General features: G+C 36.5%; 2 protein-coding genes, 1 non-coding gene and 1 pseudogene across 5 annotated transcripts; all 4 read right to left on the bottom strand.

The window, feature by feature from the left end:
• Nucleotides 1–7,388: 7,388 nt before the first annotated feature.
• LOC140857039 (ethylene-responsive transcription factor 3-like) lies at nt 7,389–8,028 on the bottom strand (annotated as a pseudogene).
• A 9,305-nt stretch (nt 8,029–17,333) lies between these two features.
• LOC105043223 (uncharacterized) lies at nt 17,334–28,531 on the bottom strand. The gene is made up of 7 exons (XR_012140814.1): nt 28,198–28,531; nt 28,092–28,123; nt 23,470–23,567; nt 23,261–23,358; nt 19,777–19,854; nt 19,588–19,683; nt 17,334–18,445 (listed from the first exon to the last, which is right to left on the bottom strand). It is a non-coding gene; the product is annotated as an uncharacterized protein (transcript).
• A 2,371-nt stretch (nt 28,532–30,902) lies between these two features.
• On the bottom strand, nt 30,903–44,255 carry LOC105043224 (PGR5-like protein 1A, chloroplastic). Its single transcript, XM_010920695.3, is given in 12 exon segments — nt 30,903–31,326; nt 33,508–33,583; nt 33,718–33,728; nt 33,730–33,816; nt 33,921–34,031; nt 36,078–36,129; nt 36,765–36,841; nt 40,358–40,414; nt 42,032–42,132; nt 42,274–42,370; nt 42,506–42,624; nt 43,968–44,255. Coding segments are annotated over 11 exon segments (975 nt in total). The 5' UTR covers nt 44,161–44,255; the 3' UTR covers nt 30,903–31,326; nt 33,508–33,513.
• A 1,771-nt stretch (nt 44,256–46,026) lies between these two features.
• On the bottom strand, nt 46,027–55,126 carry LOC105043225 (polygalacturonate 4-alpha-galacturonosyltransferase). Of its 3 annotated transcripts, XM_010920696.2 has the most exons (11): nt 54,900–55,126; nt 54,630–54,815; nt 51,665–51,699; nt 51,502–51,561; nt 51,237–51,371; nt 51,038–51,149; nt 50,907–50,947; nt 50,340–50,674; nt 49,912–50,269; nt 49,166–49,753; nt 46,027–46,598 (listed from the first exon to the last, which is right to left on the bottom strand). In XM_010920696.2, exons 2-11 carry the CDS (start codon nt 54,793–54,795, stop codon nt 46,323–46,325), a joined length of 2,106 nt encoding a protein of 701 aa, XP_010918998.1. In that variant the 5' UTR covers nt 54,796–54,815; nt 54,900–55,126; the 3' UTR covers nt 46,027–46,322. The 3 variants fall into 3 exon arrangements, with proteins under 3 accessions (XP_010918998.1, XP_073112038.1, XP_073112039.1); XM_073255937.1 differs by having other exon boundaries at nt 54,630–55,126; XM_073255938.1 differs by lacking the exons at nt 54,630–54,815; nt 54,900–55,126 and adding an exon at nt 53,722–53,740.
• Nucleotides 55,127–72,089: the final 16,963 nt, after the last annotated feature.

The raw sequence follows: 72,089 nt of genomic DNA, 5'->3' as shown, positions 1-72,089 counted from the left end.
GGCATGTGGGGGAAGGAGAAGGAAGGAAAAAAAAAAAATAAAAGAATTATTTTTTTAAAGATACAAAGATGAAGAAAACATACACTAATCAGAAGATCACTACAGTATTAGAACACATTTTCATAGGTCTTTCTACAGTAGCAACAATAGTAGGCTCTTTATCTATATTTGTAAATGCATATCTAGAGCATAATGGGGGCATTTGGTGACCCAATTTGGATCACCACCATGGATCTAAGATCACTATTGATCCAAATCCTAAGGTGATCTAATCTGTAGTGATCTAAGATCACTATATTTGATTTACCATAGTGCAGTGATCTAATCTGTAGTGATCTTAGGGAAGCTGTCTCCCTTCCCTTCCTCCCTCCCAAAAAAAAAAGAGAAGAGAAATCACCGATTGAGTCGGCAATTTCTGAAATCACCTTTGTTTATCAAGATCCTGGCAATGCATATTCTAGAAAGGAAAGCAATACCCCTGGTCTTTGTTTTCCTTCCTTCGTTTCTCCCTTTCCTTCCTCCCACCCCCCCCCCGACTGACCCCCCTCTGCCCCTCGGTCCCTCGGCCCCCTATGCCCCTTGACCTCCCGGCCCCTCGCACCACTTGTGCCGGCCCCGACCGCGTACCCTACCTCTTGCAACCCCCCCTCTTCCTCACCAGCCTTCGTGCCACCCCCCACCATGGGGGGCCGGGGGGCAAAGGCATGTCAACCGAGGGTTTGGGAGGAATAGAAGGAAGAAATTAAAGGAAAAAAAATATTAATTTTAAAAATTAAAAAAATAAATTTTAAAAATAAAATTTTAAATAATAAAAAATATTAATATTTAAAAATAAGAAAATAATAAAAAATATTAATTTTTAAATAAATTTTTAAATATTAAAAAAATTTAATTTCAAAAAATAATTTGAAATCATATTGGATTGGATAATTAGTAATTAAATATTATTATTTTATTAATAAAAAAAATATTATTATATGACTAATAAAAATATTAATTTTTTTATTGATAAATATTATTATTTAATTAATAATTAATTATTATTATTTGATTAATAATTAATTAGAGGGGCGACGGTGGTGCCGCATGTGTCGGCTGCCTGTGCCAGCACCCTGCTTGTTCGTAATTTGAAAAAAATGATAAAATTTAAAATATATTTTTTAAAAATAATTTTAAAAAAATTAGTAGGTGGGCGTGGAGGAGTGGCAGCTGGGTGGCCACCTTCCCCCGTGCCCCCTCATATTTTTTAAATTATTTTTTAAAAATAATATTTTATCATTATTTTAAAATTTTAATTATTTTTATTACAAAAAATAATTATTTTTAAATATTTTATTTTAAAAACCTATGATTCGATAATAATTTGATAATATTTTATTTTTAAATATTACTTTTTCCTTTTCCTTCTTCCCAAACCCCCCAGCCGACCTCCCTTTGTCGATGGCCGACCCACGCAGCACCACCGTCGCTCTTTTAATTAATTATTAATCAAATAAAAAAATTATCACTAAATTAAATTAATATTTTTATTAATCATATAATAATATTTTTATTAATAAAATAGTAGTATTTAATTACTAATTATCCAGTCCAATGTGATTTTAAATTATTTTTTAAAATTAAAATTTTTTTAGTATTTAAAATATTATTTTAAAATTAATATTTTTTTATTTTTAAATATTAGTATTTTTTTATTATTTAAAAATTTATTTTAAAAATTAATATTATTTTATTATTATTAAAAAGATCAAAATTATTTTTTAAAATTAAAATTTTTTTATTTTTTAAAAATTTATTTTAAAATTAACATTTTTTAATTTTTAAAATTAATTTTTTTCTTCCTTCATTTCTTCCTTTCCTTCTTCCCAAACCCTCGATCGACCCGCTTTTGCCCCCTGGCCCCCGAGTGGCGGGTGGCACGGGGGTCGACGGGGAGGTGGCATGGGTGGGGAAGATGGGGGGCAATGGGGGTTGCATGGGGTGGGGGTGCGTGGTAGGAGACGGCATGGGCGGTGAGGGGGGGCCGAGGGGGGTGCGTGGCTGGGCGATGGCGAAGGGAGTTATAGGAGGTGGGGATGCGCGGCCAGGGGCAGTGCGGGTGATGCGGGGGGTTGGAGGGCCGGAGTCGTGGGGGCCCGAGGGCCTGGGGGTAGAGGCGGGCCGGTTGAGGGTTTAGGAGAAAGGGAAGGGAGAAAAGAAGGAAAAAAATAAAAAAATAAAAAATAAAAAAAATTAATTTTAAAAATTAAAAAATACTAATTTTAAAATAAATTTTTAAAATGCTAAGAAAATTTTAATTTTAAAAAATAATTTTGATCTTTTTAATAAAAATAAAATAATATTAATTTTTAAAATAAATTTTTCAATAATAAGAAAATATTAATGTTTAAAAATAGAAAAATAATAAGAAAATATTAATTTTAATATAAATTTTTAAATACTAAAAAATTTTAATTTGAAAAATAATTTGAAATCACATTGGACTGGATAATTAGTAATTAAATATTATTATTTTATTAATAAAAAATATTATTATATTATTAATAAAAATATTAATTTTATTTAGTGATAAATTTGTAGTGAGTCAACCTTTCAAAGGATGACTTTCTGAAAAAAATATTTTTTTATATTTTATTTATTTATTTATATTTTTATTAATAAATAATTTTTTTCAAAAATATTTTTAAAAAATAATTTTAAAATATATATTTTATTTATTTATTTATATTTTTTATTTTATTTTTTTTTTAATTTCTTTCTTTCCCTCTGCAGCTCCGCATCGAGCACGCACCGCCACCTCCCTTGACGTAGATCAGAAAGTTGACTCAGAACCATGGTTGCCGCTGTACCTTGACGATATCAAATTATTATTAATCAAATTATAATAACTTATTATTAATCAAATAATAATAACTTATTATTAATCAAATTGTTGGTTTGATACTGCTTTCATTTTCAAGCTCCTTCATGGCAAACTTGAGCTTAGACAGCCTTAGTGACGTCAGAATAGCAGGCCACATATAGGGTCCTTATATTCTCCACTACTATGAGATTTTAGACAGCTTTTCTTCTCTAATTTGATTTTTAGGATAGACTTGCCTTCTTAACTTGATTTAATTCTCATTAAAATTTCTTTAAATGGCGATTTCTATAACTCTGCCATGGGTTGTGGCATGCAGAGGAAGGAGAAGGAAGAGCAAAAAATAAAAAAATATTTTTTTAAAGATACAAAAATGAAGAATTATTATTAATTATTTGATTAATAATTAATTAGAGGGGCGGTGGTTGTGCCGCACAGGTCGACCACCGATAGAGGGAGGTCGGCTGGGGGGTGGGAGGAAGGGAAGGGAGAAAATAATATTTTAAAATAAAATATTATCAAATTATTATGAAATCATAAGTTTTTAAAATAAAATATTTAAAAATAAATTATTTTTTATAATAAAAATAATTAAAATTTTAAAATAATGATAAAGTATTACTTTTAAAAAATATGAGGGGGCACATAGGAGAGGTGGCCGCCCGACTGTCGCTCCTCCACACCCACCTATTAATTTTTTTCCAAATTATTTTTGAAAAATATATATTTTAAATTTTATCATTCTTTTTTCAAATTATGGATAGGCAAGGTGTACCGTACAGGGGGTAGGATACTTGGGATTAGAGATTAAATCAAGTTAAGAAAGTAAGTCTACTATTTTTTTTCTTTTCTTTTGTTTTTCTTTTTTCTCCTCATTTTCTCCCTTTCCTTCATCCCACCCCCCCGTTGACCTCTCTCTGTCGATAGTCAACCCGTGCAGCACCACCACCACCCCTCTAATTAATTATTAATCAAATAATAATAATTAATTATTAATCAAATAATAATATTTATCACTAAATAAAATTAATATTTTTATTAATCATATAATAATATTTTTATTAATAAAATAATAATATTTAATTACTAATTATCCAATCTAATGTGATTTCAAATTATTTTTTAAAATTAATTTTTTTAGTATTTAAAAATTTATTTTAAAATTAATATTTTATTATTATTTTTTTATTTTCAAATTATTTTTTTAAAATAATATTTTAAATTATTTTTTGGTGATTCAATTTGGATCACCGTCGTGATCTAAGATCACTGGTGATCCAAATCCCGAGGTGATCTAATCTGTAATGATCTAAGATCACTATATTTGGTTTGCCATAGTGCATTGATCTAAATAATAATAACTTACACATCTTGACTTCCGCATCGAGCACGCACCATCACCCCCTTTGGTGCATATCAGAAAGTTGACTCAGAATAATTATTGCCACTATACCTTGACGATATTAAATTTTTATTAATCAAATAATAATAACTTATTATTAATCAAATTGCTAGTTTGATACTGCTTTCATTTTCAAGCTCCTTCATAGCAATCTTGAGCTTTTTTCATCCTCATCCTCATTAAGCATCACTCAGCCTGTTACACCTTGGTGACGTCAGAATGATAGGCCACACATAGAGTGCTCATATTCTCCATACATAGGCCACACAAGGGTTCTTAGATAGTCTTTTTTCCCTGATGGAGCTACACTGGAGCGGCACTTTTAATAAGGATTAAATCAAATTAAAAAAGTAGGTCTAGCCTACAAATCAAATTAAAGAAGAAAGACTGTTTAATATTTTAAAAATATTTTAAAAATTACCATCAAGATTCAATACTAACATTACCGGGGTTGTGATTTTATGTACTAGCACCAGTGCCCCTCTTTGTTGCAGCCAAAGCAGGCATTCTTCAGATAAGAGGCAAGGCAATTGGATTAAATTGTAATTTTCTTCTATTGGCAGAGCCGTCGGGGTGTCTCTGACTTTTTCCTAGAGTGTTTGAACCAATGGCAACCATTTTTTCTGTTAATAGCTTGAGAAAGAAGAAAAGTGTAAGACTTGAAAACCTAATACTTTGAATGAAAATATTGTATTCATATCATGTCTATTCTGAAAATATTGTATTCACAATAAGTATTTTATATTTTTATTTTTTTTATATTTTAAAGATACGACATAGCTCTTGTAATCAAGTCACTGTCGTATTTTTTTTCCTGCATCAAAACCTGTAAACAGATACTCTGCGTAGTCCTTAGAAAAATTATGATTCTTATTTTTAAAAACTTCAAAAAATTCTCAAAGTTTTTGTATAGGTTTTTGATTTAACTAGTAAGTAAAATTTTAAATTTTATCAGAATCTGAAATCATTTGACTCTCGAATATCCATCTGGAAGAATCTTACATGTCCTGACTTTCTGTATCAAAACTTGCAAATAGGTACCCTGCACAGTCCTCAAAGAAACTACGATTCTTATTTTCAGAGATTTTAAAAAATTTTTAAATTTTTTGTATAGATTCTGACTTGACTCGTAAGTCGGGTTTTAAATTTCATTGGAATTTGAAACTATTTGACTCTCGAACACCTGAAAAAATCTTACACGTCCGAACTTTTGTATCTGAAAATAGAGTAGTATCAAATCAGCAATTTGATTAATAATAAATTATTATTATTTGATTAATAATAAGTTATTATAATTTGATTAATAATAATTTGACGTCATTGAGGTACAGCGACATTCATAATTTCGAATCAACTTTCTGATATGTGCTAAGAGAGGTGACAGTGCGTGCTCAGCACGGAGCCATTGGGAGAGAAGAAAGAAATCAAAAAAATAAAATAAATAAATATAAATAAATAAATATTATTTTTTAAAAATATTTTTTAAATATTATTTTTTTAAAAAAATTATTTATTAATAAAAAATATAAATAAATAAATAAAATTTAAAAAATATTTTTTCTAGAAAGTTGCCCTTTGAATGGCCGACTCACTATAGATATTTTTAAAATATAAATGAATAAGTAAATAAATAAATATTTATTATTTTTATTTAAATTTATTATTATTTAAATATTTCATTATAAAAGATTATTTAAATTTATTCTTTTCTTTTTTTCTTTTTCTTTTTCTCCTTTTCTTTTTCTTCTTTTTTCTTTTCTTTTTTTTTCTTTTTTCCCCTTGTTTTCTCCCTTCCCTTCCTCCCACACCCCCCCGGCCAACCCACCTCTCCCCCCTGACCCTTGGCCCCCCATGTCCCCCGACCCTCCGTGCCGCCCCCAGCCGCGACCCCCACCCCCCACAACCCCCTCCGCCCTCCCTCAACCACGCACCCCCACCCCCACAAACCCCTCCGCCCTCCCCCGACCATGCTCCACCCCCCAGCCCCTCGCGCCGCCCATGCCATCCCCGACCACGCAACCCCACCCCTCACAACCCTCGCCGGCCCCATCTCCCCTGCCCTGCCACCCCCCCACCGGCCCCCAAACCCCACCCCCTCCCCCTCCGCCCTTCATCTGCCCTCCATACAAAAAAAAGAGAAATCACTGGTTGAGATGGTAATTTTTGAAATCGCTGATGCAGCCGGTGATTTCCTCTCCCCCCGCCACCTCATCACCAAGGTGGCCGTGAAATTGTCGGTTGAACCGATAATTTTGAGATGGACGGTAGTTTTGAAAATAAGTTGGGAGAGGGGATAGTTTTGAAAATAAGAAATAAAAATATTAAAAAAATCTCATCTGATATGAATTATATCCAATAAAATTATAAAATAAAATATCATGAAGAACAATTAAAACACAACTGATAAATCGGCATACCATATTCCTTCAAAATGATTCATCGTGTCCCCACTCTCTTTTCCCTTCCTTTTCGAACCCTTCTCCCTTGTCGAGCTCTTCACCTACCATCTCCAAGCATTGCTTTTTGCTTTATAGCAATGTAGTTACCAAACATACTTTTTACTTTTTTATTTTTACTTAATAAAAAAATCAAAAAAATAAAAAATATTTTTTAAAAATCAAAAATCAAAAAGTGTAATCAAACGCACCCTAAGTCAGCGAGAGACCACCAATATATCGAAACTAATATAAAAAAAAAATTCTCTTCTATCTCTCCCTCCTCTCTTCTTCTCTTTTTTTTTCCTCCCTCCTTTCTCTCATCCACTCAAGAGCATTGTCCAACCTCATTTGACATCCTTTCGACACCAAGCCCCATATTTTTTTTGAGATAAATTATGTTCCTAATCCCTGAACTAAATCAGATTTTCTTAAATGATCTCTAAACCATAAAAAGCTAAAGTTTAATCCCAAAACTATCTGAATCGATTTAATGCTATCTTCAAATGCGATTTCGGTGGCTTTCTCTCACCTAAAGTTCGATATGGCAACAACTGGTGCTTATGTAGTGCTTATGTGGCATTAAAATTTAAAAAAAATCATTGATGTGACAAGATGAAGAAGAAAAGAAAGCATGCTCTATTTTTTCCTTCTCTTTCTTTTTCTGTCTTCTTGGCCATGGGATCGAGCATCAGAGACAGAGAGTCATGGTGTGGAAGTCTTCATCGATGGGAGAGAGGAAGTTTAGATTGAATGGTAGCGGCTGCCAGTAAGTGGAGGATTGTCAATGTCTGAGGAGGAAGAGCTGCAGTCATTGTGGCAATCCTAGTCGCTGAAGAGGATGCATGGGGGCGGTAGCGGCTTAGCCGGCCATCGGAGGTGGGAGTTGGACTGGAGCAGGAGCGGTGACACTAAAATCTGAGGCCCACTGAAGGACTCCACGGTGTTGCTCAGGCTGTTGGACGTCGGTCGATGCAGCGACAAAAGATTTGGAGGGGAGTTTGGATTATGGTGGTGGTGGAAGGGAAATCTGGTTGTGGAGGAGGGGAAAGGAAAGCCAGGGAGGGGAGCTAGGGCCGAGAGGGAAGTTGGTCTTGACCTTGGGGCCGTAGAGGATGTGGGCAATGTTATCTTAGGTGCGGGTGGCATCCTCGATGGAGTCAAAGGTACCGAGCCAGATGCGAGCTTCTTCCAGGGGTCTGAAATCTCTGCCGCGAACTGCCCTCATGGTCGCTTTCTCACACTTGGAATTGCACCTTTTTTATCGATCCAACTCCGCCTGCAGCCACCACCGCCATCACCATCATTGCTGCTGCCCGCCCCTTTCTCATTGCCGACACAAATGAAAGCTGTTATATAGATGAGGGAAGGGAGAGCAATGGATGGGAGAGAGAGAGCATAGAGATTTAGGCAATAGAAATATTGTCCACTTCCTAGCCTCTCTTTCTGAGAATGGGGCCATGGGAGGAAGGGGCCATGGGGGGATATGGCGGTGGGGAAAAGGAAGGGCCATAGAGGGAAGAGGGCTTTCCCCTTTTTTTTTCTATTAAGATTTTGGGGATGAAAAGAAGATAAATAAGGAAGAAGACGAAATTAGAGAATTTAGCTATATCATTAGTATTTTTCAAAATATTTTAAGCTATGTCAGCTTCAGTTTGAACCATGCAAGCAAAATTTATTAATTCCACATAAGTATCATATAATTCAGATAGTTCGGAGTCTAAACTTTAGTTTTTTTTTGTAGTGTATGGACTTTTTAAGAAAATCCAGCTTAGATCAAAGACCAAGAACATAATTTATTCTTTTAACGCCTCATAATTTATCTTTTTTTTTTTTTAACAATTAATAAAGAGGCAACGCCTCTCTTATATTAATGTGTGGACTCAGATACCAAGTTGCTAGCCGGATTTGGCCTCTTGCTATCGTAGTGGCAACAGGCCGAAGCAACTTTCCTAACATGAAGAACCGAGCATCAATTTATTTCCTATCCCGATGTGATGCCTTTTGAATGGCCTAGCCATCACATGGCACTCAGTTTCATCTTTACCATGATATTTGTATTTTTATGGTCTTAATTTTAGATATAAAAAAATATATAACCAAATGATTTCGGGCATTGCTATAAGCACGATAACTTTTGTGGATATATGGTTTTTGATAAATTGACATGGCAGTTTGTGATCAGCAGCGGTTCTTAGCATTGAAGGGTTTTCAATCATAGATTTCGACATCAACTTGTGATAGGAGACGAGTTAGGCCCGCTTCCTTGAAGAAGCATTAGTTCATTGTCATCATACTCATACACATATATGGTACTCGAGATTCTTGGTTTTTGATGTGTAATATTATTGAAATTATAGGATGATGTTTAGAGGACTGACTAGCCAAATACAAATCTCCAAGTTTCCAATAATGGAAGTAGAGTTACTATTACTGGATAGATGTAAATTGTATACAACAAGCAAAAGTGTGGACTATTTTCTACCTTTCCTAAATATTGTTTTTTGGCTGGAATGAGAGCATATAGTAGATTACATCTATCCAACCGCTCAAATTATCAAAGTGTCATTGTTATCATCCAATATAGATATGGTCAGATCTGAATTGAAATTCACTCGAGTACAGCCAAGTCTAGTACTCTCTCTCTCTCTCTCTACATATATATATATATATACACATAAGTAAGTATGTGTGTGTATGTATATATATATATATATATATATATATATATATATATATATATATATATATATATATATATAATATATATATATATATATATGTTGAGATCACGCGTACCGGATAGGATCGATCTAAGCTTTTGATCTAATGTCTAATCTCTTTGAGACAATTCGCCAAACATATTGCAGGCATAAATAAATAAAGACAAAGAAAACCAAGATTTACGTAGTTCGGCACAAGGAGCCTATATTCACGGGGAGGAGGAGCAATCCACTATAAATCTATCCCGAAAAAATAAGTACAATATGAGGTATAAAATATCCAAAATCGAAATCAATAAGAAGGCAACAGAGTATCGAATAGAAGGCAACAAAGATCCAATCAGATCTACCAATCTCAGCCTCGGCAATAGATCAAAGGTAAGAGAATACCTGAGGCGAAGATACCTTTCTCAATCCTCGACAAAAAAATCAAGATGAATACCTCCTTACCAACCGAAGAAGCGTTCGGTCATCAGCACAGGGCATCCGTGAAATCGAGAAGGAAGAAGAAAGGTAGAACATCAACCAAAAGTCTTCATCCACTAGGAACTCAAGAAGAAAGAGAGACGACACACTAGGGAGAACACCAACAGAACACCAGCGGAAGAACGTCAGGAAGAACACCAGTGGGAGAAAGCCAAGAACCAAGCCCGCGCAAGAACACCAGGAACCACCGCGCACCCTTTAAATAGAGGTTCACCCGAAGAGGAATTCTAAGCTGTCACGGGAGATAAACAAGGAAAGAATATATATATATATATAACTATTTTGCAGAAAATTTCTTGATCTCTCTATAATTTTGGAGCAATATATAACAATCCTCCTCCTTGCAACAAATATTGTACCTTTTATATCAGATGTGGAAAAAAAACTTTTATAACCTCCTCCTCACCACAAGCCCCGCAGGGCATTACCAAATGCTTATACCAATCAAGTTCAGGAAATTCCTGAACTTAATTGCAGGGATTGGTTTAGTGAACATGTCAGCCGGATTATGGGCAGTGTAAATTTTCTGAAGCCTGACATCACCTTTCTCTACCAGATCTCTGATGAAGTGATACTTGACATCTACATGCTTATTCGTTCGTGATACATCTGGTCTCTGGCAAGGTGCAAATCACTCTGACTGTCATAATGAATGTTCAAACAATCCTGTTCGAGACACAAATCCTGTACCAACCCTTTTAGCCAAATAGCTTCCTTTGCTACCTCTGTCAATGCCATATATTCTGCTTCAGTGGTAGATAAAGCAACTGTAGACTGCAAAGTAGCCTTCCAACTGACTGCACATTCAGAAAGAGTAAACACATATCCGGTCAAAGATCTTCTCCTGTCCAAGTCACAAGCATAATCTGAATCACAAAATTCTGTAACTATGCAATTACTCTGTGCAGTAAATATCAATTTCAATTTAGAAGTACTTTTTAGATATCAAAGTATCCATTTCACAGCTGACCAGTGAGCCTTTCCAGGCTTATCCATGTATCTGCTTACAACACTTACTGCCTGTGAAATATCAGGTCGAGTGCAGACCATCGCATACATGATGCTGCCAACTGCGCTCGCATATGGCACTCTAGACATATATCTCTCCTCATCCTCAGTCTGAGGAGAGTCTCTGGTAGAAAGTCTAAAATGACTGGCAAAGAAGGTAGTGACAGGCTTAACTGTAGACATACCAAATCTGTCCAAGACTTTTTCAATATAACTATGCTGAGTAAGAAAAAATCTACCTGACTGCCTGTCACGAATAATCTCCATCCCAAGTACCTTCTTTGCCGGTCCAAGGTCCTTCATATCAAATGCAGTACTGAGCTCGGCTTTCAGTTTCTAGATGATTGACATGTCCTTGGCTGCAATTAACATATCATCCACATATAATAACAAATAACAAAAGGACCCATCTAAAAGCTACTGGTGATACACACAACTGTCATATGGAGATCTACTGTATCCATGGTCGATCATAAATCTGTCAAATTTGCGGTACCACTGTCTTGGAGACTGCTTGAGACCATATAATGATCTCTTGAGTAAGCATACATGATCTTCTTTATTTGAAACCTCAAAACCAGGTGGTTGTTGCATATAGATCTGTTCCTCTAAATCACCGTGAAGAAAAGCTATCTTAACATCTAGTTGTTCCAGCTCCAAATTTTGAGAAACAACAAAAGCAAGTAACACACAGATAGAAGAGTGTTTGACTACAGGAGAAAATACCTCCTTGTAATCAATACCTTCCCGTTGACTATATCCCTTTGCTACTAACCTGGCCTTATATCTAAAATCTTGAGGAGTGGCTCCTTCTTTCCTTTTGAAGATCCATTTGCAGCCAATTGCCTTCTCACCTTTTGGTAATTTGACTAACTCCCAAGTCTGATTCTTTTCTAGAGACTGAAGTTCTTCAACCATAGCCATGGTCCATTTATCAGCCTGTGAACTACTAATAGCCTCCTGATATGTGATCGGCTCATCACCAATGGTGTCTGCAACACTCAGAGCATAATAGACTAACTCAGTACAAGCAGAATCCTCAAAGCCATACCTTTGAGGTGCTCTGATCTGATGCCTGGATCTTCGAGTGGCAATACTATCAATCTGATCCTGATCTTGTAATGTCACCTCCTCCTGAGTCTGAATCTCTGCGTCTGTCTGTTGTTGTTGTTCATTATAAGTATCTTCACTTGACTGCTGTTGCTGTGATTTAACAGTCTGATCAATATCTACAATAGTCCTATCCTACTGACCCCGATTCTAATCTCTCTGAGAAGAATTATGCTGTAACTGCCTTGAAGCAGTGGCTATCTCATGAAATATCACATCCCTGCTGACTAGAAATCTTTGAGATCCAGGCTCTATACATCATAATCTATAGCCCTTTACCCCATATGCATATCCAATAAATATGCACTTTTAGCCCGGGGGTCCAACTTTCCATCTCTTACATGTGCATAAGCTAGACACCCAAAGATTCTGAGTACTGAATAGTCTGCAGGTCTTCCTGTCCACATCTCTTTCGAAGTCTTCATGCTTAATGCTGATGCTGGAGATCGATTTATAATATAGCAGGCTGTGTAAGCGACCTCTGCCCAAAAATTTCTACTTAATCCAGAACTAGATAGCATAGATCTGACTCTCTCTAATAGTGTGCGGTTCATGCGTTCTACCACACCATTCTGTTGAGGTGTACCCACTGTTGTTCTATGTCCAATAATGCCTTCTGACTTGCAAAAGTTATCAAATTCTGTAGAATAAAATTCTAAACCATTATCAGTCCGAAAAGTTTTCACCTTCCTTTCAGTTTGCCTCTCGACCATAGACTTCCACCTTTGAATGTTTCAAATACATCACTCTTATTTTTATGATGTATATCTAGACTTTTCGGGAGTAATCATCAATAAAAGTAAGTATATTATCTTGATCCACCTTGGATGTAATTGAGGCAGGTCTCCCATAGATCAGAATGAATATAGTCTAATATACCAGTTGTCCATGCACGCCTGTAGTGAAGCTGACTCTGTGTTGTTTCCAAATATGCAGTGCTCATAGAATCCAAGTGCACCAATCTTCTGACCACTCAACAGACCACGTCTGCTCAGCTCCTGTAGACCTATGTCTGAAATGTGTCCTAGTCTCTGGTGTCATAAATGTGTCAACTACTCAATAGAAGATTGTACTGCTGATGCCTGACCAACAACTGTACTGCCATCCAGGTAGTAAAGGGTGCCACTTAATTTACTTCTCAATAAAGTTAATACCCCTTTATTGATAGTTATAGATCCTCTACCCCATCTGCCCTCATATCCTGCTCTGTCAAAGCATGTATTGAAAGAAGGTTCTTTTTTAATTTAGGAACATATCTGATATCATCCAATATCACCATGGTATTTGAATTAGATTTAATTTGTATCGTTCCAATACCTTTTATATTACAGATACCATCATCTCCAAGAAAATAGTACCACCTTCACAAGATCTAAAGGAAGAGAACCATTCCTTGTGAGGTGTCATGTGGAAGGATGCTTCAGAATCCATGATCCAAGTGTCAGCATGACTAACACTGCAGGCAGCTGTAAACACGGCATCATCTGGTATACTGCTGACTTCCTGAAGAAACTGCAATTGATGCTGTATCAGAGATTGTTCCTTTATCTTTTTGTTCCTTCTCCCTTTTAGATTGTAGAAGTCTACATTCAGATTTTCAGTAGCCTGGTTTTTGCAATAGTGATAAATACATGATCTTTTGGGCGTAGACTTTGATCTATTTTTGGACTTACTTCTACTCTGTCCTCTCTTTTTCTGTTCATCTCTACCTCTAACAGTAAGACCTTGAGCTGGAGTCTGAGCCTGATGCTGAAGCTGTACTTTTAATCTAAAGTTCATCGGATAACAAGGTAGCTTCTACTTCTTCAAGACTTATTGTTTCTCTTCCATAAAGCATGGTAGTGGTAATATGCTCAAAGAACTTAGGCAAGAGTAAATTAGAATCAAAGCCTTATCTTCTTCATCTACATCGACCCAATATTTACTAGATCAAACAGGAGCTTATTATACTCATCCAAGTGATCCTTAAGTGAAGTTCCTTCTGTCATGCGAAATGTGTGTAATTTTTTCCTCAAATATAATCTATTAGTCAGGGATTTTGCCATATATAAACTGTCTAGTTTTTCTCATATACTTTTGGCTGTATCTAGTTCCTACAACATTGCGTAGGACTTTATCACTTAAACCTGAAAACAAGGTTCCTAGGGCTCTCTCGTTAATTTCTTCTTTAGCAGCCTCATTATCTCCCGGGATTGAATCCATACCCTTAAGGGCTTTTGCTACACCTTTAACCAACAAATATTTCATCCTTACCTTCCATAGTGAAAAGTCTCCCGTGCCATCAAAGACGGCCACTTCATGCCTGATGGTGGTGGAGTGAGAGGACAGACGCTGGATCATTAGCCATTGAAAAATTTTATTTTTGTCACTAGCCATCCAAGTGCTCTGATACCAATTGTTGAGATCACGCGCACCGGATAGGATCGACCTAGGCTTTTGATCTAATGTCAATCTCTTTGAGACAATTCGCCAAACACATTGCAGCATAATAACCAAAGATAAAGAAACCAAGATTTACGTGGTTCGGCACAAGGGGCCTACATCCACAGGGAGGAGGAGCAATCCACTATAAATTCGTCCCGAAAAAATAAGTACAATATGAGGTATAAAATACCCAAAACCGAAATCAACAAGAAGGCAACAGAGTATCAAATAGAAGGCAACAAAGATCCAATCGATCTACCAATCTCAGCCTCGGCAATAGATCAAAGGTAAGAGAATACCTGAGGCGAAGATATCTTTCTCAATCCTCGACAAAAAATCAAGATGAATACCTCCTTACCAACCGAATAAGCGTTCGGTTATCAGCACAGGGCATCCGTGAAACCGAGAAGGAAGAAGAAAGGTAGAACATCACCAAAAGCCTTCATCCACCAGGAACTCAAGAAGAAAGAGAGACGACACACCAGGGAGAACACCAACAGAACACCCGCGGAAGAATGCCAGGAAGAACACCAGCGGGAGAAAGCCAGAATCAAGCCCGCGCAAGAACACCAGGAACCACCGCGCACCCTTTAAATAGAGGTTCATCCGAAGAGGAATTCTAAGCTATCACGGGAGATAAACAAGGAAAAAAATATATAATATAACCGTTTTGCAGAAAACCCCTTGATCTCTCTATAATTTTGGAGCAATATATAACAATAATATATATTATAATTATATATAATATATATACAATGTGTGCATACATACATATATGTATTATTGAATGATTTTTTTTGGTTAAAATTATTGAAAGATTACTCGTATACCCATGCCCAACACTTGTGTGCATGAGCTTATGCTTACATGGTAGGATGCAACTAGCTACACGCAATATCTTCTTTTGTGTGAAACCTGAGAGGCATGACCAATCATGCAAGATCCCATCAGCGCATAAGCCCTTGCACATAAGTGGCCGCATATGGCATTGCGTTTTCCTAGTCAAAAACTCCATGAACAACGATGCAAAGGGAGCAGGAGAAAAAGAAGGTGCCTGCTAATCTGGCAATCCCTGGCCTGATATGGGGGTGATCTGGTGTTCCCTTGATAAAAAGGTGATGCTCTGCTGGAAATCACATATGACATGGATGGTGAGATTCCAAAAATCAAGGAAATATGAGATGACACGTCCAATATGGGTGAATGTTTGTTGGGAAAATTGAATTACATGCAGCTCATTCCGATGGATTTTATTTATCATACGCTCATCTCGATGCACCGCAATAGAAACAGCAGCTATGATTGGTGTGGTGCACACTTGTGTGTGACCTAGGCATCCCTTTGTGATTCGTGTATGAAATAATGCCAAACTATTTCGATTTCCAACAGCCAATTTCTATAGGGTGGATGATGATGTAATGCAGGATGTGCTCCAATGTTTATCCGAGAGAAATGCAAGATAGTGCATCAATCACTAAAGATAGGCCTCTCTCTGCATTGCTCCATATATCAGCCCCACCAGGAACAGGAGTTCCATCTTTGCTTCACGTGTACCGCATTATTTAATGGAAAAGAGGCATACCTCATGAACAGGAGTACAGGATTCCTTGACCTACATGTCACCTGAACCACACTCTCCCACTTATGGTGCGCTGTAGCTGAAAAACAAGTGGGCCATGCACGAGAGGTTGAGGTTGGTCAGATCATGTTGCATGTTGGCAAGGAAAACCCACTCAATCATGGAGACACACTACTTTTGTATTGGAAAGACAAGTAGACCAGAAAAAAAAAAAAATTAAAAAAAAAAAAAGAAAGCATAAAAGTTACATAGCTTTTGTGATTAATGCTTCTAAAGTTGTTCATTGGAGATCTGTTGTGGTTAAAATAACTACCAACTGATTCTATACACCAATTAAATTTTCTTGAACGGTCCATATCCTTCTAGCTGCGAATCATGGCGATCGCACTCGGCGAACATGAGATGCACTAAATCATTATTTAGACCAGAGGATGGCAAGAGAGCTGTACTGAGAATTTGGATCGGAAGCTATATTATGCAACTAATTACTAGTTTGATTTATTCGAATCCAATGACTTTATTCTTGATCTTGTCGACTGTAATCATTGCGGATCGATGCCCCAACCATATGCTTCAAAGATGTGTAAATATATCGCCCAGCTACATCCCCTGGAGCTGGATCCTCATTTGTCACTATGTTAATATAATCTCTCATTTCACCTTTGCGTGGCATGAAGCCAATGACAAAATTTGTCACTATCCTCAAAGGAAAAACGCAATGCTATGCGTACCCGATCGGCCCAGGGATGCCCGGTCTTTGTGTTTGCATTGCAGGAGAGATTGGGGTGGAAGGCATAGTGATGTTAAGCCTCAACCATATATTTTCCTCATCACTGTCCAATTTCCCTGTGAATTATAGTAAAGACATCAGAAGTTCAACAGGATTGAAAAGCAGATGGAGATCATCCAAATTTTCGCTCTGCCCAACGGGGAACCATGCTAGAAAATTTTAAGTTACCGAGCTAATTGTGGGGATTGTTTGGTCTCACTCCCGAGAGCACTTTTCTTGGCCTACTCCCCAGCTATGAAGATGACATATCAATCCGTCTCACCAGAAATATATTTTCTTTGACTGCATACAATCATAGGTTCCAACAAACTAATGCAGAAACTGTTGACGACTCAAGCGCATAGGCTCAAAGGAGCAAAGATTCTGAAAAATTATAGATATTTACTTTAGATAATTTTCCCCTAAAGATGTCATTTTTCAAGGCTTGAACCTGGAAAATTCTGCTGAATGTATAGACTTTAGTGGCAATCCAAAATAAGGTACATATGAGTCTTTTCACTTCCAAACAATGGAATGTCCAGCAAATTTGTTCTCTTCAAGGCATTCAAATGAAGCAACATACATCTGATCTGACATTAGTTTATTGGATGACAAATAGATTTATATGAAAATCGTCCATTCGCTACCACCACAGAAAAGAAAGAGAAGAAACAAAGTTTGTTAAGTCTCTATTACAGAACGACAAAGAGTTGACATAACTTTGGATTTGTCACCATGGATGACTTAAGGTTGTCTCATCCATCCTCCTTTTATTGCCAATCTAGACAGATATGTTGCTCTCAAGTTACAGGGAACGAATAAAGTGAAACAAATGGTGGTGGTCCTTGACAGTTGACAATCCATAAACACATCCGCTTGAAATCTTTGAGAGAGGATGAAAACTCCTTGAAATGATGGTGTGGTAAGAGCCATTAGCACATCCATGGAATCACTTAATCCCTTTCACTCCATAATCAAATTCATAAAATGCTCCATTGCCATGGGAATTACCAGCATGCAACTAGAGTCTAGGATACACCCAGACTTTCATGGGTAAACCCTTTTTTCCTTCTCTTTATACAGATTCAGTTTGGATGGAAGAGCATGCCGTTAAAGAAAGTCCACGATCTGCCAGGCATGCTGAGTAATATATTTCTAATCATCATCACTAAAAACAGCAAATGAGCTGAGAAAAGGAAAAAAATGACGTTGATAACTGAAAACAACAAGAATGAATGATGCCTCCAGAAATGCTTACGTCCAATCAAGTAGCCCCCATTAGGATGCCTCTAGAAATGTCCAAGTCCCATCCTTTATCAACCCATTTAATGCTGCCATAGGGAATCTGAAATTACCCTACGATCTTGTTACCATTACCAACATCAAATCCAGCCCCGGTCCATCCAGAGTGTGAAGGTCCTCTTCCTTGGGCAGGATCATGCTGCCCTTCCCTCTTCCCAAATTTGGGATTCTTTTCTTTTCTTTTACTTCAACAGGTTGTTGGTTTTGCCCATCTACGGCTGCCTGACCACTATTGTTTCCTCCTGTTAGTGTATTTCAGGCACGTTGCCACTTGATTCTGCTGGTTGAAGCTGGGCAGGCTGTGAAGCTGTGACATTGATATCAGTCTGTTGCACAGACTTAGCACCCTGCAATAAGCATAAATAAAACTCACTTCTAAAACTCAATACATGCATACACAAATACTTCATACTTCAATGTTCACTGTGATGTAGATTAGATACAACAACAGGCAAATTACCCATTTACTGGAAACAATTGTAAAGCTGAGATTTCATGCCACCCTATGTGCACAATGTGATTGGTCAAGTACAGCAGGACCCTTGCTATTTGTGAACTAAATAAAGTTGCAAATGGTTTTAATTAAGTCAAAAAAAAAAAAAAAAGAAAAGAAAATATAGATGCCATAAAAGAATAAACTATTCCATTCCAAGATGTTGTTACTTTTAACAAAAATATTCGGCCAGTTATAGTCACCTACTAACAAGAAAATCCAAGCAGTAAGACAGTCACTGGATCACAGAAAAATACAGATACTGACAAGGAAACACTAGAATGTGGCAAGTAGAAAGACCTGAATGTTTTTTTGTGATTTGCAAAAACAAAGTGCTTTCATAGACATTAGCAGTTCTTGACCCAAAAAGGCTACATGGAAGCTGTTTCAGCAGCTGATCGGGCTTTTGAAAATGATAACCAGAAAATCAATTTTGGAGTAGCTTTATTAACCAAAAATTATACCTATATAAGAGACTGTTACCCAGGCCCTTTGATTCATTCAAAATACTCAAACCCAACACTGAACATGGGTACAGGATGACACTACAGTTTAAGTCTGCAAAAAGAAATTCTTAGATGCTAGAACACATTTAGACACAAACAGCCACACTAAGCACTCATAAACCAGAGTACATTTAACATATTTAAGAACTGAGCTGCATGTGTCCAAGATAGTCCACAAGATCCATTCATAGATAAGTCATGATCATCCAATTGATAACCTAGTGCGTGGCAGTAGAAGTTATGTGCAACAATAATTGCAATAATTTTCTGTAATTTGTTGACACATGATCTGAGAAGAATAATCCTTTTGTTCCAAGTTCTCCACCATTCTGATGGCCAAAGAACTTCATATACAGAGTGACAAAACAAAATAAAAAAATAGAGTGAAAAAACAGAAGGAACAGAGAGGCATCAGCCAAATAAGTTAATATAATGTAATCGATGTAGGATAGAAAGTATGTTACAGTGGAAGACACTAAATATTACTTACATAAACAACAGAGGAACTCCTGCTAGGATTAAGAGCTGCAAGACGCCTTTTTAACTCCTCCAGTCTTGTAAGTTGAGTGGCCGTGCTTTCTTGGACCTATTCAATATGCAATAGGAAAAGTATTCTAAATTAGCACCATACTGGCCAAAGGAAGAAAAAAATCAAAAGAACAAAAAGAAACAAACATACCAGCTGATTTACATCATCACAGAGCTTCTTCTTTGTTTCCTCCTCATCCCTAACAGCTTGAGATGCAGCTTCCCACACCTAGAATGCCAAATCATTTTTATTCCCATGATCACCCAAACGTTGGTAATAATGAACCAAAAATGTTGAAAAGATGCAACAAACATCAACCACAGACTTCATAGACTCTCATCTTTCTAAAAGATAATTGAATTGGTCATAATTGTTGAAACGAAATGCAAAAGAAAAGGGGGTAAAAAACCTCCCTCCCAAATATCCAATTTTATGCATACAGTATCTATTGATGATTATTTCATAACTCAGAAATATGAAAATTAACAACTTCTAGCAATATGCAAAGTGTTGGGACTTGCAGAAGAAAGAAATGAAGGGTCCCCAGAAAAACAAAGTTCGCAGCATATCATACAAAAGGTAGAACTTAAGATAAAACGTAAGAGAAAAATAAACCAAAGAGATGGACAAGGCCACAAGGGTATATTGAAGAGTGTAAATTAGATCCTCTTATTTATTGAATTTCTAAAGTATCTTTCAAGTGGTATTAATATTATTCTACCAGAAAGTTTAGGGCTTCCCCTAACTATGGCAGTGTTTTAGTCGTGTTTCTGAATCCAATTTTGATAAAAAGTTTGTGTTAGGTGTCGTTGTATTTCAGTGATGACTTAGGCCGAGTTTGAGTATTTTGGAGTGTCCTAGAGCCATGATATGATATTATTCTTACCCAAGCTCCCCATTTTCAGAAGTTCAATTGTTTTTGAAACTCCATGTTTTTTTTAGTAACAGAAAAATCTCCCATTAGGTGTGTTATTATGAGTAGGGTGAATGTCGTAAGAGGGGGTAGGGGAAGGAATGCAAAGATGTATAAAGATTTTGTGCCTTTAGTTCTTTCTTTTGAAAGAGAACAAGGGCAGTTGCCACTGGTGACTCGTATGCTTTCCAATTTATTTGAGATGAGAACAAAATCCCCTATGTTTCAAGATGTTGAATATTTCACTGTTCTTTCAATTTCCTTGATCCAAAATTTAAATAAAAGTAAGAGATTACTCAAAAATGAAATGGTAAACTTTTTTTTTTTTTGTGGCACAAATAAGAGCCGGTAATCAAATTTAGATCGCTATTGGGCATGGAATCAACTACTTCATAGCTGAGTTGGTTGTCATAAAAATCCAGTGTGCTGAAATCCCTACAAATCCAAAAGTTCATCACCTATTTGCAACCAGATTCAAGATTATCCTGGCTTGATTCCACTACTAATATAAGTTCCTTGCATTAGGAGTTGATTATTCAGTGAAGAAGATTTAGATTGTATTTTGCATGCAATTGACAAGTCAATTATTATACAGAAACAATATGGTGAACTTAATTAACTACAGCAATTAACCCTGAAAGATGAATCAAAAGATTTTGTATGTTCATAACATTACAAAAATTTATTTCATTTGAACAACTTGATGTTGAGATGAAATCTGAGTATTAGAATGAGGTAGTGACAAAGTTTTCTTCTGCCATCTTAATCACATAGATAGTTGTGAAATTTTCTCTCAAACAAGCTCCTTGCTAATTGAGTAATCAAAAACTAGAGTAGAAAGTAGCATTCCACATATCTAACATGAGGACATATAAATCAAGAAGAGGATCTATCCTTTAAAGATCTCAAAAGGCAGCCAAGGCTGAAGGCAGAGATACACCCAAAAGATGAGTATCATGTTTTAGGATAAGCCAGCAATGTCGTTCCTAATGTTGTCATATCTGTAAGAATCTACAAAGCAAATAGTGAAATTTATTCCTAGTTCACTACCAGTCATCATCTATGGCACTTTCTCAAACACATGGATAGAAATAACATGCACTAGTCCATGCCATAAAACGATACTGTCTCGACAGGATTAGGGCACCACTTCAGGATAGGTACCCTGTATCTTGTGTATCTATCTATGCTAACCTATTTATGTTTTGGTAATGCATGCACACAACAACATTGACCAATATTGACTTGTATGGACTCAATTCTGTTGCATGACAGTCTCAATTTTATTGTTACAAACTCTGGCACATGCCAGACATGTGACTAACAAAACTATGGCATGGCACATATTATGTTATGCTGCTTTACAACACAACCCATGACCAAAATAGGCACAACAAGTAACACGTTAATCCTTGCTCAAATTTGCCATTTTCCTCATAAAATTGTGCTTATGAAAATGCTCTAATAAGAGTGACTCTGTAATGCCCTAGGACCTCCCTAAAAAAACTAGCTAGAAGGTGTTATTTAGGTTCTTTGGCCCAATATAAGTATCTGGGATCTTCCTAGCACACAACTAATGTGGGACTAAAACACACACCTGCATGAGTCCTCTAATATCCCTCATTTAAGCCTTGGCATTCTTGCTAGGCTATGGGTTCAAATTTAATCAAATTCAATCATAAATATCAAATTGACCCCAGTCAACCCAAAAAGGACATAGTGTAGTGTCCCTAGTTTGCATCGGCCATAGGCTGGGTCTCCTCTAATATATTTGTAAATCTAGAACTAAGATTTTAAATCTCATGGGATGAGGCCGTCCTGCTTTTTTCATGGAACGGGACGCATCACCGTCCCGCCCCATCCAGACTCTTGGGACGGGGGATGTCCCAAGATGTCTCGATTGAGATGTTGGGATGCTAGAGGGATGCCCCTATCCCGACCCCCCATGCCAATGTCCCATAAGACGTCCCATTGGGATCTGAATCCTTGCTTAGGACGTCCCTCCAAAAATTTTAGCTAGAAAGTGTCATTTGGATTCCTTAACATTGTATAAGTATCCAAGATCACCTCAGGAAACAATTGATGCGGGACTACGCACATGCCTAAATGGGTCCTAACATAAGCAATTAATCTCTAGGCATCCCTTATAAGATATCACAAACAACAATTGATTTGGTGATGCATGAAGAAAATTGCTCCAACTAGTAATTGGAGCAAGATACAATAAAGATGACAAAAAAAAAAAAATGGTGTTATCGATGATGGACCAAGTGTTCCATATTTTAAATCAATTTACATATATTTTATAACACGCTTCTAATCTGAAAATGCTCCACTGAAAGAGCATATTACAATGAATAGACAATATGCAATTTGTAAATACCATGTAAGGGTTGCATTTTATGGTTTATGAATGACCTCTTAGAGTGGAAATTTCAAAAATGATCCAATCACAATAATATGCTACTAACTTTCTCCTATAAGGCATTCTCTAATCAATACTCAATACATTCAAACATACAGCCCCTCAGGCTAAAGTACAGTGGCATACACTAAGCTGCATTGCAAGTTAGGAAGTTGATGGATGAAAAACATTTAACAATAACAAATAAATCATAAAAAGGTGAATAAAATGCCTACATAAAACAAAAGAAAAAATAGAAATGTAACAAGGAAAACTTCAGATAAGGTACATGAGAATCTAATGCTAGCAGAACAAACCTTCTTCGCTTGGTCTTCCTTGAGCTTAGCCACATGTATTCTTTCACTTTGTAGTTCAATCTTCTTTCGCAAGTGCTTCGAGTGCTGAAAATACACCACTATATGAGAAGGAAGATGAAAGAGATGAACAATTAAATTAGATAAAAATTCTATGCTACATGAATGAGTCAAGTGTCTACAAATGAAGATAAATGAGATGGTGGACCTACCTGCTTTCTTTGGCCCCGCTGTCAGTTTCAACTCCAATGTAAGATTCTCCAATTCACATTCAACATCACGAATCTTGGAATAATTTTCTTGGATATATCTGAGTCATTTATGAATCTTTGTTAAAAGTTCACTAGAGCAACTTTATGAGCTAAGGAAATTTCATCCCCAATCAAACATTAATACATATAATGGTTCAGCTTGTCCGTGACAAATTTGTGTAGAATTTGAAGCTAATAATAAAGGAATAAAAGCATTGCCTTCTTGTAGGACCCCTGTGGATATGTATTTAGTCCAACATCAGTTATTCATTGGGAAGACCTTGAGTACTTATATAGGCCAAGGACTCCAAATAATAACTTCTGGTTAGCTTTCTGTGTGATGTTCTGGCTGTTGCAAATGGTAACAAACCGGACCCAACCCATAATTCATACATACTAGGGGATACTACAGCAGATGTTCATTAGAGTGATCACGAGCTGGTCTTGATATTTATGAATGGATGCATGGGTTTGACCCTTAGTCTAGTGAGGACACCAGGGCTTAAACAAAGAGAGTATGTGAGGACTTGTACGGGGTTGCATCCAATCTCACATCGATTATTTGCTGAGATGATCTTGGGTACTTATATAGGGCTAAGGAACCCAAATAACACTTTTCAGCTAGCCTTTTGGGGTGAGATCCTGAGTTGTCACACTTCTTTTATCGCAGATATGAATCAAAGCAACATGTAAGTAAAACAGATGAGAACATGAAAGAAGAGAAAAGAAGGAAAATCATTGCATCTCTCTCATATGTGATGATTGTATAATTATATGCTCATGAAAATATCTATGTTCTAAGCATGTAAAAACATTTCAAATTTAGTAAGAACTTTGACATTCATAGACCATTTAAAGCTTTACTCCCTTTTGACATAAAGATGCAAGGGGAATCCTAAAAAGTCTCTACTTAGTCGTTCAATTTTCTGTCAATACAAGTGTTTGGTAAAAATAACTAAATCCAATTAAGCATCTATGTCCTTTATTTCTTTTACTGTTCTACATTCCTTTTAATTTCTTAAACTACCTCAGCAAAATAGAAAACTGATGAAGTCTGGAGTCAACAAAAGTCCAAATGTTTTGTCTTTTGCCTTTGCCTTCTAAACATTGGCAACCAGTTGAGAAAACATTATTTCAAGAACAATTAGGTAGCTGGACCTCCAATCTTCCTTAACTTTGGTAATATAGCTAGCCTGTGTGAAAAACTTGATGTAATGTAAAGATATAGTGATGGGTCATTGGTCTCACCATGTTGAAGTTCACACTAGTAAAGGAAAAACAAATCAATGTTATATTTGTTCTTTGCTGCATTACTGCAAAAATAGGAAATGAAGATTGCAACCCAAGCAAGGATTATATTATCCACATCGACCTTTCCAACTAGGACAAAACTCTTATGTAGCCTACTTTATCATGCAATAAACAGAATTATACAAAAGATTTACTACAAATTGTAAATCCCATCACTTTGGTGATTATATGGAAATTGCTTAATTGCTTTTTGGATATCAAGCTTATATTCCAAAAACTTATTTAGAAAATAAACAGGAGTTGTGGAAAAAGAAGTTGAAAGGAAAAATGACTGATTTTCGTGGTGCACCCCTAATCATGGAGTAGGGAAAGTAATTTTGAAGCTTTTATACTCAACATCTGCTACATGAACCATATCTAGTACAACATAAACATTACATGATCTAACCAACACAAAATAGATGAGACTTGAGGAACCACTCCAACAAGATGCATCCATATTTTCATCATTATCTTGGCACAACTTCAAATTACAATCACACCTCAGCCCCAACTTTTACACCGGAGAAAACAAAGTTTACGGGGCCAGTGCAAACATTATACAGCAAGAAGCCTAACATCTTGAAATATGTTACGCCAGCATTGTGCTAATATGAGGCACATGCAAGTGATAAGATGCAGCTGGACTCCCAAATTTTGTCAGGTGCAGCAAGTAGTAGTTAGCTAGACTGAAGTAAGAGTCACGAGATGTTATTGATTCATTGGGGACTGATTCACTGCCCATTAAGGGACCCTAACAGCTTTTCCTAAAACGAGCATCCAATGCACGAGGCTCCCTCCACTACGGAGTTTGGAGAGGGTCAGATGTATGCAACCTTACCCCTATGAGGCTGTTTATGTATTTTGAACTTATGACACTAGATCACAATGGAGCAACATTACCATTACACCAAGGCCAGCCCACAACCCTAACAGTCAAGGTTTCAGGAATCGATACCGAGATCCGTATCGATTTTTGATCGGTACGGTACGGTATCGTATGGTACCATACCATACTGATGATAAAAAAAATCAAAAAAATCCTATCTAACCGCATTAAAAAAAAAGATAAAGAGAAAATTGGGCTAAATCGGACCGAATCGGCCCTGAACCGTACTGAACCGATCCAAACCGTCCGATTTCGGGCGGTTCGACCTTGAACTATATCGAATCGATCGATACGGTGTGGTTTGGGGTGTATTCCAAAAAATCGACCTGAACCAGACTGATTCTCCACGGTACGGTATGGTATAGAATGTACCGACCTTTTCGAACCGGTATGAAATACCATGCTAACAGCTTTTCTTATGTCTTAAAAAGAAGAAAGAAATCCTTTTCCATTTCAAGTTTATTGGAAAAGAAAGTTTTGTAGTATTTACAAAAGTTTCAAATTTTTAGAAACAAGAAACAGAAAACCAGGTTTGATGATGATGATAATGGTGGATATAGCAACGGTAACAGTAGTGGTGACTGGTGAAAATGGTTATAGCAATGACAATGTTGGTGGCGAAAATGGTAGTGACAATATCTCCAAAACAAAACATAAAATAGAAGTTGTTGCAAGTAGAAGTTTTCTGTTGTTGATAATTTTGAAAATTTTGAATATATTTTCTTAAAATGAAGAATAGGAGGTAGGTTTACCAATATCATAATTTCTCTGTTTTCTAAAACTGAATACAAAGAACAGCAACTCGACCAAATGCACCATGAGGAAGTTGTATGTCCTAAAGCTAGTAACATGGTAAGGATCTAAACTTAAGTGCATATCATATGATATTGTATGATACATGGTTTGGAGTATCGATTTTGGTACCTTTATCGGTGGTTTGCAGTATCAATTTTGGTACCTTATCAGTACTATGCTAATATAAGGTCATTACAGGTTAGTTGGTGGTACTGACACTAGGTACACCCCTTGTACTAGGTATCAATTTGATCTCACTATGATAGCAATGATTTTCACTGTTCCCAAACGTTTTATAACTGACTACACCTCAAGCCTCAAAGTAAGGAACAAATGCCTTTGGGTTCCTCGCTTAGGCTTCCTAATTGAAGTATCTGAATTAAATAAGGCTTGCACAAGATGCAATTCACCCTGCACCTTAGTTAATTCTATGAAGGCATGAAACTTACACTTTGAATATTTCAAGCATCAATAGTAGGCAAAGGATAAGTTTTTTTTTGAAAAAAAAAAAAAAACAAAAATTGAAGTTGCATTAAGATTTTGTGCGTGAAAATAACTGAAAAGCTCGGATAACCTTTTTCGTAATTTCTCAATAAACACTAGAACACAGGTATTGAATGAAAGCAATGCATTTTTGCCAAATATTTGTTTGATAGTTTTATGCATTTAAAGTCTGCAGTTTTAGATGCTGGCTAGATTTATTATAACAATCAGCTATTAATAGAATACCAATACAATTTGCTTTATTTACATGACTCTTATTATTTCTTAAGCAATTCTGGTTTAACGGGCAGTCCATGCAGTTAGCATGTCATGTCTCAAAGCTTGTGGTTGCTCCATTAAGAGTTTAGATGCCTTAAACTATGCATCCGTCTTTTAAAAAAATTGGCTCTTGTATCAGATTTCCTATATCAAAGATCGAACATAAATTTTCATTTCTAGATTTTGATTTGTGAGATAGCTTCAAAAGTGCTATTTATATACAATGATAGCAAATCTATCTACATTTTCCTTTTCTTTTTCTTTTTCATGCTCAGTTAAAATCAACCTTCAGGAAGATGGAAATAGGAATTAAACCACAATGCAGCAAAAAAGGCATAAATTTGACATCTGCCAAATCAATACCAGACTGAACAACAAAATAAACTAGAAAATTCTCTACCCTTGACAACGGGACATGCTTTGTCTCCATGTCCCACCTTTTCCTCACCTAAAAACTAATACATGGCATACACCCATGTCAAAGAAAAGATTAAACTGCCAGCGCACTAGCGCATTTTCAAGCAACAAGCATTCTCAGGAAGTCGGTCTGATTGAATTTGAACTACCCGGACCAAAAGAAGAGGAACTTCAGCGTCGTTACTTGTCACAGGAACATGGCCTGGTCTTTGCTTGCAGTACAGTGCATAGCATCCAAATACGTCGAAGCACACCTCGCCATTTCCATCATACAGCACTACTACGAGGAGAGTAAAAGAAAGAAAGAATTGGATAGAAAGCGGCACGCCAATTCACGCCCCGAATTTGGGTAACAAAAATTTAAAGAAATAACGAGGCAGATCTGATATGATAGGAGGAAGAAGGGAATGGATGGGCTTTGGTGGCGTACCTCTTGAGCTGGATATGCTCTTCCTCGATGAGCTGGTGAAACGAAGGAAATTGGTGAAATTTAGGCTAAAGAAGAAAGAGAGGAGGGGAAGAGGAGAGTAAAAAACCTTCTCGGTGTAGGCGATGACGGGATTTTCTCTGGCGATCCCGTCGGGGCCGATTTCAGGAAGGAAAGAGGGAGGGAGTTGGGAAGCCATCTGGGAGGGAGGGAAGCGAAGGGGAGGAGGAGTTGCTCTCTCTGATTTCTTTCTATCTGCAACCTTGCGCACGACTTGAGAGGGAGGTGCATATGGAAGGGCACGCGGAATTTCTCATTAAAGGTACCGGCTCTTCTCCTCCTTGGACAACGTTTCGACCGCGCCAGCTTCGGAAATGGTACAGCAGAAAACTCAGGGATAGAACTTGTCTATATTATAACTCTTTGTAACCCCTCCTAAAATGTTCTAATTCCTGTATATATATATATTTTATTATTATTATTTTATTATGTAAACCTTTTTTATCAATAAATTTGATGGCATTTACCTCCTTTATCATCATCAAAAAAAGACCGCGCAAGCTTCGCATGCCTATGGTTCTTTAATTGGTTTTCTGGAAAAGAAAAAACTTTGATGTAGAGATTTGGCACGTCCTATACATTTGCAAGATACCATGAACGACTATGATGTTGATTCTGATAAGTTTTTAATTGATTTAATATTTATAAGAGGGAGCTCGTCAATTAGATAGATGCATAAAGAATCGCGAGCAGTCAGAGAGAAGGCGGGAGATCAACCGTACCATGATTATCCATGTTCAAAACTTGGATGATGCAGTCCAAAACTCAATCTAGAACCTCTTATGACCAAGCTGATGGATGAATCATTAAGGCAGTTATGTTAAATTAGCCGTTCATGTAGCTGAAACTTGTTATGCTGTGAATCACATGAAACATACAGGGCTTTCAGGTACATGAGATTGTTTATCCCCGAAATTTATTTGGTGACATGGCATATAGCAGCTACATCACTGTGTCGACTTATTAGTCGTATGAATCTAGGTCGATCAGATCATACAGAGGAATCCATCGAACACTAGCATTGAGCAAGGAAGTTATTGAGCACGTGATTGGCAAAATAAGAGTTACAACAAGCAGTTTAAAAATGTTACCAAAAAAAAAAACAAGCAGTTTCAAAATGAAAATCGATTTTTAGAAGAGTAGACAGAGGATGGCTCAAAACATTTATCAAGCTCAGAAGAGCGGGTTAAACCCACGATCTCTCATGCAACTTCTAACCGACCACTGCTTGTAACTGTGACAAGAGTTCCTTGGATTTCATTTTGTGATTCTTTTCTCTACTGTGACAACCACTCCAACCTGGAGAAATAATTGTCTCAGTTATTTATGATCTTTTATGGAATCAAATTTCTATCGGTTTTTATAACTATGAGTTACTTTTTTTGGTAAAAAAAATACCTAGGTGTTATTAATTCCTTCTCCTATTTCTCTCTGATATTCTCATCCTGTTAGAAATTTTAAATTCTTTCACCAAGGCAAACTGGAACCTGTCTTCTCTAGTACTTGTGATTGATTTGATTGATCTGGCATGCCAATGAGCTAATAGATCATAGAGCAGGTTCTCGAGAAATAACTATAATATCTACAAAACCTTGGTGCAATATCTTTTTTGAGGGGAACCAGTTAACGCAGTGTCAATGCCAATGCAAGGATGCCATGGCTCTGGGCATCTGGTAGTTCTCACCTACTTTCAGTCAGTGGATAAAACGTCAATGGAGCATTCCTTGGACAGCAAGTAGTTGCAACTGGATTTCCCTTGTTTTCTTGTTTAAGCATGGTCATGCTTCCCAAAAATCCCTCCCCCGGCCCCCACCCCCAGCAGCGAAAAACCCCAAAAGCCTGCAACCTTTCATTGCGACCAACACAAAAAAAGGTCAACAACCTTCATAACATACTCATATTCTGACTTGAGCTAAATCCATTTTACCTCAGCAACTGGTGCTTTGCTGAATATTACAGCAAGTGCAAAGATCGAAGCAACAAAGGTAGAGCATCCAATGCAAGGTGTTAGTGGAGATCTGGTAATGAAGAACATGCTGGCAGAGGCACAGTGGTAAGGGGCGCTCAAGGTAAGATAGTGCCCCAAAATGCAACAGTAAAGAGTGGATGCATCTGCATCAAAAAAATTTAAAAAGATGGGATACGTTGACAATTGCACCACAGAGAAATGGTGCCATCAACGTATGAAGATATACACATACCTTTTTTCAGAAGTCTACAATTCATATAATAAACCTAACAATCTAACATCACAAAGAGGGGAAAAGGAAAGCCAATCTGATGCGAATGATTGTAACATTTCCCATACTTGCGATCAAGTGGATGACTTGGTACATACAACTATAATAACTAAAGCCTACAGAGAACGAAATGTTCCTGAATTTCAAAGTCGCTTAATGTAAGATCACTGTTTGTCTTTCTTACCGAAGTTAAAAATGTTCTGGGATTTTCATATGGCATTTATATTTTATATATTTTGAAATACAGGAAAAGAGAGTTGTTATCTATAAACTAACCTGTATATAAGTTCAAGTAAACTCTACACATGCACAAAAAATTAAGTTAATCAGCTACACTTTACCAAAATAGACTAGTCCCCTCCACACAACAATAAGCACCGCTGACATGCAAAAGTATTGCCCATATTATGACATGAAGTTTGGCATGATAATTTAGCACCTCAAAATTAAATTGGAGGCAAGTAGCACTCATGTTAAACTCAACATCTAAAGAATATCCAATTAGGACTGGATCTAGCAAATGAACATGTTTTATTATAACATCCAACCTTACTGGTATAATACAATGATGGTGGTGTCATCAATTGAAGTAATCAGATGGTAATAGTAAAGTATATATTGGGTGCACTTTCATAGTGACTTGATAGCAAAAAGTGAAGCTTTTATATATACAAGGAGAATTATATAGGTAGTCTTCGATCATTTTGGCTGAGTTCTGTGTTGCATGCAGAAACAACTACAAAGAACAGCAAATGGTAATTGTAGATGTACACAAATATGCAAACTTCAATTGTAAGGAAGCTTTTCTTGAATAATGTATGGACATGACAGTTCAAACCAATGTCTTTACAAGTCCATAGGCAGAATGCAGCAGCACATGGAGTCTGAACTATCAGTAAGTGCGCATTGCTTAGCTGCAGGCTCCTTTTTTCATGAAACTGCACAATAAGCACGTCCATGGTCAACATTTCCATTATAGCGTGTAGGATTTTTTTTGCAGTCAATGAACTTTCTTTATTGATTTTCCTACCTTTGGACATATTCAAACATGCAATATATACTTCCAGTAATTCTTCACTAGTGTGTTGCAGAGAAAAACCAGTAACAGCATATTTGGGAGGGTAAGACGAAGGGCCGCTTATATTAAAAAAATTTACATATTCAGACCATGAAACCTGGAATGGATTGTCTTTCTGATATGTCTTAAATTACTTTCTGTTTCTTTTCTTTTCTTTTCTTTTCTTTTCTTTTTTTTGCTCTGATATATATAGTAGTACTTTAATGACTGTGATTTTCTTCAATTTCTACTTTATTGTTTTTTTTCCATTTAACTGAACAATAAATGGCAAAGTTGTGAGAATGGCACAAATATAACAATATTCAAAATTTTGGAAACTCTAAGCCTTGGACATAAGATTTGAGATATCTTGAATCATTCTTAAAATGAGATTACCACTTTTACAAAGTAGTATTAGTTTCAAATGATGGACAAGCTGCGCACCTCAAAAATACTACCTTCATCTGTAGAGAACTGAAATACCATTCAAACACTTAAGCAGTACCTTTAGGCCAGTTCAAACACTTAAGGAGTAGCTTTAGGTCACTGTAACCAATTGGAATTGTCTTTGCTGAAGCAGGATGATGATGAATCTAGTAGCAAGTCAAAGTATGGAGCATGGGGTTAACCTGGCTGACAAGCAGATCATTGATGGTCAACTCATCCTACAATTAGACATATTGACTCACACCAATTCAGTGACCACCTATTAACTCTAATCCCCTTAAAAACTCTATTTGACCCTCTTGACCTACTTGTTTGACGCTCATATTCTGGTTCGCAGGAAGAAAAAAATATTAACAAAATTAGTGCATTAATAACATGCGCATGTATACTACTCTAATATGTGATCTCCAAATGCCTATAAAAAGAGAAAAATTTGTAAGTCAACACCAAGGTTTGTTATGCCATATGGATCAGAATGTTATGCACTCACATGGGTTCAGATGCATAGTTTACTATTCATACAAGAATGATGAGGTCAATTTATGACTATGTTAGGAAACAAAAAGAAACATGCAGACAGGAGTAAAGGAGTTAATACCAGTTAAGGATAAAGTGAAGAACCAGATTTTTATGATATGGTCACGTACAACAAACCTTGGAGGAGAATCTAGTAAATATTGGGTCACCGGTTTGTCTATAAGGCTCAGAACGAGGAGGGAAATGGTCATCCCATCCCAAATGAAAGTTATGGTAACGATTTTGAAAAAAAAATTGCATAACAGAAGAATGTAGCACTTGAAAGCATAAATGAAAAAGAAGAATGCATAAGGACAAACCCACTACTTGGTTGAGGTCTGGTGGTCAACAACCACAGAAGATCATAAAGAGGCTTAAAATTCTGCAAAATTCTTGGCAAAGTGCGAAATGATAATTTGTAGATGGTATAAGATACAACTGTGAGTTCAGATGTGGACAAGTTGCAGATTGTTACCAGCAGGAAGCATTGTTTTTTGGTAAAAATCATCTTCATACTTGCAACATCCGGCTGATGGGAGACAAGATAAACTGTGTTCAGTATAGAAGTGGCAAGAATGATCATCAAAATCAACAAAAATATGAACATTAGTGACAATTACGATGGTTCATCATGTTCTCATGAAAGACAGGTTATGAGATGCAAAGGATAGTTTCATCGTTTAGTAACAAATTTAAAGCTCAAGAATTTTAAATAACTCGACAAAATAAGTAAGATACAAATGAAATTAAAAAAAAAAAAAAAAAGAACTCAAAGCTTGAATTTAGTAAGTAATGTTTCAAATGTTTGCAGTTCACGAGATAATAAAAAATGCATCAGGTTGTCTCTCATCTGGAAAAATTTCCTACAAAACATTTAATTCACCTTATGAAAGGAGAAGCAACAAGCTTGACAATCTCCATCCAACCACAAGTTCTCTCCTCAAGATTAAATTTTCCACACAGAATATTTAATACATCTCACAAAAAGTTGAAGCATCAAACATGACAATTTCCATCTAACCTAAGTAGCACACTTTATAGCTACCATATTCCAAGTCTTGACGATACACTCCACAGTATAAGAAAGCTCATATCTTACCAGGGCTTATGCTTCAGTTGGTTCAGGAAGTGTAATTAAGCGTGCTGTTGAATCATATATCAATGTAGTGCCACAACTGACAAATATAGCAATGTCAGCATTCCGAACAAGGAAATCAACATGAATGTCAATAATTTAGAGACTTGACAAAGGAATTCTTGCTTGATGAAAAATCTTGACAGAAGGAATTATCAAGCTTGAAAAACATACTTTGAGCATTTGAACAGTATTTGTAGTACTGCTACTAGGTATGGTCAGTATAGTTCCAAAGAAGGAATTGTTTTCTGTGCCACAGTTTGGACAGGGACCCTGGGTATACAAAGTATCTATTAGATTGCACCTCTATTAAAAAATGGCATTTCAAAACTTTAAAAATTGTAAACTAAGAAGCACAATATTAATAGGAGATTCACCTTTAAGATCAAAAAATCTTTCACAATGGCATTGGTGAGTAACTGGGATAACCAAAATATAAGAGGCAAAGCCGCAAACCATGTGAAAATGAAACTGAAGGGCTCTGGCAACTGCATTATGACAATGAACTGGTCAGTCAAGAAGCAATTTTAATAAAGTACAAGCATTGGATAACAGCAATTTTGTAAGCAAAATTTTGCTAAGCTAAGTGAAGGCTTCAACAGTACAAAGGAAAAGTAAATGATGCATTAAGACTAGTTAGATACACTAATGGAGCACAAATTGTTAATATGAAGCAACAGGAATTATGAAAACCGATAAATTGGAAAAAAGCAAAAGGTATTGGAGCATAAAGGTTACTTGCAAGTCCTAGATGCAAGTTCATTCTATCAACTGGCTACTTCTTAAAGTGCAATTAATCCAGCCATCAATTGATCATAATAATTTAGTAACTAATGTTATTTTTTTTCATATTGTGCTATTGGCAACAAATAAACATTTAAACTGCGATCTGTTTATGATGTCATTGTTTAACCTACAATGTGAATAGGTTACACAGATTATAAAAAAAAGGTTAACAAAATAAAAACTTCTCAAAGTATGATTAATACTCAAAACAAAATCTGACGTATTTGGAGAGAAAAATCAAATCCAAGATATTCTCATTGAAAAGGGAAAAAACAAAAAAAAAAAAGAATCAGGCCAATGTGGCTAAAGCTTCACATAATGCTCAATAGTTTACTCTTTAATCTCAAATGTTCCTTGAAATTTTAAATACCAAATATCAGCATTCAACATTCCATATAGCAATTATAATACAATAAAGGAATCTTTGTTAATCAGCTGTATCAATTATTCCCCAATAAGACAGATTCAAGAGTGTGATAGAAAAAAGAAATGGATCTGTTCCTTAAAAAAATTATTAGCTAAAAATAAAATATCCTCCTGGCCCCTCTCATTTATCCTCAAGAACTCATGGTGGACACAAGAAGTGTATTAGTAAGACATTTAGGTACAAATCTATGAAAAGAAATTCTCAGAAATGGGAAGGACCTGACATTCGTACAAGCATTCACAGAAAACAGGGACCCTAGACTTTTCATCAAACACCAAGAAGTGATTGAACTCTAAGCAGAATAAATGATACTCCGGCAGATACCAACTCCAAGTTAGAGGCCCTATGAGTAGATTTGAACCCCCTAACTAGGACTGCAACTAGGCCATGTCAGGTTAGCATCATGCTTGGGCTCAAACCCAAACAGTAGGCTTATTGGGTCAGGATGAGTTGGCTCCAACAAAAATTTTTTGGATCCACTAGATCATTTAGGCCAGACCAAGACAAACATGGTCCAAGTCCAACCCAACAACAAAAATGGTCAGATTTAGTACAGTATTTGGTCCAATGCAAGAAACAAAGATCATTTGATGTCTAGGAGGAAAACTAGTAATGATATGAAGTACAAAGGGAGATAACTAAAATGGGTATAACTAACAAGGATGCAATTCGACAATAATTGAACCTTCGACATATGAATCAGTAAACTTGTTCCTCGAAAGAAAAAAAAAACACTTTAACAAACATACAAACCCATATATGGCAACTAGGTGATTGATTTCAAAGTCATGGGTTTTTGGGTTGAGCCAATGAGCCAAGCAAGGTTGAGTTGGGTCACCGAATGTTTGACTAGTTTTAGACCTGGTCAGTGCATGTGTTCATTCAGCATAGTTGAATAGGAAAAAAGTGATAATCCCTAGTCAATTCATAAATGGATCATTTTTCAGATACAAACCTGATCCACAGATTTTCATAATTGATCTGGACCAGGCCTAACTAGAATTGATCATGGATGGGCCCCATCCATTTATGGGCTTAACCCTAGCAAATACTGAGTGCTAGTTGGAGCCCCTATACTTTTGTATTTCATGTATGTGTGCATGTGTATTTTATGTTTCAACTACACAGTTTAAATATTTAAGCCATACGAACAAACCATAAAGAGACAGTGTATACGTGCCAAAAAAAGGTCAGGGTGCATGTATCGCCCATTAAAATTAACTACTAAGTAGAGGTTCAATTGTATCAAAGTATTGAACTAGTCATTCAACTGGCACAATAACGGACGAGAATGTATTAAAGCAAGGGAGTCTTAACTAACCTCCAAAAGATAAGTAATTTCAAAGCCTGTCAGATCATCTAGAAAGAAAAACCTGTTATAACAAAAAATAAATGGAAAATAAGAGCACATTCCTAGAAAATGAATGACCAAAATTATTGCATAAAAGATTACCAATTTTAAAGTCATTCAGATTACAGATGCAGTTAATACCACAGAAGGCAAATGAAATATCAATTAGCATAATGAACAATTTTTTTACCACCAGATAGGACCATTTTTTGTTGCTGCTAATTGTGCATGCATGAATAATAATAAATGCCCAAAACAAAGTTGCACAAGCACATCACTCTATAAGGACTATATTAAGGTTCTACAAACATCAATCATCCAAGCCTTTCCCACCAAAATGGGGTTGGCCATGGAGGAGAAGTCTTAAAGTCGTGAAGGCACCATCAGATATTCTTCTATGAGACAGGCTGATAATAATAAAGGAGCCTTAGTTATTTCAACTGTGGGGGTACTTATATGGTCAATGTTCAACTAAAGGGCAGGAATAAGTACTCAAAATTCATTATGCATGACAAAAATAAAAATGAGTGAAAAATGTGATATATGACACAATGTTAAGTCAACTAATTCTTACGATAATTGACATAATTTAACTCTCAGAAAATCCATTTAGCCAGAGTTAATATTTGCTATATACATAGACTCAATATTACTCACAATGTCAGAGCAATAACAGCTGCTGGCACATTTAATAAGAACATCTTGAGGTAGTCAACACTCAAGTCACTGTAGACCTGTAAGAGAAAGAATTTAAAAAAAATGTGAAAGAAACTAAAAAAAAAAAAAAACAAAGACTACATTTATGTTAAGACATGGATCTTCCAAAAGGATAAGAAACCAAGGATATGTTGTTTTACTGACATTTTAGCAAGTTATATACATAAAGATTTGCCCACCCTGCCATTATAATGAGTCATGCTGAGATCATATAATTATTTGGAAAAAATTTGGATTTTAAAAAATTGAGAGATGTTGTCCGTGCTGTGGAACCAATCTGCATATGCAAGTTCCACATTCATGTCATTAGTCATGTACTATATTTGCTAATGAAACTTGCATTGCTCATTGAGCTGTACCAATATGTCTACATTGAATGGTCCACCAATAGTATTTTGGAGAATCAGATTCCAAGGTACAGCTTAGGGTTGTCCATAATTGAAAAGAGACCCGCCACTTTATTTTTAGTTTGCAGCTTATTAGATAATTCTAAGTTGCAAATATGGGGCACCAGCATCTTGGTATTATCTCAATGCTTGATTACACTTGGTTTTTTTACATGTAACTAGCTTCTTCTTAAGACTTAATAATTATTCTAGGCCTCATAGTTTATCATTCATTTGCTTTGATTCACATTTGTCAGTGATTTTGAACTATCAACAGTTGATTTCACGCATGGAAAAAAAATCTGAGTTTTTTTTTTCTTTTTTTTTTCTAAATGAAATTGGAGATCATTTGTTCATACTTCAGCAAACTGTTATCAGATTGAATGGCAATAAGATCTTGGACAAGTCACGTTCAATCTATCTAATCATTGACAAATGTTATCATTTAAAGTTTACTTGACCACGCAGAGAGAGAGAGAGAGAGAGAGAGAGAGAGAGAGAGAGAGAGGTCTGGGGATGTTTTCCCCAAAGTTGTCTCGTGTATTTTCAGAGGGTAACATCATAGGCCAGTAAAAAAACACTACAAGTGTAAGACAGTTAGAAATAGAATTATTATGTAGCAAAAAGCATGCTCACATGAAAGCAGGAGAATTACTAAAACCATTTGAGAAGCCAAGACTAGGTTGGAGAACAAATAACAAGAAATCCGTTGCTTTATAAAGACAGAACCACTCAATAGGGATCTTGCAAAAGCAGCCATTTTTTTACTGACTGCATATTTAGATAATTTCTATTGTATACATTTTTGTCATAATGGCCAAGTTGTGAAAAAATTTCAGACACTTTTGACCTTGACCTGAGCAGATACATTGTGCTTGTATGTATAAGTGGAGTTGGATGCACATATTTCACTAGTGAAAGCTCACACTTTTCATATCAATGCACAATTTTAGTATTGAATGCACATATTTGTCAATAGTATAATGCACATTCAGGGGCTGGAGTTGTATCAATGGGACCAGGGGCAAAAGCATCCAAAGCTTTCAAAACTGTGCCAGTCTAGCAAAAGATAATAAAATGTAGCCCAAATATGCAGAAACAAAAACAAAGTGAATTATTTCCATGAAATTCTCTTGCTGATCTATAGAAAACACAACCCTCTAGTTGTTATTGCTTAAACCATGAGTATCATGGCAACAAGAAAAACAGTAAGTTCACCTTCTCAAATATGAGGTAGATATTTTTTCAATTGACTTTTGTTTTTGATCTCATTAAATCTTGGTTGCTTAATAACACTTCTTTGCCAAAAAATTTTTTGCTCTCCTATCTACTTTTGGGAGCAGTTCTCACCAATAAGCTTCAGTACAAGCAAGGTTCCCCTATATCATGTGTTCTTCTTGCAGAGATCTATGTAGCCTCCTTTTAACATTCTTGATTCATTTCATCATGTCTCTGTGTTTTAGTGTATTGGCAGTCTTCAACATACTCATATGCCTACTTTGACAAGTTTTATTGGATGCAAAGCGAGTATGATAAGACCATGTTCATGAACTGTTCTAGTGGACTCATTCTTCTCTTTTCTCTAAGTGAATGGCATGATTGTCATTGCAAATGATCATCCAATTTATACTTTCTAAACAAGGATAAGAGTGCCCAGCCATGCAATAACCGCATATGCAAGATGGATTGTCCTGGAAAATTGTTGGCACAATATATGGGTGTCTGCCTTCGTACAGTTTGCACCTACCTGAACTGTTGGTATTGAACTATTTAAGCATGTGTGCATCAAAGCAATACATGCAGATACCCAATATGTAGTCATCCCAGCTTGGACCTTACTTTCCCTTTAAATTCTGCTCGATCATCCTGAACAGACTTGCTTATTCAAAAAAGTTGAGAATTCCCCTATTTCTTTAAAGTTCACTTTATAAATTGGGCAGGATACCCCAAAAAAAAAAAGGCATCTTTTTTTGGCATTTCCATTGGTACATGAGCTTCTCATGGTAGCAGCAACTATAAAATAGCTACAATGTGCAGTTAATGTGTAAGATTAGATTTGTTTCGTACAGCTTCCATCATGAAGCTTGGGCATATTTTTGTCATTCAATGTGCACATATAGTTTTACAGTACCAGTTTGTATGATAAATTAAGTGAAATCATGCAGGCTAAATGCCTAAAGCAGCAATAATCACATATATCTAAGGTTATGCATAAATACAGATTTCGATACATTAGTTTCAAACTATGTCTAGCCATTTCAAACATTTTTATACAATCATATAAAGCAATTAAATTTAACCAATGTTAAAGAATCAAATAAAATGGGGTGTCTTAGTTGTAATTCTTTTCAAAGAGTTAGATATTTTATGGTACCAGTGCATGCCATGTATCAGTATGGTATGTGTGACTGACATTGACACCTGGTACCTTAATCGTTTCTTTTCAAAAAGTATTTGCTAAGAAAGAGTATGACCTTCTATGCTATTTTATAAGACTTAAACTTGGAAAAAGTAGTCCTGAAGAATATCCGATTTCTAAGCAAAAATTGACTATAGATGAGATATTTTATGCTTGCTCAGCACTAACATTGCTGCTAAGCCCACTGAACCACACCGGAATCACAGGCTCATTGAGAAGGAACTTCTTCTTGATCCAACATGCTTCTCAACTCAGTAGAAAGAAAGTCCATCTCACCATACCTAAGACTAATGTTGCTTATCTTGCCAAACACTGAAAGCTGCTTAATAAGCTGTTCATTGCATACTTCACCATCCCTGTCAGCTAAGCAAACCCTTGTTTTCTATACATAGCAGTATGGACCATCAATGTAAAAGCAAAAACCACAACAGCTAATAGTGACTTAAAAATTTAAAAAAAATAAAAATAAAAATCCTGCAAGACTTATACTAGTCTTGAAGAAAAATTCAAATGTAATTATTGAATTTGATGAAAATGAAAATACATGAAGCTGCAGGTCTTCTCAAAAAATAAGCATGATCTACGGATAAGCACGTCTATGAGTATTATTGTCAGGTTCTCCAAGATGTGCGAATGAAGCATTTAACTGGAAATTCAGACATGAACTCATGATACATAGATCTATGCAGGCAAGGAAAAGGATTCAGAAAACTCACTAACTAATGTACCTTTCGGCTACGAAGACTGCATCGTGGGCCTTCTTGCACAATGCTGCTTCCTTCTTTCTAGAAATGATATACACAAAAAAAAAGTTCATAAATCAGAAGAACAGGAGATCAGGACTTACATTTTTATACATGGTAGACAATATACATAAATGGGGTGCATTAAATGAAAATTCATTGAAGATGATGTAACAATTGCATGTAATATACATGATCTTTTACATAATAATTTGTTTGTTTAGATTGCTAGAATAACTTTGGGCACATAGAACAGTTTGAAGATTACTTGATAAGTGATTATAATGTAATTTATCTGAACTTTCTACGTAATAAACCAACAGAATGCATAAGGACTAACAGACCCAAAAAAAGAGGAAAGTGGTATCAACAAACTCATGCATGTGCCAATCAAAGATACCACTGGATCCTATAGCTTGGGACGTGTAAATGACAAACTGTGTCTGAAGTCTATAGTGCCAAAATATCAAAAGAAAATATCAAAAGATGAATTGACCTAAATGCAAAAGGTACTTTGCCAGTTTGCCCTTGAGAATAACAATTTTATATTAGACGTTATATCTTTAAAATGGTTAAGATCAGAATGTCATATAATCAACAGCCATCATACCAATAATAAATTAACTGCATATGTCTTGGAGATGCCTATCAAGCAGGCAAGCATAAAGTAACATCATGAAGTCATATTTGTAATTTGCATATTTTCTTGCAAAATGTGAATAGGTACACCTGTATGCAGCATGCATGCATGCATACATTGCATGCAAGTATGCATGCACTGCATGCATGCACATGTTCATGTATGTATGCATGGATGCATGCATGCATCAATAAAGAGTTGCCCTAAACCGGTCTCAAAAATCAACCTGAATCAGTGCATGGAACCTTCTAGTGATGAAACAAAATTAAACAATCAAAAATACTAACTGCTAAGCATGAGTCAAGAAAATCTTGTAGAGGAAGGGTTTAGTCTAAACAATAAATATATTTACTATTATTTGTCTAAAGTCTAAACTATAAAGAGAACAACAACGCATCTATCTCTCCTACTTCAATTTTGTGTGTTTCCCTTTTCCTTTTTGAACTTCATCATCAGCTGTTCTTTTTATTCAAATTTTACCCTTTTAAATGGTAGAACCTGTTAAATGCACTCAACATTTTCTTTTTTAACCCCTTAACTTGCCTATCTTAGGAGCAACTAAAACTTAATTGGATCTAACTAAATCATACTAAAAGACCCATTATTTGGTGTTTTTCATAGTTCACCAGTTCACCCTAAATTAAAGAGTCATATGCATCACATGTAATAGGATCACCGCCATCAATGAATTATGTCTCACATCATTTGCATGACAAAATGATGGTAAATTAACCATCCATCAGATATTCCTTTCAGTCTGACAGAGCATGTGATAAAACCATAGCCATCCATAAAAATCAAATGGTAGTCATATTTAAGGTTACTCAAAAGCTAATACGCCAACCAATAAAAATCATGACAAAGCTACCATCCAACCACCATAACTGCAATTATCCACAACTGTATAATATAAGGATAGATTGAATTTATTCGGGAAAGCTTTGTTTTCCAATTTCATTCTCAGTTATATTTCCCTTTCCATTGAAATGAAACCAAAAAAGGTTCAAAAAAAAACACACCCTTAATCTCGCCTTCAATTCATCAAATTCAGCATCTGTCATAATGGATTTCCCAGCTGCATAAGCCATTGACGCTTCCAAAAGCTTTTGTTCATCTGGACCTATTATAACAAGGATAAAAGAAATTTCAGTAAATGATAATATTAAAAAGATCTACATATGTTCTTTGAATAGAAATTCAAATGAGCAGCCAAAGGACTGAAATAGTAATGAAACTTGTAATAAAAAAGGCAAAGACATACTTAGCATGACAACGCTGCTTCCTTCCCACATTAGTTCTTCCTTAAGATTATCAAATTCCTCATTAGACATTATTGCTTTTTTCTCATAGTAGAAAGACTGAATGCAGAACAAGTAACAAGTCAGTATCTCTCAAACAACATTCAATAAGACATAGTTTACATAATTGTCAAATTAGGAAATTTTGTCACAGATATTATCATTTGCATAAACAAGTATAAATAGAATGAATACTTGTAGTGCTTGTAGAAATTCCTGTTCAAGTTCTCCTAGCGTCTTCTTCTCTGCCTTCTTATCTATGCTGCAATATGGCAAGATTTTGCTATCAACAATTTCGTCATCCTGAAGCTGACCTGGAATGAGGCATTAACATCAGGAAGGACAAAATTAGATTGTATGCAACTTTGACCATAAAAATATAAGCAATTCACAAGAAACATGGTGAAGAAGCATAATAGATGAAAAGGTTGCTTGAATATAATATCCACAACTCACAATGTGGAAGAACAACCTAAGGTGCTTCCAATCAAGTCTACTTTGTGTTTAAGCAATCTCTTGAAGTAATTTCCTCAGTTACTCAAATGTGGAAACATCATTTTTATTAAAGTAACTAACTTTGACCATGCCAGTATGCAACTTCAATATGGAAACATCAGAGAAAACAAATAAATTAACTCATTGGTGTTAAGTGAGTTTTGTACAAATTCAGCAAAGTTTCCTCTGAGAAACCAGTGGTCCATAAAAAAATAAAAACAAAAGTCAAAATCCCTGATTGAGGGTGATCTCAAAGCTACAACTTTGAGTTATCTCTATGAATCAAAGCAACAGATTTCCCTCAGACACAAAAGCAACAGCAAAAGAACAAGGAGATCAAGCAAGTTTGACCCTCTGAAAATCAAGAAAGAAAAAGGATGAAGAAGAACTGGTCTTCAAAACGCATCTACTAGCATAAGTTTCCTACCATTGACAGTGGTGTTTTATGACCCAAAATGATATATCCTTGAGATGATTGTGCCATTCTTGCAAGTCATGGATGCCCATACTCCTTTGTAAACATTTTGGCTATTAGTAAGACACTTCCATCGCATTCTTAGCTTAATCCATCACACTTTTATGCAATCTCCCGTATTTCAGTGCCTCATTCCCAATATTTCTTGCTGGATGTGTCTATCTACTAGCAAATTGCTGCATTATTCATTCTACATCCTACCTGCAGTGTACATGCACCAATAGTTCCAGATTAAAAATCAATAAACTTATGAAGCAATCAATACCCTCTGCTTCCTAGACTCCATCTAATATATCCTTGTCTATCATCATCTACCTCCATTCCTATTGTCCTTTTCTACAAGCACAAGAAAAGGCAGAAAAAAGAAAGCTTGAAGACATTAATGATTTATATCCACTCTGTCGTTTGGTTAATCGTCACTCGATCTCGATCACACACAACATATCTTCCCCATTACTTTAGGGCCCTCTACGTGTGCTGAACATGCTGTTAACTTCACGCATAAACAAATATCATCGGCAAAGTAATTTCACTATGACATAATTCCTTTTTCGTGCGTCTCTTATTGCAGTCCCAGGACGCCCAAAGTTTATGTTGAATAAAATTGAGGCGAAAACCAAAAAGAAGCGCAAGACATATCAAGAAGAGAGAAATGACGAGGAGACGCCTGGGCAAAAAACTGCAAACCTTGCTGATCGGTGGCCCTGGGACGCAGCACGAGCACTCTGCGCCGGCGGTGAGAGAGAAGCCCAAGGGAAGCAGCAACGGTAGAAGATCTTCGGAAGGAAGAAGAGGAGGAAGGGAGAGAGGGCTTCAAGAGGAGAGGAGATCTGGACGGAAGGCGAGGGGAGAGCAAGGATAGCCAGACCTCGGAGGCCATCTCTCGTCGAGCGACGATGATAGCAGGTGGATGCTTGTGCTTATTGGAGTGAGGAATAGGGCCGTTTGGGCGTGGAAGAAAGCCGAGGGATAAGGGCAGGGGGAACGTGTGGAGGGAAAGAGAGCGGAGGGCAGAGATCGCAATCTTTCTCGATTCTCCTTCGCTTGGGAGTCAATGGGACCCTCCAGTCGGGGAGAGCATTCAAATTCGACCGTCGGCTAGTTTTGGATCGGATGGTCCTCCTAGAGCACGGAACGTCATGCAAGACAACAAATAACTGCCTGACGCCTTACGTGACGTGAGTCGGGGACCGCCTCAAAGCTCCTGATATTTGCGGGTGGGGGAGCATTGAGGCTAATTGGGAAGATTTGACGCAAAGGTTCAATCCTAGGTCGCATCTTTTCTAAGGAAAAACTACATTAGACTCTACATTCACAGTATCCGAGATTTGCGCCAGTTTCTACTTGCAGAGCACTCCTGAATGAGGGTGGCAATCGGATGAGGTTGGATGGGATACCATACCAAATGTGCTGGACGTGGATCAAATCAAAAATTCATCAACTCGAATATATTTTTTTATTAAATAGATCAAAATATAAATCTAAATCAGATGTTTGTTAAATAGGTAATTCAATCTGATCAGCATAATTCAATAAATCAAGTCAAATTAAATAAATTGAATAAGTTAAGTGAATTTTAAACAAACTAAATAGATTAGACATGTTATGCAGACTAGGTTAAACATAATAAAATAGATTAAGCAGATATTAAATGAGTTATGTGTGTCAGTTACGGTCCATTTTAATTATTAAATGAGTCAAAAGGAGTTAAATAGAGCAAAAGTTGAAATCTGCACTCAACTCATTCAATAAATAAGCCTAGACATATTGATCCCAAACACATTTATGTCAAACCAGAACCCTTTAAAAGCTAGCCTTTTGTGGATCAAATTGACTGGATTGTGAATTGCCATCCTCAGCAAACATAGCTCCAAAGACTGATAGGCATTTTGCGAACCACGAGAGAAGCCTTTTAGTACCACTGGTGAAGTGGCTGGCTACCGTCCAACAAGTATTTACCGTCCTCACTCGAAGAAAGTGTGTTTATCTTGTTACAAAGGAGAAAGAACTGCTTTTTCTTCTGCAGCAAACTAGGACGATACTTAACTTTTCATAGTAGAGAGGATTTCTAAGTCTTTTGTGGAAGTTTACCAGTGATCTGTGCAGTGTGATCACAAACCATTAGAGTAAACAACTACCGCTAACAATTGCAAAACTGAATATAAAGCAGCAGAAATGAGTTGTTGGCTGCCATGACCAAAAAGAGCAAAAACGCAAAAAGGTGAAGACTAACGAGAGCATTTCTGCATTGCTATTCTGTAGAAGCAGGCAGGCAGGCAGACAGAAGCAAAACATAGTACAGCCTCTGTTGCAGAGTTACTCTGCTAATACACGCAAGAATTTTATATAGCATAAAGCTGCGCAGCAACGGCAACCAATCCACGCATGCACGTGAATAAGTTATCAAAAAGCTTTTCTACCCCCTTGAAATATTTTCATAACCATTGCTCTCATCTCCTTGCTAAACACGATCTAGCAAGGTTTTGAACCATCAGAACAGGGCGATCTGCACGGTTTCATACCATTCCAGTATAAAAGGGCACCAGTACACTGTCTCAGAACGGTCCCATGCCGTGTATCAATACTCAGTATTGCAGTGTTTCAATCAAAAAGAGTACAGCGGCACCGAAATTTGAAACCTTGCCATATAACATGCCTACATCCATATGATTCTTCCATCGCTAGCAAACTAGATCTTTAAAAAAAAAAAAAAAAAGGTTCTAGCATATAGGAAGACAAATTAAAATGGAAGAACGACATTGCATCATACATTTCCAGCAATCTTCTAATTATATTCCAAGTACATGCATGCATAGAACCACATAACAATTGTCAGCACTCAATACCATTGAAGCATAAAAGAAGAAAAATGTGGAATAGAAAAGCAAAATGTGCGGCAAAAGGAAAATGAGAGTAAGCAGTAAGAATGGAACAAGGCAGAATGGCTAGCAAAAAATCTAATATTCTCCAGCTTCACAACAGAAGCACCCTCCCTACTTTCAGGGCAAAAGCATATCCTGCAAGCAATCACGCCATGTCTGACTATCGACTAAGGTTGCATATCTTAACATATGGGTGGTCATATTTGATGTATCTGGTCCAGTAGTTCCTGTACTTCGTCATTCCAATCTCCAACCAAGGCTTCAAATTCCCATTATAATGAATGACAGCAGCATTCTCAATCTCTGAGCGATCAATGCTTGGATTATACCCCAAGCCAAGAACATGCCATGACTTGTCCAGTGGATGAGTCAACTTGTAGAATGTCAACAGTCCAGGAGGAAGTGTACCAAGTTTCCATAGAGCCCTGTTCTCGTTCTAGGACAGGAAAGAAAACTAATTAATGCCTGGTTTTCACACAATCAGACAAGATTTTCTGGCTACAGTGAGCCTACCAACAATAAGCATTTAGCATTTAACCCTACAATTTTCATAGATAAGCCTCCTGATGCATGACAGCTTTGCAAGGATGAAATGACACAATCAGTTGAAGCTAGAATATGTGATTTACATATATTCAGTAATAACAAGTTTAGAAGCAAGGAACTGGTGTTTATCAAAACCTAAAGATGTAAATTGTTTCCTTCCATCATCTCAGGATTCCTTACACAAAAAAAGGAATAGATCAGAAAATTTTTATTAGAAAAATCAGAAAATATAACAATGATATGCCTTTGAAGCGACAAGTAGTATTCACATGTTTGTAAGGTATTAGGAAATTTTAAATGAAATAGCATTGTGATTGTTGTATATGTAGGAAATATAGAGGCTATGGGTACATGAAGCGAGTTTTTACAAGGGTGAGAAGATAGAGATTGAGGCTCCACGAAACTAGAAGGGGAAGTTAATTCATATAAAATGGAAGAAGCTAATGAGTCACATAAACATGGAAGTTACATGATTTGGTTGATCTTCACAAGAGATAAGAGCTGGCCTACATAATGAGAGGAGGTTGAATACACTAAAAATTTAAAAGGCAATGTGGAAGAGTAAAGGAAACTGATAGAGTTTGCAAGGCACTATAAATTTCTAAGTCAATCACAGGAATGAATGAGAAGCAAAGATCCATCAAGCAACCTAAAACATATAAGATGACATAGACTGGTCAAGGCTATGATTGCTTCCTATAGCATATATGCATAGGGAGGCATGTAGTATTAATCCACATACACATCCATGTGTAGTATGCATAACTAAGGGCTTGATCTACAAACAAAAGATGTATGGACCAGGAATTATATAGTGCCCATCCATGGATACTGCTTATGAATAAAAAAAAAAATCAAAAGACATGACAAATGCAAAACGATACTGCAGCTATTTCTCAATTGATCACAGGACTTAAAGCAGGGACACACAGAAGACAAGGTTTCAGATATCTATACAGTATTTTTTTTTTTTAGAAAAATGGGAGTTCCAACTTTTGGCATATATTACCCCCATCAAATATCAAAAATACCCACAATTAATATTTCTAAAATATTTTATTAACAAAAAAAGAGAAAAAAAATTCCTCAGATCCGGATGCACTCCCTATTCTGTCTCACACATCTATCCTCTCCTCTCCCTCACACCCCCTCTACTTCCCACTGTTGCTCTCGCCCTCTATCTCTGTCCCTGCATTGCACCTCTCCAATCCCTCGGGATGGCTCTCTCATTGGCTTTGCACCCACCCTAGCCCTCAGTATCTCTCTCTCTCTCTCTCACACACACACACAAAGCATCACCTCCCTTTCTGCATCCATGTCTCCTATCTCCCGTGTTTCCTTACCCTATCCTTGTCAACTCCAATCTCCACCCCCTCCTTCCAAATTCCCAGTTAAATTTCTGATCTCATTATTTTAAAGTAATTATATTTTTAGTTTTATTTTATCTAAAGTATTTAAATTTTAAAGTAATTTTATTTCTACTTTATCACTGGAATTTCATCTGTATTTTTTTATGTTCATTATAACATTTCTTGTTTACAGATTTTATATTCCATCTTTGGTTTTATTAAAAAATTGTTTATACTTTTGTGATTTTACTTTATGTTTATGTTCTATTCTACTTTGTTTTTATTTTTATATACTTTATTATACTTTGTTTTTCAGATCATTGCTAATTTCATCCATTTTTATTCTTCTATTTATTTTCATGTTTCATCCTTTTCATAACCCAATTAATGTTTAATTATATTTGTATATCTAATTTTATATTTTTAGTTTATCACTCACCCTATGTATATCAATTTGTAATATTTCTGAGACATATCAATCACATGATATTTTTAATTTCCTTTTATTCATATTTAATTCATTCTTTAAAATTTTAATTTATCCATGTTACCTGTAGTTTTTGCTATCTTTGGCTTTTTTTTATTTTATTACATAGTTTCATATTTTCTATTTCAATTTTGTTTTATTTGGAATTTTTGTTTCTGAGAATTGTTTTGTGTTTTCAGTTTTACAATATATATTTGTCTTTTTACTTTTTGAAATTTTTAATTTTCATTTTTTTTGGGTCTAATTGATTCTATTATATTTTATCTTTTTAATAATTTTCTATATGTTGCAAGTGATATTTTTTATTAATATTTTATACTTCTATCTTAATTTTAATTTATCTCGGAATTTTTTTCTTTCTTTATCCTCTTTCTATATAGGATCTTAGAATTTTTCAATTTATCTTTCCTTCTTGATGTTATTACATTTGTTTCAACCAAAATAAAATATAATAAATAATTTATTTATCCTACTTTTGATAATCAATGCTTTTGTCAAGCATGCACTGTGCGTGCTCATTTGCTAGTTGTCTTACAAACCAAAAAAAACATCAGTGACATATATGAAATGCCAATAACTCATGAAGAATTGCATTCAAGCAAAGCTTTTAAATCAACTTACCAATGACTGCCACTTGTGATAAATCCCAGTAATATCTTTCTTCTTCCATTCATTTAGATCAAACATATTCATTCCATAAGCCCAACCACATGCATTTGGATCAAAGTTTTTCGCAATGTGAGGGTTTGAAAAATTGAGGTATTTGTCAAACCGATGAAAACTCTGTCCACACGTCTCTACAGCACCATTTACATTTCCCCTGAGATCTATGAACCACAAAGCTGTCAAATCCTTCTGGACAACAATGTCATCATCCAGAAACAGGATTTTATTCAATTTGGGATAAACCTGTGGAAGGTAGAACCTTAGATGGTTTAGCATTGAAAGGTATTTTGGGTTCCGGTATTTTAAATTCGAAGAACCTGCTGAGAGAGTAGTATGATGACCAGCTTTAAAATAGTACTCTTTCATTGCAGCAGACTCTAGCTGTCGTAAAACTGGACAATATGATGAGTTCAGCCATTTAAATTCATCCACATTTTCAACATGAATGGTTGCTTTTCCAGGCGGATTCAACAGAAACCACATGTTCATGGCTCCAAAGTTCAGTTTATCGGTGACCAGATGGAAGACATGTTTTTCTGGCTCCTGAAACCAATATCAAGGTTAGTTGCCCCACCATAATTTACATGTAAATGCATAAATAAAGACAGATGCAGAAACACCTGGAGGGAATGGGTGGTTGGGTAGGTATCGTTGCAATTACAAAAGCCAGAAGGAGAATAGAAAAGAAAAGAGACCCTTACCTTGGCATTTGTGATTGTTGAGTTCACAACAACCGATGCAGCTAAAACATTGTCAGAAAAGAGCGCATAATGGTAAAGATTCGGATCTTCCAAATTCTCACTCCTTGGAAATTTCCTTTTTTCTGGAGGGAGGAGATAGTAGGCTATGCTTAAGCGCATAGATAAGCAGTGGATCCCATTGGGAATTGTTTTTGCAGCCAACTGGCTTAGGAAAGTGCTCTGTTTCTTTAAGCTCCTAACCTGTGTGTCTGCTGATTGAAGCATCGCTCTGAGCTTCTGAGTTACTGCCTTACAATCATACAATTGTTCTCTTGCTTTTGACAAAACCTGACCCATTTCTTTTATTCTCTTAGGTGCGCTGGAAATAACATATTTCAAGTTAATGATGCGCTTGTGTAGAAAGACAGGAAACAGAAAAACAGCCTCACCTTTGGTGGAGCTCGGAATCAGCATTGGCCTCTCCAAGTGCACTTTGGCTTTCCTTTAGCCGATTCTGAAGTTCCTGATAAAGATCAGTCTTATCCTTGGACTTAGCAATAACTAAATAAACTCTAGCCATGATCATTTGGTCTCGCATCAACCTTACGGTTGAATCAGAGTTCTCATTCTCATTATCTTTCCTCCATATGCTATATTTTCCAAGAACTGCAGAGTTTACACCTTTCGAGCGTTGAATGGCAGCATTTTCAAGTTTCACCAATGCTTCATCATTCTGCTGGACCAACTCTACTGCTCTTCTTTCTCGTCTTTTCTCTCTCAATCGCTACAGTTCTCAAGAAATAGAAAAATTAGATCAAATTAATCAAAGGTAATCATCACAGTAGCAAGATTCAAAATATGTGAATGCTCTGTCAAGAAGTGTATCCCAATCTCTCTCTCTCTCTCTTTTTTCGTGTGTCTACAGAGGATCCTGGTTCCACAGATCTACTTGAATCAGGTTTGAAGAACTACTCTAGTTCAAGAGGTATAGCACCAGAGGTGAAAAAAATAATTACCCTTCTGGTAAGTATTACTGGATTGTCAAGAAGATGTCCATCTGCATATTAGAAAGACACGAGACTGCTCACTTATAACTATAGGCATAAATAATTGAAACATTATATCAAAAAGGGCAGCCAATAATTACCAGAATCATTTTTAATCGCTTTATCTATTGCTAGCAAATCACCAACTGCAGTAGCAATTTCTAATTTGGAATGGGAGGCCTTTTGTGCAACATCAGAAGCTGCTTGAATCGGCTTCAAGAAATCGAAACATACAACAAGATCAGTAGGCAAATTGAGGCTGGGAGACCCACAAACTTATATAAAGTCAAAAGGAAATACATCTGAAATGGTCAAGTTCTGAGAAGCTTCATCCTGTCCACCAACTTTCCACGAAGATGATATATGGTTTTTCCTGGCTGAATCAAGACTCCATGGTCCTAAGTCATGTCTGGTTGCAGATATGATATCAATTACCTGTCACCATAATGCATAGGCACATCAAGTTCAATACTAACTCATGAGCACTAAACAAAGCTCATGAGAAAACTAGAAGAAGACAATGTGCAATTGATTTGGCAGATCATTCAAGTATTCAACAGTATACCTCCTCTGTGAAAATAGATTTCATGTGTTGCATGGCCAATTGTTCCCTCCAATCAACAATCTGCAACAGTATTTATACAGTTAACATACATGAGGCACAAGAGTACATGGAATTGACACTAAAATAGTAAAAATATGAAAGTAAACTCTAAAGAGCATGCTACCGGCTTGCTTGAAATGTGTCGGATGCCCTCCCAATCTGCATTGTGAATAAAGGAATTTTAGATTAATGTGATTCGGTAAAATGAACCTATTATAAGAGCTATGTAGAGATGCAACTAGGTCCATATAAAGCAATCATTCACCAAGTGGTATGCGACCTAAAACGCAGTGGTTAAGTGCAGTATGTGACCTACACCATGAAGGTCAGATATGTTAAGTGACCTCCACTGCAGGGTTAGATGCGGTATGTTAACTACACCTCAAGGGTTAAATGCGGTATGTGGCCCATACCATAGGAGTTTAATATGGTATGCAACCTACTCCGCAGGGGCTAAATGCAGTACTATGATATACTCCACATAGGTTAAATACAGGCATCATCTTATTGGTTGGACAATAAAATGGATTTGAAATTTGATATCTGTGATCAAGTATTTGAATATGAGTACAATTGTTAACATGAAACTTGGACAATATACTTTACTGTAATAAAATGCATTATTTGGCTACATGTATATTATTGAAAATAGAGAGATCTGCGATGATGCAGGAGCTTAGGGTTAAATTTTAAATAGATTATTTATTTTAATTGCTGTTTTACTGTAGTAAATTACTATTCATAGGTACTGTAGCTCAGGGTTTATTTTAATAAGTTTTCAATTGCTAGAATTTAAAATAGTTAATCTAGGTTTGGGATTAAAAGAAACGTTTGTAACGCTAGTACTTAAGTGCTGTAACATAGGTTTGCAACCATCTTTTGTCATTTTTTTATCAATAAATTTCAAAAACTTGAGATTTTCCTAAAACTCTCATTGTTCCTTCTTTAATCCTAACCTTTTTCTAGCCTATAATCTGTCAATACCTGTTGTGCTCTCCTTTTTACTGCATCATGTGATCTCCTACTTGATAAAAATGCATTATTTCTTTATATGTATTTGTAAGTTAAACTATTTGGTACTTGCTTGATCTAGTTATATAAAGTAGATTGCTACTTACTAAGCTGCCTGGTTCATTATTTTCATTTATCTCTTTTCAGATCCAGGGACTAAAGACTAGCCTAACAATAACTTTTGGAGAGAGCATACAAAGGCCAGTCCAACTTCGTAATTAAGCTAGGCCTAGCTTTGATGAATTTGTATATTAAAATGTTGTTTGCTGATTATGTATAGAAAAATTAAATACTAGAAGTTTAGAATAGTAAGGATGAAGTACCCTGTTTATAACTTTTGGTAGTATATACGAATATATGTGATACTTTACTTTGGAGAGTTTAGTTTTTCTGATTATCACTACTATCTGTGTATGAATTATATTGTGACTAGATTATGTTAAGTTCATTAACAGATGGAAAGCCTTGCTTACTTATATGGCCAACCCATGTGAGTGTAACAGTGGTTTTCAAGCCCAAGAATTATTATTTTTGGGTAGGAAATGTGATAAAGATCCTTCTATGTTAAAATTGACACTAGATGAAATATTTACATATGTTTGTAAACAAAGTATGAGATGCATGTAAGCAAGAATTCATATTTTTGTGTGTGAGTATATATGTAGTCACAGGCATATCATATATACGTATAAGATGGATGGCTTTAATGTTCACAGAGTATAAGACCTGATGTAGTTGTGCCAAAACAAATAGTGAGTAATGGAGAGAGGATTTTGGCACAAAGCTTTTGGTAGATGAGAACTGAAAGGAAGGAAAAGAAAGGTGGCAAAATTTCGTTTATCATAATTTGACATGCACAAAAAGACATAAAAGAGAAGAAAATAATAAAAACTACGGCTCAAGATTTTCTTATGTTGTGAGGTACCTTCCACTCAACAAAAGCAGAATTTGATGCTTAACTTCTGTTTCTCCAACCCACAACAACAACTATCCCAACTGCCACCACCCCCTCCCCCTACCCCACCAAAAAAAAAAAAGGGCTTGCAGCATCATCTACTATAATGGTTACTAAAAGTTGAATCGACAAATATTTCGATGTCAACCTAAACATAACTGCTAGCATCAGTGAAAATAATCATGAAAAAGTGGAAAGTTCATGGCTAGTTTCACCTTATGTAGTCATTTCCATATGAACCACAAGCATCAACAAATGATGAATTATAAGCTCCAAGTTTACTGTCTCTTTAAAGAACACTCACTGCATAAAGGAAATTAAGCATCGGATGATGATACAAATTGTTCCAAATTTCCATGTTCATCATCAAATGCACTTCAAAAACTGCCATTATAAAAGAATGGTCATACATCATGAATATAACTTTATTAGGCAGCAGACTAATATTATTCATGGAAACAGACTTCCAAAACTTATTTCCTGCACTGATAAAATTTTCCATGATTTAATTAGCTCTATGGACTACATATAGATCTAGACAGTAATACATGTAGAAACAACGCTGGAGATTGATGTAGAGAGAATCTGATAATCTTATAATGCTTATAAGAACAACCCAAATCCTAACTCTAATCTCATAGCCTTGATAGTGACCCAGCATCCACCTCTTTTCCAGTACTTGAGAGACATACAACAGTTAATGGTTTCACGATATCAGACACTAATCTCAAATCTTCTTTTTGATCGGCACAAAGAGATAGCCAATAAGCAGAGGTCAAAGCAACCGACGCCCCATGATCATCCTCCTGTCCACTTAACTAACTATGATTGTTATCCAAGAAACACACCAGAACTACACAAATTTAGAAATGACAGAGCCAGTTAAATTCACTCACACAAAGATTTCCCATAAATTCGCATCTCAACATGAGCTATAAATCAAACAACACAAAATGGTAATGGTCGAATGCCCTAATAAGACAAAAACGATTTTCTTATCATAACCCAACCCACCAAGGCCAGTCGACATGATGAAGTCAAGATTAGGCCTCTCCAAAGCAGATCTCGCGAGGAAACACATCGATTTTTTCAAGCAAGAATTGAGGCTACAGAATGGACTCACCAGCCAAGACGGAGGTGCGAATGCCTCGCGCCGCCAAGAAGAGCAGCGGCGAGAGAACGGAGAGGAGAAGGAGGGCGGCGAGTTTGACGACGGCGGCGCCGCGACTCCTCTGGATCCCACCGGCGGCGGCGGCGGCGGCCTCGGGGAGGCGCTTGGAAGGGCGCATTGGCGTAATGAATCCGAGCCCTAGAAGGAGGAGAAAGTGAAAAGGGAACGGATTAGAGGAAGTGCGACAAGTGGAAGGATAGGGTAATGGGGCAGGACGATTACGGTCAGGGATCCGTTGAATTGTGCTCGGAGTTGGGTTCTAGTAGGTTGGAGTGGTGGGGAGATGAGACGGGTTGGGGAGGAGGCATCCGCACGGAGGAGGAATGCCAGAGGAACGGTAGCGACGAATGGAATTTGTCTGGCAACTGAGAAAGGAAAAGCAAAAAAATATAGGAAATCAAAGATAGAAGCCAATGGAGCAAAACGTAATCGTGGTTCGTGGGTCGTGGGGTCATCTCCGATAAGCATGGATTCGGAGTGATGCGATTTAAGTAGTGATAATAACAGCAAGAGCAAATTACAGAAAACACCTTCTAAAATTAAAATAAATTATACTCATATCTAATTATTTAAAGAAGCTATGCCCATCTAAGATCTGATTTGATTAAAATAATTTTAAATAATATAATAGCCATCCAAAGAAATAAGAAACATGTGCTTCTCTCTGTGCAAAGATAATTTCAACTTCCCATATGAGATAAATGGTTTCGACAACATTGTTAATTTAATTAGATGTAAGCATAAATTTTATAAATTATTAGATACAAATGAAATAAATATAAATTTTAAAAAAATTGTAATTTACTCCAATCAAATTTGGTAGACCTAGATTGAAGTTTTTTTATTAAATATTTTTAATATGGCAAATGTGCACTTGTACAAAAAAATTTTTGGACTTTAACGGATACGTCAACCAACCTTGCCTTCCATGATATATACTGCCAATGTTATTTTCTAAAATATTAAAAAAAATTCTAGATGATAAATTAATTTAAAATTATTTCTTCCGAACGAATGTCATTTACAATGTACAAATAGATGGTACTGTATATTGCTAGAGTTAACACTTTAAATCACAACAACATCATCATAACTTAGAGACGCCTTGACATTATATTGCAATTAATAATACTCAAAAGCATCCCAAACTACAAAAATAATTGTATTTAATATTTGTAAATATGAGGATAATAGAAAAGAGTTGATGGTCAGGTTCTAGGGAGATGAGGTTGACCAAAACAAAGGAGCAAAGGTTACATAATTGACAGTCACACAGCATTTGGGATTTAGGAGATTGGGCAGCGGAGGAGGGCGCCAATTTGGAGACTAAATGTGTAAGCCAATAAAAATTAAGACTGATATGATTTGAAGGTAGACAAAGAAATATTCTCACATTACAATATATATTTTGGCACCCACTCATAAGATGGTGTTCATGTATGCCTTGTTTGAGAGAGGATGTACTAAATGGAGGAATAAAATGGGCTCCTATGCATGGATGGAGAGTGAATGGTTAAAGAATAACTGAAGTCACCATTGATGCAAAGATAGCATCTTATTCTTTTCTAGATATATTACACAAAGAAGATAGAAATCTAAGCAATCAGGGATATGAAAGATTAAAACTTCAAAGAAAACTTGTCATTACAAACAGAAGGCCTTTTATTTCATGAGCGGTCAATTTCCTTGATTAGTAACCTTGGAGCCTTGGCAGTATAATTGAATATCTTAGGCTTTCTTCTAAATTTTCCAGCAAATGGATGCAGCAAGGATGTCCGAAAACCATGCTATGCTTCTTTTGACTTCTCATTCTTCTCCAAACTTCATAAAAAGAGAGGAAAAAAAGGTAGTTTTTCCATCCATTTAATTTTATCCTTGAAGAATTTCTAGATTTGCAAAGAATATGGACAAGAAAAGAACAGATTTAAAGCAATTTTCTTCCTATCTAGAATTGCAAAGAATACAAGTTGGTAGACATGGCCTAGATCTCATCTTCTGACAATTAGCAGTCAAGTATCTTCCCTTGAAAGCCCACCGAAGGAAAATTTTGACCTTTAATTTTGGGCATGATAGTCTTCCAAATTTGAGTGAAGTCCAATAAACCACCAAAATTGACGATCATTTATGTATAATGAGAGTTTATGGTGAAGAAATTGAGATCGCCACACTTGTTGATCGACGTCTAATCAGATTCCAAATATCTATTTATTAAGGGAAGCACCAACAGTAGAAATGCTAACGCACCCTTTTGTATCTTTCATCTCGACAAAAGAAGCAAAGTAGGACCTATAAATTGGTTATCTACCAATCATTAGGTGAAAGAATGAGGATGCGTTAGATTGGCCTTGTAAAGTTATTTTTAAATTATTTCATATAATTATTTTATTTTATTTTATCTAGTGTTGACAATAATTAATGGCTTCTAAATAGAGTAAGGCTCATCTTGGTTATTTTGCTTATCATTTTAGGGCTAAGCAAATAATCGAAATCCAAAGAAATTCACCCAATTGATCCAATAAACATCGATTTTGATTGATTGAAAGACATAAATAAGATAAAATCGGATTGGATTTATAAAAAATAAGTTATTTATGATTGGATTTGGTTTCTACACTTTTAAACCATATAAATTGAACCCAACCATAATAGTATTTCATAAAGTCGCTTTCATTTTGGGACAGCATTGTTTAAACTTCAATACTTCTTTCTAAAAAATACTGCATCATCCATTTAAATTTATAAAAATATTAATATTAAATTATTGATGGAAGCACATTAATTTGAGATAATTTTAAAATAAAAATTTTCAGATGTACACTACAACAGAAAAGGATATTTGCAAATACTTATTTGTGATGTAAATTTCGTCGTTAATATTTTATCGCTACAAATAGGATCGCAGATAATATTTTACGATAGAAACAAAATTTTTGTCACTAATAACATATTTTTTACGATGTAAAATTTTCATTGAAAAAAAAATATTTTATTTTTTAAATTATTTACAATGAAAAATTTTTATCGCAAATAGATGATTTTATGATAAAAATAATTTTTATCATAAAAAAAATTATTTATGATGAAAATTTTTATCATAAATAATTTAATAAATAAATTTAATATTTTTAAAAAAAAATTATGATGAAAAATTTGAATCATAAATATTTCTATCGTAAATAAATATTATTTATGATAAAAATTTTTGATCATAAATAATTTTAAAAAATATTTTTAAATTTTAAAAAATAAATTATTTGCAATGAAAATCGTATGTCGCAAATGATGTTATTTGCAACATATATTCCATCGCAAATAATTCCATCGCTAATTAAACTATAATATTTTTTTAAAAAAATAATTTATAAATATATATTTTTTTAATTTATATTTTTAATATTTTATATTTATAATCTATAAAATTAAAATAAAAAATTCTCATAATAAATCCATAAATAAATTTGATCATTTCATTATATTAAAATATAATTACAAAAAAATAAATTTAATAATTACAAAAGGTCTAAAATAAAAATAAAAAATATAGAAATAAATCACTGACTATCAAACATCAGCATCTGGAGAAAGAGAACAAGTAGAGTATGACGGACCGGCCTGCTGTTGCCTCATCAGCTCCATCATCTACTTTATCTGCACCATCCACTCCATCGTCTACATCGGGAACGACTGGTAGGAGTCGAGCATGCAACCAACTTATGAGCTCGCTGTCGATCTTTAATAGTCCGTAGTCGATCCTTGCAGTCTATCTCTGTATCTCCACCAGCCGAGCATCGCAGGCAACATGGATGTCAGCCCTGGACGAGCATGAGGATGGGAGAGCTATGATCCCATATCTTAGTCTCCTAATATAACAGGATCTCATACCAAACACCTGATCATAGGTCTCTTTATCTGTGGTTGCAGTCAAGTCCTCAGGGGTAGGCTGGAATTTCATCTCTATCATACGATCCTGAAAATTAAAGTTATAGCTATTTTAAGTTTGTACTAAAAATCAAAATATCAATGAAAAATAATTGAAAAAACTTACATAAAGTTTCTAGCTCCTCGCCGTCCACTCTTCTGATCGTCGCTGGTGGATTTACTGGTAGATCTCGATCTACCAAAAAGCTCGCGACGCTCTATATCTCTCTGTAATTTGAGAATAATTAATAAAAAATTTAAATAATTAAAAAGTTAAAATATGCTAAATAAAAATTACTTACTATCTGCTCTATATGGCCAGTGAATGGCTTCGAACCCCTACAATGCGAGACGGTCTATCTCTCCTGATTGGCAACATTTCAGGCACATCGATCCTATACAATTAACAGTCAAATTAGTGAGTAACTAACTAAATTTAAGAATAAATGACTCAATTATTGAACTCTAAAAAAAAATTAGATACTTAACCTGATATGTCGGATCCTCATACCTACGGTATATGACAGCCCAGTTCTCGATACTGATACTGTCATATGGTCGCTGCCGTGCTGCCTCCACCCCTTGGTCTTGTACTACAGCATACCAGTGGCGATGAATGCGATGGGGGTAATCTTTAAAACACGAGCATAGATAATCATCCACAGCTCGTCGAATTTAATCGTACTCAAAATCAATAATATCAAATATAACCTGTCAATAACAAATATTATAAAAATACAGTACTAATTAAATATTTCACTAAATATTATTTTACCTGTAAGTAGCTATAGGAGACCTCCCTCTAAGCCGGTGTAATGTAATGCCAATCGAAGAGCATCACAGAGACATAGCTACGGCGTATGATATCCAGCTCAATCCATCATGGCTCACACCATCTCCTAATGGGTGTGGTGAAGCCGGACAGAATCTCGATACGGAGATGTTGTCCCTCATGCTCACATCTCTAAAGCTCCAGGATGAGGTTCTTCGATCGATCTCAATCCAGATCCGACTCAGATTTCTGACTGGATCTGAGTTGATCCAGGCCAGATCTCGATCCGAATTTCGAACTAGATCTTAGACTAGATCTCGATCCAGATCTGACACAAATCCCAGATCGAATCCGAGTCGAACTGGATCGGATCCCGAATTCAGCTAATCTTAGTTAAAATATTAAATTATAATCACAATAAAATATAGAGACTAAACAAGCAGAAGTATTAAATTATAACAAGCAAAAGTGTTAAATTATTTTTTAAAAATAATATTTTATCATTATTTTAAAAATATAACTATTTTAATAATAAAAAATAATTTATTTTTAAATATTTTATTTTATTTTATTTATCATTATCATTTTTTAATGCTTATTGTTATTATTATTATTAAATTATTATTTTTTAAATAATAATTTTTTTATTTTTTGCCCCTTTCTTCTCTCGCATGCCATAACCCCCCACCACCATCCCCGCTTTCCGGCTCGTCACCACCGCCCCCTACCCCCCACGGCCCCTAACCCCTCTGTCCTCCGCCCCACCCCACGTCACCTCCACTCCCTGGCCCGCTCCGCTCGCGGCCCCCACTCCCCATCCTCTGTCCCACCTCGCATCACCCCCACCCCCTGGCCCGCTCCTCTCGTGCCCCCACCCCCTGCGGCCCCCACCCCCATCCTCTGCTCCACCCCGCATCACCCCCACCTCCTGGCCCGCTCTGCTCGCACCCCCACACCCCATGGCCCCCACCCCCCATCCTGCGCCCCACCCCGCTCACCCCTACCCCCGTGGCCCACTCTGCTTGTGCCCCCCTACTCCTCCCTTCCCCGCAGAGTCAAAAAAAAAGGGAGTTTACCTTAAAGTTAGCAGCAGCAGTGGTGGCGGTGGTAGTGATGCCCGGACAAGAAGACGACGATGATGCCCGGAGAGGAAGCCCGACAGCGACAGTGACGATAGAGAAAAAGCCCTATGGTCGGTGGAAGTGCGGGAGGGGGGAGAGAGAGGCAGAGAGGAGAGGATTTTGCAGGAAGCGAGAGAAGCAGACGGAAGTGGTAGGAGATTTTTATAGGACTTTTAATGAGACAATTATTAGCAACGAATATTTAATTTCCATCGCTAATAATGCCTACTAAATTTTTTTCCTCCTGAAAATTTTTTCCTCAAAAAAATTTAATTAAAAAAATTTCATAAAAAACTATTTTTTTGCTACAGAAATCAAATTTTCATCGCTAATAACATTACTAGCGAGGCAAAATATCATTTACATTACTAATAATTTCCGTCAAAAAAAAAAATTTCTTTAAAAATTTTTCCATCTAAAAAAAAATTTCCATAAAAAATTATTTTATGATGAAAATGAATTTTACATCATAAATATTAAATTATTTGCGATGTAAAATATGCATCACAAATAATCGATGAGAAAATAAATTTTTTTAAAAAAATAAATAATAGATTATTTATGATGTAAAATTTCCATCATAAATAATTTAATATTTACGATGAAAAGTTTTCATCATAAATAATAAATTAAAAAATTAAAAAATTTAAAATTTAAAATTTAAAATATTTTATGATAAATAAAAATTAAAATAATAAATAATAAATTATTTATGATAAAAATATTTTATAAATTAAAAAAATAATTTAAGTATTTTATGATCAATTTTTTTATCATAAATTTTTTTAATAGTTTGCAATCGAAAAATCAGTCGCAAATATATTTTACAATCGAATATAATTTTTTTCTTATTTTTCTCTGAATATGATATAATTTTGAAATTTAAAGTTTATTTTTATCATTTATTATCTAAATAATTATTGTTACAGTATCATCACAAAAGATCATCTCGATCCGATAGCCCTAGCCATGTCGATCAATAAAATTTGATTTCGATGGTTACGAACGATCACATAATGATCTGATAGATAGAGATGACCAATAGATCTAAAAACTTGTAATGATGATCTCGATGATATTTGTAGCATGCTATCAAAATTTTGCTTCAATCAGACATCATTATCATAGTCAATTTAATACAGGATGATTTGGACCGTTAAATAAAAATGAGTGATCAAAAGATCAAATGGCATCTGATTATAAGTCGATTCTTCACATAAATAATCTTTGCTACTATTTTAATCATTTATATGGTAGTAATCATAAAATTCAAACCGTGCGTATATGAACCATTCTAAATTATATGTCTCTTGATACTCATTCTTAAAGTCCTTAAGTAATTATACCTGTGCTTTTGTAAGATCTACTTAACGTGGATGGTTCATATACGCGTGGTTTGAATTTTACGATTATCACCATATAGATGATTAAAGCAGTAACAAAAATTATTTATCTGTAAAATTATCTTATAATCGGATGCCATTTGGCCATTTGATCACTCATTTTTATTTAATGGTCCAAATCATCCCGTGCTAAATTGACCATGATAATGATGTTTGATTGAAGTAAAATTTTGCTAGCATGCTACAAATATCATTGAGATTATCATTGTAAGTTTTTGAATCCATCGGTGATCTTTATCTATCAGATCATTATGCGATCATTCATAACCGTAAGTCAAATTTCATTGATCAATATGACTAGGACTATCGGATCGAGGTAATCTTTTATGACGATACTCTAACAATAATTATTTAGATAATTAACGATGAAGATGGACTTTAAATTTCAAAATTATATCATATTCAGAAAAAAATAAAAAAAATATATTTGATTATAAAATATTAAACAAATTTTCGATCTAAAAATCAATCACAAAATACTTGAATTATTTTTTTAATTTATAAAATATTTTTCATCATTAATACTTAATAATTTATTATTTATTTTTTAAAAAAATTTTGATTTCTAATCGATTATTTGCGAAGAAAATTTTTTATTGCAAATAATAAGTATTCATTTTTTTTAAAAATATTTACCCATCAATTATTTACGATAAAAATTTTGCATCACAAATAATAAGTATTTATGATGCACAATAAATTTTACATCATAAATATTTAATTATTTACAATGCATATTTTGCATCATAAATAATCTACTATTTATTTTTTAAAAAAAATTTATTTTCTCATCGATTAATTATGATACAAATTTGACATCATAAATAATTTAATATTTACGATGCAAAATCAATTTTGCATCATAAATACCTATTATTTGTGATGTAAATTTGCATCACAAATAATCTACTAATTATTTTTTTAAAAATATTTGATTTTTCATCGATTATTTGTGATGAAAATTTTTATCATAAATAATTAACATTTATATTTTAAAATAGTTATTTATGATGTAAAATAATTATATTTTCTTAAAATTTTGATTTCTTGTCAATAATTTATGACGAAAATGTTGCATCGCAAATAATTCAATATTTGCAATGAAAAATTTAGTTGCATCACAAATACTGATTATTTGCAATGCAAGTTCTGCATCGTAAATAATTTACTAATTATTTTTTTCAAAATTTTTGATTTCTCATCGATTATTTATGATAAAAATTTTACATCATAGATAATTTAATATTTATGATAAAAAAATTATTTACATCATAAATATTAATTATTTGTGATGTAAATTTTATGTCATAAATAATCTGTTATTTTTTTAAAAATAATTTTTGATTTTTCATTGATTATTTGCGATGCAAATGAATTTACATCATAAATACTTACTTATTTACGATGTAAAATTTATTTCATCACAAATAAATAATTACTAGTGATGAAATATTTTTCTGTCACTAATACTATTATTTGCAATAAAATTATTTGCATCACAAATAAATCCATCACAAAAATCCTATTTTTTTGTAGTGGTAGTTACTTTCAGATGAGTAAATTTTTTTTTCTATTTTATTTTGTACAGATTGAAAAATAAATCCAAAATTTGTAACTCATGAGGTTTAGATTTTTTTTGTATTAAATTGGTACATAAAAATAAATAAGCTTAAGTGGGACAATATTAGACTTAAAATCAATATTAAGTTAATATTGAAGTCCAAACCGACACAACCCATCTGAACCTGTGTAATATAAACTATTTACTTCGGTTTCAAATGATTTATACATGATAAATCGTTGGCAGTGGGTTGAATTTTTTTCAATCCAATTGGGTTTGATCGGATTAAATTTTTTTCTCAATTCGATCGAATCCGATCCGTGCTTAGCCCTATATTATATAGTCTTTGATAGCGAGTATGCTGTGATCCAAATTCTATATTACTTTGGCTGGCCATGACACTCTCGAGATGATTTATCCTATTCTACTATCGGAAAGATTTAGCATACATTCAGTGTAGTGGACGTAGGGTTGGGAGATTGTGGAAGAGTCACGGGGCTTCTCGAATCGAGTCACGGGGCTTCTCGAATTGTCACCAGATCTTGAAGATGTTGAAATTAGTTTCTAGCATTTGAAATAGTTCTAAAATCTTGTTTTTGTATCAATATTATTGCGGCCAATCCCCCCATCGTCCGATCGCCGGCGTCGCGCACCTGCAAGAAGAGTCCTCATGGATCGGAGATGCCTCCGGTGGAGACTCTCCAACGGTCAAGTCAGAGAGGAGACTAGGCAACAGTGGAAAATCAGGAGCTCAACGGGAGAGAGAGAAGGAGAGCTCAAGAGCTTAGAGGCATTTCTGAGAGCTTGAGAAAGCTTACCAAGATTGTTGCCTTACCCCCTTTTATAGTAGAATACGGTATGGTCCCGCCATTAATGGTGCAGACAACTGGGGAGTTGTCAAATCGCTGGGGGCTGTCAAATCGGCATGGGTTGTCAGGTCATTAATCCATGTCCTTCGTAGGACAATGCCCCATGGCGGTCGTACAGCATGTCCTTGGCAGGAGAATAGCCCATACCGGTAGTACGACGTTTGGATGGACTGGCCAACTGTATGTCGGTATTCGACTGTCGGATCGTCGGGTGGTGACTCAGAGACACCGTCGGCTGATCTGGTGCCTTGTGGAAGTCGGACGTCGGCTGCCACCCCTGACAGTGAGTCGGTGATTTGGGCTCGGTCGCTTGGCCGATCGGAAACAGTATGGGTCTGTTCGACCGTAATACCTTCGGTCGGACATTGTCGGCAGCCATTGTTGGCAGTCATCGTCGAGTCATCGATCGGTCCGGTCGGTAGAGTCATCCGTCGGTCCGATCGATAGAATCATCCGTCGGTTCGATCGGTAGAGTCGGGCGTCGGTCGGACCGGTCCGAGGGTAAGTCAGCGTACGGAGGTCAGTCGGTATATCCCAACAGTTGCCCTCCCACTCCTGAGTCCGATGTCGTGTTGGCCCGCGTGAACACGTGGGCGACGGCTTCAGGCGAAAGGAGTGGTTTTCCGTCACGTCTTGCCCCGACTCTGGTGACCGTATCAACGAACGATCCGATGTCAGTCGTCCTGACTGTAGGTCGAGCGTGCACGTCGGGTCAGATGTCGGCCAACCTCCGAACACAGCATGACACGATCATTTCGTAGAGTCTGATAGTCGAGTAGTGTCCAACGTATTCAGATAGGATAATGATGACAAGTCGAATATCCGTTGTCTGGCCCTTGGTCGGGCGTGCACGTTGGGACGTATGATAAACGATGGCAAGCCGAATATCCTTTGACCAATTATGACCAAGTCGGTATGTCGCGAGTCCAACTGCGATCATCTTGGCATTTTGCCCTTCTTAGTCGGAGCTAAGTCGACAAGTTAGCCAGCCGCATTGGTCGAAGCCCTTTGCATTCAGAGGCGGAGGCCATCGATTCGGCGATCAACGATCGAGTCGTAGATTCGACGATCGACTATCGAGCCGCGTTGGTCGAGGTCCTTTGCCTTCAGAAGCCGAGGTCGTTGTAAATTTGACGATCGATGATCGAGCTGTGGATTCGATGATTGACGATCGAGCTGTAGATTCGACGATCGACGATCGAGCCGTAGATTCGGTGATCGACGATCGAACTGTAGATTCGACGTAGATTTGATGATTGAGCCATGGATTCGACGATCGGACCGCATTGGTCGAGGCCCTTTGCCTTTAGAGGCTGAGGCATCGATTCGACGATCGACGATCGAGCCGTAGATTCGATGATCGACGATCGGGATGCGTTGGTCGATGTCCTTTGCCTTCAGAGGCCGAGGCTGTCGGTTCGATGATTGATGATCGAGCCATCAGTTCGACGAGCGATGATCAAGCTGTGTTGGTCGAGGCCTTTTGCCTTCAGAGATCGAGGCCGTCGGTTCGGCGATCGATGATCGAGCCGTCGGTTCGGGGATCAATGATCGAGCTATTGATTCAACGATCGACGATCGAACTGTTGATTCTGCGATCGATGATCGAGTCGTTGATTCGGTGATCGACGATCGAGCTGTGTTGGTCGAGGTCTTTTGCCTTCAGAGGCCGAGGCCGTCGGTTCAACGATCGATGATCGAGCCGTTGATTCGACGATCGACGATCGAGTCGTATTGGTCGAGGTCTTTTGCCTTCAGAGGTCGAGGTCGTCAGTTCGACGATCGGTGATCGAGCCGTCGGTTCGACGATCGACGATTGAGCCATGTTGGTCGAGGCCTTTTGCCTTCAGAGGCTGAGACCGTCAGCTCGATGATCGATGATCGAGCCATCGGTTCGATGATCGACAATCGAGCCGTGTTAGTCGAGGCCTTTTGCCTTTAGAGGCCGAGGCCGTCGTAGATATTCTGCTCCTTCGATCTCCATCAGGATCTACGCACGAGGAGCGGAGAGAGGGGTGCAAGAGTCATACCTGCGATGCATCGATCTTGGACTCCGTCGTCAGGGCGAGACTCATCTATCGTGTGGCAAAAATTTTGTGCAGGGCAAAATGGTAATTTTAAAATTTTTTCAAAATTACTATTTTACAGTGGAATTATTAATTAATCTCATTAATTAATACTAATTAACCCTACACTAGGATCTATTTCACGTCACAGCCACACAAATGTCAGGCCTCTGTGGATCGTCCACACGAAGCTCCCGTCTGATCAGCTCCTCACGAATGCTAGTTCGTGATTTCACCCTTTTGATAGCAGATATTGATTGAACTCATTCGATCAATGTGTGCCGACTCCTCGGATATTTCAGATCATTTGCACGGTTGCTTGAGAGGCTGATGGATCTCTCTCTAAAATTTGGGGGACTCACGACACTCGTGGCACACCAATCTCACTTCCCAAACCCTAGGTAGAAACCCTAGGGTACACACTAGAAACCCTGCGCTCAATTTTCTTTCTTTTTTTTCTTTTTCTCTCGGAAGTTTTGGACCTTCACCTTGCGCACAAACTTTTCTCACGTCCCAAAGTTTCTCTCCTAAAATTTCTACGCACGTCCCACTTTTCTCCTCTTTTTAAAACAACATCGAACGTGTCTTATCCGCGTGAGAGGATAAAGATAAGTGGTTGCACATTTGAATTCAAATCAAATTTGAATTCAAATGCATAACCAACTCATCCTTATCCACTTGTGCGTGAGAAGAAAAGGGGCGTGAGTTGATTTGTGCGTGGAGAGTTTACACGAGAAATATTTTCTCGTGTAAAATATGGGGCGCACAAGATAAGACCATGGCGCATGGATTAGTTGGTTGCTCATTCAAATTCAAACTTTCTTTTGAATTTGAATGGCCAACCAATTAATTTTTATCCAGATATTTGGCGCACAAGGGTGGGCGTGGGATGGCTTCTGCATGGAGAAAATTCACGAGATGTTGCTTCTCGTGAATTTAAATATGCACAGAAGAAGTGAGGTGGCGCAGGGAGAAAAGTCAAGGTGGTTTGAACCTAATTGAGCCAACCTAATCTAAATAGGTTAAGCACAATTAGAATAAATTAAATCCAACTTAATTAGGCTTAATAAAATCCTAATCAAATCAAGAATTAACTAAACCTAACCCCTGATCAAATCAGGGACTAAACCACCTTAGCGATTAGGTCAATATTTAACCTAATCGGGTCAATCCAAACTGAATCCAATTCAATTGGACTTGATCCAAAAATAATTACTCAATCAAATTGAGTTAATTAGTGATCAAATTACTAATTAAATCTCTCATAAATATTGAATCCAAATCCGATGGGCAATCAGGCATCAGAGACCATCGATATGAAACCCTGATCAAAGAGTTCAAATTTCAAATTCAAAATTTAAACTTCAAAATTTTGACCTCGGTACCCAAAATGTGTGAAACTCATGATCAAAGAATCCTAATTCTCAATCATAGAGTCTCAGACACATAAGACTCATAATCAGCCATCTGATCAGAAAGGAACCACTAATGTGTGTGACCCCGCAGGTTCGAACCTAAGCCGGTAGCACAGGAACCAATTCCTGTACTAATCAAAGTGACCATCTAGCAATGGTACCCGACGATCGGATAGGTCGAATAATCACAATCGTAGCATTCAGAACCTACGTGAATATGGTTACCGTATAATTCATCCCTTTTGACCCCTGTGTTTAGGACGACTTAGGGTTAAACTGTCAACCCTGATGATATCATCCGAATCGTGCTCAACTCAATTAGTCCTGTGACTCCTCACTAGGACTACCCTGGCCAAGATTTTGCTAAATTGAAACACGACTGTACACAGCTCCTAAACTGGAGTGGTCAATCCCATCTTGACACACGCACCGACAAGTCAAGTACTTGACTACACCCAGCAGCCTTCCGTCATTGAATTAGAAATTCAGATAATCCAGTGCCTAAGTACAGTGAGTTGCTTCCAAGTCACCGTGGCGGTCTCAGATCGGAGGGACATTTAAACCCATATCCCATCGGAGCAAATCTTGACAGCAGAAATAGCTCCGGAGTTGGTCACGTTCAGTGCAGATGTACCATTACATCTCACCTATATGCCATACCAGTGTCTCCACACTCTTTGGTTATGAGAACAACCAACCCATATGGCACACAACGACCTATGCTCGATAAACTTGTCGTCCTTGGTAACAACGTATCATTTGGTCGCGAACATGTTTAAGGACTAAGCGACAAATCCTCCTTTGTCGAGTCTAAATAGTCCTAAGGACTTCACCACAACACAGGAGTTCATTAGAAGATGAAACATTTGTGATGAAAAAATACCAAAATAACTTTTATTTATTTATAATTCATGTACTAATACAAAACGAGCATAACCGTCAACAGACTGACGATTGGCTTTGGGATACTATTCCCAACAATCTCCCACTTGGCCTAAAGCCTATCGGTGCAGTATCTAATACCCATCTTCGACTTGTAGTCATTGAACTCCTTCACCGCAATGGCTTTAGTGAATGGGTCGGCCAGGTTCTCCTTCCCGTCGATCTTCTGAAGGTCGACGTCACCTCGATCCACGATCTCCCGGATGAGATGGTAGCGGCGCAGAATATGCTTCGTCCGCTGGTGTGCCTTTGGTTCCTTCGCCTGAGCAATGGCTCCAGAGCTGTCGCAGTAGAGCAGAACTGGACCAACAAGGGAGGGTGCTACTCCGAGCTCGGTGATAATTTTCTCAGCCACACCGCTTCTTTGGCAGCATCTGATGCAGCAATATACTCTGCCTCGCATACTGAATCAGCCACAGTGTGCTGCTTGGAACTCTTCCAGCAGACAGCCCCACCATTAAGGGTAAAAATAAATCCTGACACACTCTTGCTATCATCGCGATCAGACTGGAAACTAGAGTCTGTAAACCCTATAAGTCTCAAGTCCGATTCACCATATATAAGCCACTGGTCCTTAGTATTTCTTAAATACTTCAGGATGGTTTTAACAACCTTCCAGTGATTCTCTCCTGGATCAGATTGGTATCTACTCACTACCCCTAGTGAGTATGCCACATCTGATCGTGTACATGTCATGGCGTACATGATAGATCCCACTGCCGAAGCATATAGAATCCTACCCATATGCTCTCTCTCTTGAGGTGTTGTCGGACAATCCCTCTTCGAGAGAGAAATTTCATGGCCTATCGGTAGATAGCCTTTCTTGAAATTTTCCATGCTGAATCTTTTCAGCATAGTATCAATGTACGTGGACTGGGATAAGCCAAGCAATTTTTTGGATCTATCCCTATAGATTCTCATCCTTAGGATGTAGGAAGCTTCTCCCAGATCCTTCATGGAGAACTGTGACGATAGCCAAATCTTTATTCCCTGTAATGCAGGGACATCATTTCCGATTAAGAGAATGTCATCCACATACAATACAAGAAATACTACTACTGGACCATTAGCCCACTTATAAATGCAGGGCTCTTCTCCGTTCTTAACGAAGCCATACGTTTTGATCGTCCTATCAAAACGTATGTTCCAACTCCGAGATGCCTGCTTAAGTCCATAAATGGACCTCTGTAGCTTGCACACCTTAGACTCATTTGTGGATGTGAACCCTTCAGGTTGTATCATATACACCTCTTCGTCCAGCTCTCCGTTTAGGAAAGCTGTCTTCACATCCATCTGCCAGATTTCATAGTCCAGATGGGCAGCTATCGCAAGCATAATCCGAATGGATTTGAGCATTGCCACAGGAGAAAACGTCTCGTCATAGTCTATACCATAACGTTGACGATATCCCTTGACAACCAGACGGGCTTTATAGGTCTCCACCTTTCCGTCTGCGCCCCTCTTCCTTTTGAAGACCCACTTACACCCTATGGGTTTTATTCCTTCGGGTGGGTCAACCAATGTCCACACATCGTTGACCTTCATTGACTCCATTTCGGATTTCATGGCCTCTACCATTTCTCAGAGTCAGATCTCTGCATTGCATCCATGTAGGTGATCGGATCCTCATCATTTTCATCAAGTTCGACAGGATCACCATCCCGGACTAAGAAACCATAGTATCTGTCCGGTTGATGTGGTACTCTACCAGACTGCCTTAAGGGTGCATAATCAATGGGCGCCGGATCTGATCTAATCAAATCCGGTTCAGGTTCAGTAACATGTGTCGGATTTTTCACCTGTCGAACTTTGTAAAGTTCGACCTTAGAGGCAACAATTTTTTCACTAAGAAACTCCTTTTCTAAAAAAATTGCCTTAAGGCTGACAAACACCTTTTGCTCATCAGCAAGGTAGAAATAATACCCTTTGGTCTCTTTTGGGTACCCTATAAAATTACACTTGTCAGACCTAGGTCCAAGCTTGTCTGTAATTAAACGTTTAACATAAGCGGACACCCCCAAACCCTAAGGTGCGAGAGTACTAGCTTACGTCCTATCCATATCTCATATGGTGTTTTGGCTACAGACTTACTCGAAACTCTATTTAGAAGGTAACAAGCCGATTCGAGCGCATATCCCCAGAGGAAGATCGGCAGACCAGCAAACCCCATCATGGATCGAATCATGTCAACAGGGTCGATTCCTCCTTTCAGACACATCATTATGCTGTGGTGTTCCAGGAGGAGTCCATTGAGAGAGAATCCCATTCTCCCCTAGATACGTCAGAAACTCATTGGAAAGGTATTCACCTCCTCGATCAGATCGAAGAGTTTTAATACACTTCTCAGTTTATTTTTCTACCTCATTTCGGAATAGTTTGAACATTTCAAATGATTCCGACTTATGCTTCATTAAATAGACATACCCATACCTAGATAGGTCGTCTGTGAAGGTTATGAAGTAGAAAAATCTACCTCTTGCACTTGAGCTCATGGGTCCACATACATCAGAATATACCAGACCTAAGAGTTCACTGGCTCGCTCACCTTTTCCAGTAAAAGGTGACTTGGTCATCTTTCCAAGAAGATAGGACTCACAGGTTAGAAGTGATTCACAATCACTAACTTCAAGAATTCCTTCTTGAGCCAACCTGTTTATCTGTTCTTATTGATATGACATAGCCTACAGTGCCAAAGGTAGACTTCTGACACATTATCTATTTTAGAGCGTTTACCGAAGTTTTGAACCACATTAACAGGCTGTGATAGTAAGTAAATTCTATTATTTAATTATCCAACAAATATTGTAACACCATTCAAAATGATATTGTAAATATTTTTTTTTATTAAAAAATCATAACCGTACATGGCCAAAAGGCCTACAGAAATAATATTTAATAAAAAACTTGGACAATAGTGACATTCACTCAAAATTACATTACGAGAATTGATTACAAGACTCATGATTCCTAAAGCTAGAACTGGAACTTTGCTTCCATCTCCAACGTTCAGGAACCTCTCGCCTTCATCAGATCTCCTACTGACCTGCAGACCCTGCATCGAATTACAAATATGATAAGGGCTTCCGGTATCCAATACCCAGGCAGTAGTATCACAAATCGAAAAGTTGCAAGGAGTTATCATATAATTACCTTGCTTCTTCTTTGGCCTGTTCGGGTCCAGGGAGGCAATGTATTGAGGACAGTTCCTCTTCCAATGCCCCTGCTTCTTGCAAAAGAAGCACTCCGCCTGGCTCTGATCGTGCTTGCGCTTCTTGGTCTGACCCTGTGCTACTGTCCCAGCATGAGATTGCACCTTCTTATTTTTCTTCTTCTTGTTCTTCTTCC

The sequence above is a fragment of the Elaeis guineensis genome, chromosome 4 (genome assembly GCF_000442705.2).
Source record: "Elaeis guineensis isolate ETL-2024a chromosome 4, EG11, whole genome shotgun sequence".
In the NCBI taxonomy this organism is placed as follows: Eukaryota; Viridiplantae; Streptophyta; class Magnoliopsida; order Arecales; family Arecaceae; genus Elaeis; species Elaeis guineensis.
This window is presented reverse-complemented; position numbering and strand designations above follow the sequence as displayed.

Coding starts and splice junctions, on each gene's coding strand:
- LOC105043225 (XM_073255937.1), bottom strand. CDS start 54,795: ATGCGCCCTTCCAAGCGCCTCCCCGAGGCCGCCGCCGCCGCCGCCGGT. Junction 50,948..51,037: donor AGCGATTAAAAATGATTCTG/GTAATTATTGGC, acceptor TCTAATATGCAG/ATGGACATCTTCTTGACAAT. Junction 50,675..50,906: donor CAGTAATACTTACCAGAAGG/GTAATTATTTTT, acceptor TGAGAACTGTAG/CGATTGAGAGAGAAAAGACG.